General features: G+C 40.5%; 2 protein-coding genes across 2 annotated transcripts; both read left to right on the plus strand.

Annotated features, from left to right (window-relative positions):
* The first annotated feature begins 24 nt into the window (after positions 1–24).
* On the plus strand, positions 25–13,013 carry ZNF735 (zinc finger protein 735). The gene is made up of 4 exons (XM_031012895.2): positions 25–63; positions 5,912–6,038; positions 6,833–6,928; positions 12,121–13,013. Exons 1-4 carry the CDS (start codon positions 25–27, stop codon positions 13,011–13,013), a joined length of 1,155 nt encoding a protein of 384 aa, XP_030868755.2.
* An 8,217-nt stretch (positions 13,014–21,230) lies between these two features.
* Positions 21,231–59,357, plus strand: ZNF679 (zinc finger protein 679). The gene is made up of 5 exons (XM_019030791.2): positions 21,231–21,410; positions 41,456–41,584; positions 52,661–52,787; positions 53,268–53,363; positions 58,322–59,357. Exons 2-5 carry the CDS (start codon positions 41,546–41,548, stop codon positions 59,293–59,295), a joined length of 1,236 nt encoding a protein of 411 aa, XP_018886336.2. The 5' UTR covers positions 21,231–21,410; positions 41,456–41,545; the 3' UTR covers positions 59,296–59,357.
* Positions 59,358–63,474: the final 4,117 nt, after the last annotated feature.

Below are 63,474 nucleotides of genomic sequence, written 5' to 3' on the forward strand. Positions count from 1 at the left end.
TGTCCTGCAGGTATCCGCAGATTTATGGCTAAAAGACCGGGACCCCCTGGAAGCCGAAAAATGGTGAGTGCTGGGTCTGTCATCGTGAGAGAGGGGTGGGAGGTGGTTGGAACTGACTGAAAGTGGCTGTAGCAGGACCCAAACTTCCTCGCAGTCAGCTCCGGAGTCTGAGGACCCAAATCCTCTTTGGCGCAGTTCGGCTGTTAGCCCCCTCCAGCCCTAAGATGGTGCCTGGGCCAGCGGCTGGGACCCTGGGAGTTCTGTCTTTTTCCTCTGCAGTGGCTTTGCCCTGGGCTGGAGCCCTCTCTGGGCAGCTCTGCACTCCCAGCGCCTCATCTCATCCAGATTGTACAGGGATTGGGAAAGTTATCAGGGGAGAATCCTGACACAGGGTGCAGGATTCATAAGTGGTAAGAGCTGTGGTCCCTGGGGTCCCTAGTTCCTCATTTTTCCTTTTAGAGATGTGTGGGAGTCACTGTAAAAATATTAGAGAATTTAATCAAAACGTGATTCAAGAATCATAGAGCGGGCCGGGCGTGGTGGCTCACGCCTGTAATCCCAGCACTTCGGGAGGCCGAGGCGGGCGGATCACGAGGTCAGGAGTTCGAGACCAGCATGACCAACATGGTAAAACCCCATCTCTACTAAAAATACAAAAATTAGCTTGGTGTGGTGGCACGTGCCTGTAGTCCCAGCTACTCAGTAGTCTGAGACAGGAGAATCACCTGAACCCGGGAGGCGGAGGTTGCAGTGAGCCGAGATCGCGCCGTTGTACTCCAGCCTGCGCGACAAAGCAAGACTCCATCTCAAAAAAAAAAAAGAAGAACCATAGAGCGCCCAGCTATGGCTTGTGGGTTGTGATCCATGGGAGAGACTTGAAGAAAAGTCTGTTATAAGTTGCATGATGAAGCAAACCAAATGCAATAATTGGTTTGGTACAGTTATTTAGTGTTTTTATTTGTAAGATCCAGGTGAAAATTTATTGGTTATGTCATCAGAGATTCATTGGCAGATTGTGGTTGCCTAGGCCTGAATATTTTCTTCAAGATAGTAATTTACAATGAATTTTTTTTTTTTTTTTGAGAGGGAGTCTCACTCTGTCCTCCAGGCCGGAGTGCAGTGGTGCAGTCTCACCTCTTTACAACCTCTGCCTCCTGGTTCAAATGATTGTCCTGCCTCAGCCTCCCGAGTAGCTGGAATTACAGGTGTAGGCCACCACGCCCAACTAATTTTTGTATTTTTAGTAGAGACGGGATTTCACCACGTTGGCCAGGTTGGTCTTGAACTTTTGACCTCAGGTGATCTGCCTGCCTCAGCCTCCCAACAGGCTTGGGTTATAGGCATGAGCCACCACACTCAGTCAAGTTTTTTTTCTTTTACCTTCTATTTTAGGTTCAGTGCAAGTTTGTTATATAGGTAAAATCATATCATGAAGTTTTTGTGTACAGATTATATTATCACTCACGTACTAAGCATAGTACTCAACAGATTTGTTATCTGATTTTCTTCATCTTCTGACCCTCCACCCTGAACTGAGCCTCAGTGTCTGTTGTTCTCTTATTTGCGTCCATGTATTCTCATTATTTCGCTCCCACTTACAAGTGACAACATACAGTTTTTGATTTTCTGCTCCTGCACTAGTTTTCTAAAAATAAATCTCCAGCTCCATCGACGTTGCTGCAAAGGACATGACGTTGTTCTTTCTTATAGCTGCATCATATTTCATGGTGTTTACGTAACACATTTTCTTTATCCAGTCTACCACTGAAGACATACAGGTTTATTTCTGGTTTTTGCTATTGTGAATCATTTTCTGTAATAAACATATGCGTGCATGTGTCTTCATGGTAGAATAACTTACATTTATTGGGTATATTCCCAATTGTGGGACTGGGAATGGTAATTCTGTTTTCAGGCTTTTGAAAAAATGCCAAACTGTTTTTCTCAATGGTTAAACAAATTTATACTCTCACCAGCAGCGTATAAGCATTCAATTTCTCCACAACCTCACAAGCATCTGTTCCGTTTTTTTTTTTTTGACTTTTTAGTCTAATTGTTTTTATTTGAATTATTTCTTTTTTCTTCATTACTCTAGTGTTTTATCTATCTTATTATTTTTACACAGAATCAACTTCTGGTTTCGTTGAACTTTTTTTTTTTTTTTGAGACGGAGCTTCGCTTTCGCCCAGGCTGGAGTGCAGTGGCATGATCTCGGCTCACTGCAACCTTCGCCTTCCATTTTCAAGTGATTCTCCTCAGATTACAGGCATGTACCACCATGCCTAGCTAATTTTTGTATTTTTAGTAGAGACGGGGTTTCACCATCTTGGCCAGGCTGGTCTCAAACTCCTGACCTCGTGATTTGCCCGCCTTGGCCTCTGAAAGTGCTGGGATTCCAGGAGTGAGCCGCAGTGCATGGCCTGTTGAACTTTTTTTAGTTATTTAGGTCTCAACTTTCTTCATTTCAGTTCTGATTTTGGTTATTTCTTGACTTTTGCGAGCGTTGAAGTTGGTTTGCTCTTTTGAAATTCTTTTAATTGTAGCATTAGATTTTTAAATTGAGATCTTTCTAACTTTTTGATGTGATGTTTAGTGATATACATTTTGTTCTTAACACTGCCTTAGCTGTAACCCTGAGATTCTGGTATGTTGTACTTAATCTCTAATTAGTTTCAAAAATTTTATTTCTGCCTTAATTTCATTATTTACAAAATAGCCATTTGGAAGCTGATTATTCAATTTTTATGTAATTTCATCATTTTGTATGTTTTTTGTATTGAATTATTATTCTATATATTTTATTTTTAAAATTAATGATAGAGAAACATAAGAATAAATAAAAATGCTGTGCTCTTAATCTAAATGATGAAAATTATTCAACACTTAGTACCAGCTCCCAGGGTGCTATGAAAATTAAATCACAAAATGTGTTATTCCCAGCACAGTGTTCTGTGACATGCTCCAGAGCACATAGTACCTGCTTAATAAAGATTTTATTAGTACATGTGTACAGGTTTTCCAGGTGCAGATTTACTCAGACATTGCTGCCTTCTGTTTTCTCTGTAAACTTTAAAAAGCCAACAAAAAATATAATATTTCAGCATGGTGATTGGTTGTCTTTATTTGTATCAGATGTATTTGTTTTGTGACAAATTTGGTGGGTGTAAGGGACTCTTTGCTGTGCCTGCTTTCTCTCGCTAATGCTAATAATGTGTCTGGGAAAGCACAATCAGCATTTACAGAGGACTTGTTGAAAAAGCCCATTCCTGGACCCTTTTGGATCCTGCAGAATCACTTTGCATAAAGCAGGGCCAAGATTACCAAGTGATTTATAAACTTGAGGAGTTCAAGATACATTCAGGAGAGTTTAGTTCAACCTTTGCATCAAAGGAAGGCTGCGCTGCCTGCCCTGTTTCAGTTTGGTAGGAAGAGGTCAGTGCGGTTCATGCTCCCATTACTGTAAAGAAAATTGCTGGAGTCTGATAGGAGAGGGCAGGGAAAAAGAAACTTATATTTTAATGGTTATGGAGAAGCTCATTGTTCTCTCATTGCTCTTAAATCTTTTCAATTATACACAACAAAAATGGGTGAATGTTTTCTGCAAGTCTCGGTCTTTCTGCCGTGGGTGTGTGTGGTGGTAGCAGGTGAATAGGTTGTGCTTTAAAGGCATATTCTCAAGATGCAGGTTTGATATGTCCAGAGCATCTTACCTGAAAATACATTTCAGAGAAAGAGGAGGAAAAGAAAAAAATCACTTTTTCTCAGGTGAGCATGTTTCAGATCAAGAGCAGTGTCCACTCTGCCTTTTGGAATGCCATCTGTTTGGAAATTGCAAATTTTTACTTCTGTGCTTGTACTGTTGATCCCTAATGAGTTTGTTTCAACTACTTTTTGTGATTTGTATGATAGTCAAGGGGTTCTGAAAAAAATATTTTTTTTCTATATGCTGTAGCGTTCTATACATTCTCTTCATCTTGGATTCTTGTATGCAATGCAGAATTCTCACTACAAATTTATAACCTGCAATATTTAAAATGTTCCCATTGTAGCTGTTGAACATGAGAAGGTGTAAATACTCAAGATTTCTATTGGGGAAACACAGTTGTCTTTGGATATTAGTGAAAAGTGAAACATATCTTGTTGAGGTTTCATCTGTGTGCTCTATTATTTCCACGCAGAACAGGGTTTAGAAAATGTTCATTTAAACAGAATGGCATTTATTACCCAGAAAGTTCTGAAAAAACTATTAGGAGGTACTTGCTCTCCAGGGTGCTAAACAAAGACTACTTAAAATTACTATTAAAAATTACACAACAGGGAAGTTATCTGCACCTTCAACTTTGCATAAAACTGATGTTTCTTTATAATTAAATTTAGGTCAGGCATGGTGGCTCAGGCTTGTAATCTCAGCACTATGGGAGGCCGGGGCAGGCAGATCACATGAGGTCAGGAGTTCGAGGCCAGCCTGGCTAACATGGTGAACCCCTGTCTCTACTAAAAAAATACAAAAAATAGCCAAGTGTGGTGCCATGCGCCTGTAATCCCAGCTACTTGGGAGGTTGAGGCAGGAGAATTGCTTGACCTCAGGAGGCAGAGGTTGCAGTGACCTGAGATTGCACCATTACACTCTAGCCTGGGCGACAGAGCAAGACTCCATCTCAAAAAAAAAAAAAATATATATATATATATTTATTTATTTATTTATTTATTTATTTATTTATTTAAATTTAGTTACAATTTACTTTTCTGAGAGGAGAGAAATACCACAGCAGTGATGTTGTGTTGTGTGTGCATCAGCACATAATAAAAATGTGTCCTAATAAAGTTGATAACAATTTTATTCACTTGGTTCATGATGTCTCTGACATTTTTCCACTATAGAGTTAATTATTATTCTCTTAATTATTAAGTACACTTAGGAGATTTACTAGCCGAAGTGCATAAACCATCACATTTAATCTGGAAGTTGTCCTTTCTTTTTAGATGACTTTTGCATATATTTGTCTTTTAAAGTTGAAGGCTCTTATCTTTATTTACAGGTGAGAGAAACTGGGGAAAACCCAGACTGCCACTTACTGGATGTTTGACAAAATATTCTTACTAGGCTAGAAACATTGGTGAACTTGCTAAAAATTCAGAAATTCAGACTTTATCCCCAATCTCCTGAAACAAAATCTCACAACAAAATATTTAGTTTATTGCACATATTTAGACTTAAGAGCTACCTTCCAACTCATCATGACTGTTTTATCTGAGAAATATACACAGCTTATTCTGTATGATGTAAATATAGCACTCAAAAATAGACATGTCCGACCGGGTGAGGTGGCTCACGCCTGCAATCCCAGCACTTTGGGAGGCAAAGGTGAGTGGATCACATGAGGTCAGGAGTTCAAGACCTGCCTGGCCAACATGGAGAAACCCCTTCTCTACTAAAAATATAAAAATTAGCCAGGCGTGGTGGCCCATGCCTGTATTCCCAGCTATTCGGGAGACTGAGGCAGGAGAATCGATTGAACCCGAGACGGAGGTTGCACTGAGCCAAGATCACGCCACTGCACTCCAGTCTGGGCAACAGAGTGAGACTTGGTAAAAAAAAAAAAAAAAAAAAAAAAAGAAAAGAAAAGAAAAAAGAAGGACAAGTCCATGTTGATGCCCTTAATTTTATAATTTATCATCCAGAAAATTATCAAAGCTACTGTGGTATTGTGGATCTTATGCTCTCCTCTTTTCTCAGAATTAGAGAATACTTCCATGTTAAAAATTATCTTATTGAGTAATTTTAGTCACTCTTGTAAGTAAGAAACACTTCTTTTTACTCTCTTTTTTAACTTGAGTCAAATAAAAATCTCTGCTTACGGCCATATGGTAAGTGTGTGTTCATGAGGTTTTGTTTTTTTTTTTTTTTCAGGGACTGTTGACATTCAGAGACATAGCTATAGAATTCTCTCTGGCGGAGTGGCAATGCCTGGATCGTGCTCAGCAGAATTTATATAGAGATGTGATGTTAGAGAACTACAGAAACCTGGTCTCCCTGGGTGAGGATAACTTCAATACATAATTCCTAATATATTGCCTTTCTCTCTTTTCTAAGATGATTTTGATAATTTCTGCTTTGCATGAATGAATTTTGGCTCTCCGATTTAAAGAAAATCTTGGGGATTCATTGGTGTAGATTAAATTCTTCAAGATGTTTTATCTTGACCAGAACTTTTCCTTTTCCTGAGCTTATGTATCTTTTGCTCTAGGTTAGTGGCAATTCCAAAAATGTCATGGCATAAAATAGCGTTGCCCACGCCTTAGAATTCAGTTGTCACCAACAATGTTTGATTCAGTAGTACTGAGTAGTGAAAATAAGGACTTACAAATTTAAAATATTTTCTAAATATTGAGAAAGTTCTGTTACTAATAATATTAATTTTCTAGAATTTTCTATTATATCCTCTTTACTGAGCATAATACTAGTTTGGTAATTAAAGAATTCAGCAAGATTTACATGACCGGGCACAGTGGCTCACACCTGTAATCCCAGCACGTTGGGAGGCCGAGGCAGGCAGATCACAAGGTCAGGAGTTTGAGACCAGCCTGGCTAATATGATGAAACTCCGTCTCTACTAAAAATACAAAAATTAGCTGGGCGTGGTGGTACGTGCTTGTAGTCCCAGCTACTCGGGAGGCTGAGGCAGAAGAATTGCTTGCACCTGGGAAGTGGAGGTTGCAGTGAGCTGAGATCATGCCACTGCACTCCAGCCTGAGCGACAGAGTGAGACTCCATCTCAAAAAATAAATAAATAAATAAGATTTAAGTTACTTTTTTTTCTTAATAAAACAGGTATGATTGTCTCTAAGCCAGACTTGATCGCCTGTCTGGAGCAAAATAAAGAGCCCCAGAATATAAAGAGAAATGAGATGGCAGCCAAACACCCAGGTGGGTGAGAGCAAATGAAGCAGATGACATGGATGAGATGTCCACAAGTCAAGGAGGTAGCCAGTCTTTAAAATGTGGTCTATGGAGCTGTGCTTTGATGGAAAGAGTTTCTGAGAAGCTTGAGTATTTTTTATTTTTTATTTATTTTATTTTTTTTGCTCTCACATTGGAACACCTTCTGCCCCATGCTGTTAAATTCTCTAAGGATTCTACTTTTATTTCAATAATCTTTCTTCAGGTTCACAGTGTGAGCCAAAGTTTTCTTTATGGCTTATCGGGGACTGCACAAACTGACTACTTTGCCATTGCTTTTGGGGACACACTAATATCTGCATATTTTTGAGAAACTCTATGTTAAACCATTTAAAAACTTTTTTGCATCATGTCTAAAATGTGAGAATAGTAATTTCTGTTTCATTGGTGGTTGTCCATTTTTCTATACATGCCATTCTGTTTTTATTACTGTAGCCTTGAAATATAGTTTAAAGTTTTTTACAATTTTTTTAATTTTTTAATTTTTATATATGTATTTATTTATTTAGAGGGTGGGTTATGATACTTGCTGTAGGGGGATATGCAAGCAGGGTACCTCATGTCTTCATTTTACTCTGTTGCATATTTTAGATATGGATTCATAAATGGTATTGCTGTATTATATAATAATTTCATTTTTAATTATTTGAAGAACATTCATGATGTTTTTTATGATGGCTGTGTCTTTTTTCTCATCAATAACTTTCATAGGTTTCAATTTCTTTACATCATCAACATAGTTGGTGTTTTAAAAAAATTATAGTGGTCATCCTAATTGATGTAATTTTGTTTTGTATTGTGATTTTATTTTGTATTTTTCTATAAATTATTAATTTTGTGCAACCTTTCAAATACTTCTTCCCATTTGTATATCTTTTTATTAAAATTTAGTTTAATCATTTGTCCATTTCTTTTTTCTTTTTTTTTTTTGAAACAGAGTTTTGCTCTTGTTGCCTAAGCTGGAGTGCAATGGGGCAATTTTGGCTCACAGCAACCTCTGCCTCCCAGATTCAAATGATTCTCCTGCCTCAGTCTCCTGAGTAGCTGGGATCAGGGATATGCCACCATGCCCAGCTAATTTTGTATTTTTAGTAGAGATGGGTTTCACCATGTTGGTCAGACTGGTCTCGAATTACTGACCTCAGGTGATCTGCCCACCTCAGCCTCCCAAAGTTCTGGGATTACATGAGTGAGCCACTGCACCCGGTTCATTTGTGCATTTCTAAATCAAGTAATTCAATTACTGTTGTCTACTTCTAGGAGTCGTTTATATATTTTCAATATTAAGCCTTATCACATGTGATTTTCAAATATTGTCACCCATTTCTTGGGTGACACTGTCGCTCTATTAAATGTTTTATGATTGCAGAAATTTTGAAGTTTAGCCCAGTTAAATTTTCCTGTTCTTCTCTTTGTTGCTCATGCATTTGATGGCATGTCTAAGAAAATGGTGCCAAGACCAATGTCATGTCTTTCCACTATTTTTTTTTCTAAGAGTTTCATTAGTTTTTTTTCAGTCCAAGTATTTTGTTTAAAATATTTTTTGTATATGGTGCAATTAAAGCATCCAACTTCATTTTTTCAATGTAGATATCCAGTTTTCAACATTATCTATTGAAGGGATTATATTTTCTCCATTGTCTGCTCCTGGCAACTTTGTGGCAGATTATTTGGTCATACACAGAAGAGTTCATTGCTGGGCTCCCTATTTTGTTCTATCATGTCTTTATTTGTCTTTGTGCGAATACCACATAGTTATTGTTATTGTTGCTTTTTATTATATTTTGAAATCATGAAGTATAATGCCTCTGTTTTTCATGTGTGTTTCTCTAGATATAGTTCATAATAAAATTTAAAAATTTTAGGTCAGGCGTGGTGGCTCACACCTGTAATCCCAGCACTTTGGGAGGCCGAGGTGGGTGGATCACGAGGTCAGGAGATCAAGACTATCCTGGCTAACACGGTGAAAACCCATCTCTACTAAAAAATACAAAAAATTAGCCAGGTGTAGTGGCGGGCACCTATAGTCCCAGCTACTTGGGAGGCTGAGGCAGGAGAATGGCATGAACCCAGGAGGTGGAGCTTGCAGTGAGCCAAGATCGCACCACTGCACTCCAGCCTGAGCAACAGAGTGAGACTCCATCTCAAAAAAAAAAAAATTTAAACAATATTTCAATAATAAATATACTTTCGGAATTTTGATATAGATTATATTAAATTTGTTCACCACTGTGGGATATATTGACATCTTAACAAATTAAGTTGTCACTTAAATATGTTGAGCCTTGAGCAAAAATACTAAATTAGGTTAAATTAAATTATTTGACCCTGTGCAAGAATACATTGAAGAGTGTGTTTATTTCCATATATTTTTTGATTTGCCAGTTTTACTTTTTTCTTTTTAGTTTTATTGAGCTTTGATTAGAAAACATACACTGTATGATTTTGCTCTTCTTAAATTTTTTTTTTTTTTTGACACAGGGTTTCTCACTCTGTTGCCCAGACCGTAGTGCAGTAGCACAATCTTGGCTCATCACAACCTCAACCTCTTGGACTCAAGTAATCCTTCCACCTTGGCCTCCTGAGTGGCTTGCACTACAGACCTACCCCACCATGCCCAGCTAATTTTCAATTATTTGTAGAGACAGGGTCTCACTGTGTTCCCAAGGCTGGTATCAAAGTTCTTGCCCCGAATGATCCTACCACCTTCGCCTCCCAAAGTACTGGGGTTACACCTGTGAGCCACTGCACCTGGCTGATCTTTTTAAATTTACTAAGACTTATGTGTTCTAACAGAATGTACCAGATGCAAATAAGAATATTGTGTATCCACTTGCTTTTGACTGGAGAGTTCTGTACATGTCTGTTTAGCCTATTTGGTTTGTGATATGGTGTAGATGCCCTCAAAATCTCATGTTGAAATGTAATCTCCACTGTTGGATGTGGGGCCTAATGAGAGCTGTTTGCATCACGGAGACAAATCCCTCGTGAATGACTTGGCACAATCACAGAGTTCTCAGGCTATTAATTCACATGAGAGCTGGTTGCTTAAAGGAACCTGGCTCCTCCACCTCACACTCATATCATCTTTCACCATGTGACATGTTTGGTTCTTTTTTGCTTTCCACTGTAATTGCAAGCTTCCTCATATCCTCACCAGAAGCAGATGCTGGCATATACTTCTTGTACAGTCTACTGAACTGTGAACCGAAGAAGTCTTTTTCATTATAAATTACCCAGTCTCAGGTTATTTTCTATAGCATTGCAAAATGAATTCATACACAATATAATGTTCTTCAGGTTTTCTGTTTTTTAAATTGATTTTTTATTTAAATTTTTTATTTATTATTGAAAATGAGGTCTTAATGTTTATAATTTTATGTTGCTATTTTATTTCTTGCTTCATTTTTGTCAATATTTGCCTTATATATTTTGAAGTCCTGATGTTATATATGCATATGCATATAGATAGACATAATAGTTACAGATTCCTAGTAAATGGACTCATTTTACCATTATATAATATCAATCTTTGTCTCATGCTAGTAATGGACTCATTTTCTTTTGTGTGTCTATAAAGATTTTTTCTTTGTGCTACATTGGAGATTTTATAAAACCTCTTAATGTTACAATAGTATATTTTACACTGGTAAAAAAAAAAATGACTTCAGTTGCATAGAAAAATTTGTCCTCATTATATCTACCCTGTGCTTCTTATTGATCTTGCTAATTGTATCTTTTTATGTTTTATGATTATTTTTATGATTATATCTTTCAAATTTTAAAGAATAACTAAAAATGTTTTCTGTACAATCACAATAATGCCACAGAATTTTATTTTTTTTGTATATGCATGTTTTTCAGAAAGGTATGTATTTTCATATGATCTTTTTTCATTATATTATTTGAAGTGGAAAGACCTCTTTTCAGCATTTTATTTAGGGCACATGCAGTGCTTATATGCTTTTCCAACATTTGTTTATTCTGGAAGATCTTTATTTTTTCTTTATTTTGTAGTACATTTTTGCTGGTTATATTTTCACTGTGAAGATTTTTTTTCAGCAATTTGACCATTTTACACAGTTCTTTTCTGACCTGAAAGGTTTCTGTTGACAAATTCACTGGTTGTCTCGGAGGACTAGGCTTATAAATAATACCTCATTTTTATCTTGCAGCTCCAAAGATTATCTTCTGGTTTGTGATTTTTGAAACTTTGCTTAGATATGTGTTATGGATCTTTTTGTGTATATCCTAGTTTGTTTGTTTAACTTCTTCATTTTTTACATTACTTTTTTCTTACCTTTAAATTATTTCAGTTTACTTTTCTATGTCCACAATTGTTTATTTTTTATTATTCCAACCCTTTTGTTGACATTCTCATTTATCCGATGTCTGGTTTTCCATTTTTTTCTCATTGAGCAAAATATGGATTATCTTAAATTTTAAAAATTAATATATACATCTTTATTTTTATAGTTGCTTTTTGAAAATTTTGAGTTTTTTGATTGGACCATGTTGCCCAAATATTTTGTATACATTATAATCTTTGGTTGAGATTTAGACATTAACATAAAACTACCTTTCACAATCTTTATAATGCAGCTCTTTCTTGGCATAGCCTGAAAGCAATTGTCTTGGGTAGAGATTCTGGGAGTCTTGCAAACATGTTCTCAGGATGTGTCTTGTCTGCAATTTTGTATTTATTTTTCAGTTAAGACGTCTTCATATTTCTCCTTACTGGTCAGTAACCACTTTCTACATCTATTTTCTGTCCATGATAGTGCAGTCTTTCTGCTGTTGTAACATTCACTTTTGATCTCAGAAGACTTAAAGCTGTCATTAAAGGCACCATGTTCTTCTACTGGGGATGAGGAAGGGCTGTGTTGGGTAAATGTAGCAGACTTTTCTCTTCTCTATATATGGTTCTGGACATCGTGCTCACATGGTGCACACACTTACTTTATTTATAAATTTCCAACAAAGGTATTTTGATCACTATGATTTTGTTACATTTATATATCTATGAAGGAATTATGGCCTGTGGTATTTTGATATGCCATTTTGCTAATGTACCTTGAATAATTTTATATATTTGATTTGTACAGTATATTTATCTGAGTCTAGTAAGTGGAGTAACTTGTGATTTTTATGTCTTTCAGTTACATGTTCTCATTTCACCCAAGACCTTCAGCCAGAGCAGGGCATAAAAGATTCACTCCAAAAAGTAATACCAAGAACATATGGAAAATGTGGACAGGAGAATTTACAATTTAAAAAATGTTGTAAAAGAGTAGATGAGTGTGAGGTGCACAGAGGAGGTTATAATGACCTTAACCAATGTTTGTCAAATACCCAAAACAAAATATTTCAGACTCATAAATGTGTCAAAGTCTTCAGTAAATTTTCAAATTCCAATAGACACAATGCAAGATATACTGGAAAGAAACATTTGAAATGTAAAAAATATGGCAAATCATTTTGCATGTTTTCACACTTAAATCAACATCAGATAATTCATACTAAGGAGAAGTCCTACAAATGTGAAGAATGTGGCAAATCCTTTAACCACTCCTCAAGTGGTACTACACATAAAAGAATTCTTACTGGAGAGAAACCCTACAGATGTGAGGAATGTGGCAGAGCCTTTAGGTGGCCCTCAAACCTTACTAGACATAAGAGAATTCATACTGGAGAGAAACCCTACGCATGTGAAGAATGTGGCCAAGCCTTTAGGCGCTCCTCAACACTTATTAACCACAAGAGAATTCATACTGGAGAGAGACCCTACACATGTGAAGAATGTGGCAAAGCCTTTAGCGTATCCTCAGCCCTCATTTACCACAAGAGAATTCATACTGGAGAGAAACCCTACACATGTGAAGAATGTGGCAGAGCCTTTAACTGCTCCTCAACTGTAAAGGCACATAAGAGAATTCATACTGGAGAGAAACCATACAAATGTGAAGAATGTGACAAAGCTTTTAAGTGGCATTCAAGTCTTGCTAAACATAAGATAATTCACACTGGAGAGAAACCCTACAAATGTAAATAATGTGGCAAAGTCCAGCCCTCAGGCCTTATAATACATACAATAATTTATACTGGAAAGAAAGCATTACAAGTGTAGAGAATGTGGCCAAGCCTTTATCTAGTTCCACACCTTAATTGTACATAAGAGAATTCATATTGGACAAAAATCTTATAAATGTAAAAAAATGTAACAAAGCCTTTAACCAACCCTCAAAGCATAATGAACCTAAGAGAATTTATTTAAAAACAGTTTTTTTTTCCTTCAGATGAAGTCTCACTTTTGTCATCCAGGCTGAAGTGCAGTGGCATGATCTCAGCTCACTGCAACCTCTACCTCCTGGGTCCAAGTGATTCTTCTGCCTCAGCCTGCCAAGTAGCAGGGACTACAGGCACATGCCACTACGCCTGGCTAATTTTTGTATTTTTAGTAGAGATGAAGTTTCACCATGTTGGCCAGGCTGGTCTTGAACTCCAGACCTCAGGTAATCCATCCACCTCAGCATCCCAAAGTGCTGGGGCTACAGGCGGAGGTCACCACACCTGGCCTGCCAGTGGTCTAAACTGAAAATAAGTTGAAGAATTTTGTTCTCATAAATCAAATTTGTATTCTTTTTTACCCTATTTAGATTTTTTAAAAAATTTTGTGGGTAGTTAGCATGCATACACATGCCGAGACCAGCTCGGTCAGGGAGACCCTAACCCAGTGGCACTAGAGGAATTAAAGACACATACACAGAAATATAGAAGTGTGAAGTGGGAAATCAGGGGTCTCATAGCCTTCAGAGCTGAGAGCCTCGAACAGAGATTTACCCACATATTTATTAAGAACAAGCCAGTCATTAGCATTGTTTCTATAGATATTAAATTAACTAAAAGTATCCCTTATGGGAAATGAAGGGATGGGCCAAATTAAAGGAATAGGTTGGGCTAGTTATCTGCAGCAGGAGCATGTCCTTAAGGCACAGATTACTCATGCTATTTTTGTGGTTTAAGAACGCCTTTAAGCGGTTTTCCGCCCTGGGCAGGCCAGGTGTTCCTTGCTCTCATTCTTGTAAACCCACAACCTTCCAGCGTGGGCTTTATGGCCATCATGAACATGTCACAGTGCTGCAGAGATTTTGTTTATGGCCAGTTTTGGGGCCAGTTTATGGCCAGATTTTGGGGGGCTTGTTCCCAACATACACACTTACAGCATATATGAGATATTTTAACACAGGCATATATTATTTAATTATCACAGCAAAGTAAATGAGGTATTCCTCATCACAAGCGTGTATTTATCCTTTGTATTACAAACAATCCCATTATACAGTTTTAGTTATTTCAATATGTGCAATTGAATTATTAACCACAGGGTCATTTTATGATCATAAAAATTACATGATTATAATCAATATCCATACATTTCTGAGTCTTAAATATTTTTAAAAACTTGTTTTATATGTATTTTTGTACATGTGCCTCTCTGCTGACAAACAAAAACAGGCTTTTAGTTTTGATTTACATAGAGTTACATATACAAACACATTTCTCTAAAGATATATCAGCCAGACACAGTGGCTCATGCCTGTAATCTCAGCACTTTGGGAGGCCTAGTGGGGCAAATAATTTGAGGTCAGGAGTTCAAGACCAGCCTGATCAACATGGTGAAACCCCATCTTTACTAAAAATACAAAAAATTAGCTGGGTGTGGTGATGCGTGCCTGTATTTCCAGCTACTAGGGAGGCTGAGGCAGGAGAATCACTTGATCCTGGGAGGCAGAGGTTGCGGTGAGCCAAGATGCCACCACTGCACTCCAGCCTGGATGACAGAGCAGGACACCGTTCAAAAAAAAAAAGATATACCGTATGTATAAGAAAGTTATGTAGCAAGTGAGTATGTTTGTGTGTGAGTCTGTATGCATTTTCAGAACAGAAGACCAATATTGAAACAAAAAAGATTATTTTAATAAGGTGGATAATTAACAAAAAACCTGGAAACCTCAGAGATCCTCAAAAAAATAAACCTATATTCTGTGTCTTGTATTGAATTCATTACTGTAAAATCATATCCCACCCAAATCTTATCGCAAATTGTAATCCCCACATGTTAAGGGAGGGACTTGGTGGGAGTTGATTGGAACATGAGGGTAATTTTCCCCCATGCTGTTCTCATGATTGTAAGTGAGTTCTCAAAAGATCTAATGGTTGTATAACTGGTGGTTTTTTCTGCTCTCTCTCCTGCTGCCTAGTGAAGAAGGTACTTGCTTCTCCTTTACCTTCCACTGTAATTGCAGGTTTCCGGAGACCTCCCCAGCCATGCAGAATTGTGAGTAAATTAAACCTCCTTTCTGTATGAATTACCCATTCTCTGGTAGTATCTTTATGGTAGTGTGAAAACAGACTAATACAGAAAATTAATACTGGGAGTTTGGGGCACTATAAAGATAATTGAAAATGTGGAAGTGACTTTGGAAATGGGTAATAGGCAGAGGTTGAAACAGTTTAGAGAGATCAGAAAAAGATAGAAAAATGTGGGAAAGTTTGGAACTTCTTAGAGACTTGTTGAATGCTTTTGACCGAAATGCTAAGAGTGATATAGATGACAAAGTCCAGGCTGAGGTGGTCTCAGATGGAGATGAGAAACTTATGTTTAAAGTGGAAGCAGAACATAAAAGTTTGGAAAGTTGGCAGCCTGATCATGATTTAGAATATAAAACCCCATTTTTTGGAAAGAAATTCGAGGCACTGCAGAAATTTGCAAAAGTAAAGAGAAGCTGAATATTGATAGCCAAGACAATGGGGAAAATGTCTTCAGGTCATGTTAAAGGTCTGAGGCAGGTCCTTCCATCATAGGCCAGGCGCCCTAGGAGGAAACACTGGTTTCACGTTCGACGTCCAGGGCCCCATTACTCTATGAAGCCTTGGGACTTGGTGCCCTGCATCCCAGCTGCTCCAGATCCAGCTGTGGCTAAAAAGGGCCAAGGTACAGCTTGGGTTATTTCTTTAGAAAGTGCAATCCTCAAGCCTTGGTGGCTTCCATGCGGTATTGGGCATGTCAGTGAACATAAGACAAGAGTTGAACTCTGGGAACCTCTGCCTAGATTTCAGAGGATGGATAAAAATGCCTGGATGTTCAGGCAGAAGTCTTCTACAGGGGCAGAGCCCTCATGGAGAACCAGTAATAGGGCAATGCAGAAGGGAAATGTGGGGTTGGAGCCCTCATGCAGAGTCCACCCTGAAGCTGTCTACTGGACTTGTGAGAAGGCCTCTATACTCCAGACCCCAGAATGATAGATCCGCCATGAGCTTGCACTGTGCACCTGGAAAAGCCACAGGCATTCAATTCCAGTCCATGAAGGAGCTGCCCAAGGTCATGAGGCCCACCCCTTGCATCAGCATGCCCCACATGTGAGACATGGAGTCAAACGAGATCATCTCAGAGCTTTAAGATTTAATGACTGCCCTGTTGGAATTCAAAATTGCATGAGGCCTGTAGCTCTTTGGTTTTGGCCATTTTCTCCCATTTGAAATGGGATAACTTATCTAAGGCCTGTACCCACACTGTATCTTAGAAGTTTCTACTTTGCTTTTGATTTACAGGCTCATAGGTAGCAGGGACTTGCCTTGTCTCAGATTGGACTTTGGAGTTAGACTTTTGGGTTGATGCTAAAATAAGTTAAGATTTTGGGGGACTCTTGGGAAAGCATGTTTGGTTTTGAAATATATAAAGTGTGTGAGATTTGGAAGGGGCCATGGGCAGATGATACTCATGGTGTTCTCACGACAGTGAGTGAGTTCTCATGAGACTGGATGGTTTTATAAGTGGTAATTTTTCCTGTTCTTCACTTAGTGAAAAAGATACCTGCTTTTCCTTCACCTTCTGCCATTACTGTAAGGTTCCTGAGGCCTCCCCAGCCATGCTGAACTGTGAGTCAAATTAGCCTCTTTTCTTTATAATTTACCTAGTCTTGGATGTGTCCTTACAGCAATGTGAGAATGGACTATTAGACACAGTAACTTAATAACAAAGGTATCATTATTATCTTTAATTTACAAAGAAAGAAACAGAGCCAGGGAGAGAAATAACTTGCCAGGGAGAGAAATAATAGCAGAACCAGTATTAAAAAACAAGCAACTTTGACTCCAGAGATAATACTCTTGAATACAACAATAAAAACCCTGTCAAACAGAAAAGAAGTTACCTTTAACATCCATTCTTAAAAATTTAACAAAAATGAAAATGGATACATTTGTATTGTTATATATGTATATATGTGAATGTATACTATAAATAAGAAATACTTCATACAAGCCAGAAAAAGATAAGTAATTCATGAATAAAATTGAAAAGTAGTTCAATTAATTATTATTTGCAGATGATATCTTTGTTTACTTAGAAAGACAACAAAAGCAACTGAAAGGCAATTTTAGAAATCTATTCAAGTGGGTAGGCAAAATTCTCAAGTGACCCTCAGATTCCCACTTCAGTGCACACCTGCTATGTAATACTTTTCTCTTGAGTGTGACAAAATGTGTGACTGTGGTGGGACATTATTCATGTAATTATATTACTAATGTATTGGCTTCCTGTTTATCATAAAAGAGATTATCTTGATTAGACTAAACTTAATCAGAGGTCTTTTTAAGAGAACGAGCACATCATGGAAAAACACCATGATGTGCAGAAAACAGGGTTTGAGAGCAGAGAACTGGTTTGACCACAAATTTACCAGGGCGGAGTTTTTCCCCACCCTAGTAAGCCTGAGGGTACTACAGGAGACCAGGGCATATCTCAGCTCTTATCTCAACCACAGAAGACAGACATTCCCAGAGTGGATGTTTATAGACCGCCCCCCAGGAATGCATTCGTTTCCCAGGGTTTTAATATATTAATATTAAAACCTTGCTAGGAAAAGAATTTAGTGATATCTCTCCTACTTGCATGTCCATTTATAGGCTCTCTGCAAGAAGAAAAATATGGCTCTTTTTGCCCGACCCTGCAGGCAGTCAGACCTTATGGTTGTCTTCCCTTGTTCCCGAGAAATCACTGTTATTCTGTTCTTTTTCAAGGTGCACTGATTTCATATTGTTCAAACACACGTTTTACAATCAATTTGTACAGTTAACACAATTATCACAGTAGTCCTGAGGTGACGTACATCCTCATCTTACAAAGATAACAGGATTAAGAGATTAAAGACAGGCATAAGAAATTATAAAAGTATTATTTAGGATAATACTTTATCCTAAATAAATGTCCATATTAAAATGAAATCTTCACAATTTTTGTTCCTCTACTGCGGCTCCAGCTGGTCCCTCCATTCAGGGTCCCTGACTTCCCGCAACAGGTCAGGAGTTCAATACTAGCCTGGCCAACATGGTGAAACCCTGTCTCTACTAAAAATACAAAAAAATTAGCTGGGCATGGTGGTGCATGCCTGTAGTCCCAGCTACTCAGGAGGCTGAGGCAAGAGAATGACTTTGACCTTCCAGGTGAAGGTTGCAGTGAGCCAAGATCACACCATTACACTCTAGCCTGGGCGACAGAGTAAGACTCCATCTGGGGAAAAAAAGAAAAAGAAAAGAAATATGTCAGAATGCCCTTTGTTGACAGATCCCAGACAAGACAGTCACATCACCTAATTGCTGGGGCCAATGATATGTCACAATTATCCATGTGGGCAGGGCCCAGAAAAAAAAGGATAGTCAAGTCACCTAAGTGCTGAGCTCATTGATATGTCACAAGTGTCGCTGTAGGCAGGCCCCATGTAGAAGAGGAGAATCACATCACTTAGGTGCTGGGTGCAATGTAATATCACTATCTTTCTGAGAGCAGGGCCCAGGCACACGAGTCACACCCCTTTGGTTCTTGGCCCAGGTATCTGTCACAATTTTATTTGTGAACTGGGCCATCTGGAGAGTCAAATTACTCACATGTTGGACAAAGGTATATGTCCTAATAACACTGTGGAAAGGTCCAGTGATAAGTTCCACCATCCTGCACATGTCTTGACTCCAGGTAAAAAATTCATCATTGTGCTTGTAATTTGGTCCCAGGTATATGGCACAATACAACCTGTGGGGAGGAAGAGGCCAGAAAAGACACATCACTTGGGTGCTGGTCCAGAGACATGTCACAATCCCCCTTGTAGGCAGAACCCTGGCAGAAGAGTCACATTACTTGGCTGCTGGGCCCAGTGATATATCAAAATCCCCCCTGTAGGCAGAACCCTGGCAGAAGAGTCACATTACTTGGCTGCTGGGCCCAGTGATATATCAAAATCCCCCCTGTAGGCAGAGCTTAGGCAGGAAAGGGGAATCACTTCACCTAAGTAATTAGCCTAGACAGGTGTCACAGTGGCCCCCATGGGCACAGCGAAAGCAGGAGAGTGACATCACCTTGCTGCCAGGCTCAGCAATGGGTCACAATCTCTCCAGTGGGCAGGAACTAGGCAAGAGGAGAATCACATCACCTAGGTGCTGGGCTAAGTGATATGTTCCAATGCTTCCTGTAGGAAGAACTCAGTCAGGAGAGTCACATTACGTGGGTGCAGTACCCAGCTAAATGTCACAGTGCACTCTAAGTGCAGAGCCAAGGCAGTAGAATGAAGTCACATCACCTATGTAATGAACCCAGAAATAAGTCACAATGCTTTTTGTAGGCAGGGAGCAGGCAGGGGAGTCACAGGACCTGGGTTGATGCTGGTCACTATGAAATGTAAAAATGCCCTTGGCAGGCAGGGCCCAGGAAGGAGTTTCACATTACTTAGGTGGGTGGCCCAGGTATATGTCACAATTTTATCTGTGGGCTGGGCCTAGGAAAGAGTCAGATCATTCAGGTTCTGGGCAAAGGTATATTTCCCAATCACACACTTGGGAATGTACAGAAATGAGTTTCACAGTTTCACACGAGTCCTGGCTTCATGTATGAGAGGCAACCCCTCCTGTGAGTGGGGTTCAAGTAAAGGAGATACAGTCTCAACAATGCACAAAATCCATGCACAACAGCCCCAATCTCACCTGCAGATTGTGTTCCAACAGGGAACTCACAGCCTCACAGGTCTGCCGAATCATGGTTCGAGAGTCACCAAACCACCTGGAAACCAGATCCACATATGAGAGTAATAAATCCAACTTGCAACTGTTTTTATGTGTGAGATTAACTGCCTCATTCGTAGGCTCTGTTTATGTGTAAGAATGAAGAGCCTGTCGGCTGGGTCTGCATACAAGAGTCACAATCTCAGCTGTCAGCTAGGCCTTGTTATCAACTCTATCACTCTAGGGCTTCCTATGATAGTCCTGAGTGTTGTAATGTTCTGTGAACTTTATACAAGTAGGAGACCCAGGACATTACCTATGGCCTAAGCCTGGCTACAAAAGTCAAAATATCTCCCACTGGCTGTGTCCAGGTAAGAGAGTCATCAGTGTGATTGTGAGCTGGGCCCAGGTATATGCCACAATTTCACCTGCCAGCAAGAACAAAACAGGAGAATCACATCACCTGGGTGCTAGATCCAGTGATACGTCACAATGTGCACTGTAGGCAGGGCACAGGCAGGAGAGTCACATCATCTGAGTTCTTGGCTCAGCAGTATGTCACAATCCCTTCTGTAAGTAGGGCCCAGAGAGCAAGAAAAATCACATTACCTAGCTGCTGAGCCTGGCAATGTCACAATGCTCCCTGTTAACAAGGCCCAGGAAAGAGCACAGAGTCATATCACACAGCTGATTGGCCCAGAAATTTGTCAAAATCTTCACTGGTGGCAGGGCACAGGAAGAAAAGGAGAGTCACATTACCTAGGTGATGGACCCAGCCAAATGTCATGAACTTGCCTGTAAGCAGGGTCCAGGCAGGACAGGAGAGTCACATTACCTAGGTTATGGGCCCAGAGAGATTTCACAATTTCTACTGAGACCAGGGTCCTGGAATGAGAGAAAAGTTATACCACTTCTGTGAGGTGTCCAGAGGTATGTCACAGTGACCCCTTTGGCCTTGCCCACACAGGAAATGGGAGTCATGTCACAATTTTTCCTGAAGGCAGGGCCAAGGCCCAGCAATATGTCACAATCCCTTCTAAATGCACAAGCAGCAAAGAAGAATCACATGACTTAGGTACTGGGCACAGAAATATGTCACAATCCCCAGTGGAGGCCAAGACAAGGCAAGTCAGTAGAGTCATATCACATAGGTGATAAGTCCAAAGATATGTCACAATGTACCTGTGGTAAGGCCTGGGCTGGAGAGTTACATCACCTAGGTACTTTGATCCAGGTATATGTCATATTCCCAACTGTTGGCTGGGCCCAAGCAAATTAGTAAAATAAATTAGGTGCTGTGTGAAAGTATACGCCACAATCACACCTGCAGGAAGGACCAGGAATAAATTTCACAATTCTACGTATTTCCCAGCTTTAGGTCTGAGAGTCTACACTTCTGGTGAGTTGCATCCAAATACACGAGACACAGTCTTAACACTGGACAGGATCCGTGCATGAGAGCTCCATCTCCACCTGCAAACAGAGTCCCCATAAGATAGGCACAGCCTCACTAGGGTGCTGAATCTTGGTCTCAGAGTCACTATTTTACCTGTTGACCAGTATGTGAATCAAACTTTCAACTTTTCATTGCCTCTGGGCATGAGATTCAGAACCTCAACAGTGAGCTGTGTCTATATGGGAGAGTGACCATCCTTATTGTTGGCTGGGTATGCATATGAGATTCACAATTTCCTCTATGTTTTTGGCTCTGTTATGACACTCTTTATACCATTTGAGATCTTCACACAACATGCTTGAGAGGGGAATTCTGCTCTGAGAACTTTATGTTTTTATGGATCCAAGATCTTACCCGTTACCCTAAGCCCAGGCAGAAGTTAACACATTTTCTCTTGCCTGGGTCCAGGTATGAGAGTCATCACCATGTTTGTGAGCTGGGCCCAGAAATGAGTCACAATCTTACCTGTGGTCAGGAGTGTCAACACAGCCCGATACAAAGTTGCATACAGTATAATAGGGCATTATACTGTACGCATGAGTGTTGTGATTTTTTGTGACCTTTGTACAGTTAGAAAACCCAGAACCATCCCCATTTTCCCAAGCGTAACAATGAGACAACGTCTCTTCTATTAGCTTGGTCCAAGTATAAGAGACAACACTGTGCCTGTGAGTTAGTCAAGAAATGACTTCCCCTTCGACCTGTGGCCAAATCCACATATGACAGTCACGATTCCAACTGTGGTCTGCATCCATATGTGAGATTTATAACCTCACCAGTGGGCTGTGTCTAGGTTTAAGAGTGATAATCCCATTGTTGGCTGGATGTGCCTGTGAGAGTCACAATCTCACCTGCTTGTTGGACTGCATTATGACACAGCTCATAAAACTCATGGACTTTATAAAATATTTATGTCATATTTCCTGTGACCTTTTATAAGGAAATGCAGACCCTTACCTGTGTCCCTAAATCTAGCCAGGGGAGTAAAAAATCTGTTGTATTTGCTGGGTCTGTGTATGAGAGTCATCATCATGTCTGCTAACTGGGCCTGGGTATATGTAACAATTTCACTTCAGAGTGTGGATCAGGTAAAACAGTCATATCATCTGAATTCGGGGCCAGGGATATGTCAACATTCTCCTTGTGTGCAGTGCCATGGCAGGAAAGCCACATCACCTGAGTGCTGGGCTTAGTGATATGTTACAACACATGCTGCGAACATAAGAGGATAGTCACATCACTTAAATGTTGGGCCCAGAAATGTCACAATTCCCACTGTCGGCATGGCCCAGGCAGGAGGGTAACATCATTTGGGTGCAGGATCCAGCGATATGTTACAATTCTTACTGGAAGCAGGACCCAGGCAGAAGGGAAGAGTAACATCACCTAGGTGATGGGTCTAAAAATATACTATGATTTCCCCTGTGGGCCACATTCAGGCAGAAAAAGATGGTAACATAACCCAGGTGATATACCCAGAGATATGTCCAAATTTCCCCTAAGAAAAGGGCCAAGAACAGGAGAGTAACATCACCAAGGTGCAGGCCAAATATATGTCACTGTCTCGTGTGTTTTATCCAGGCAAAATAATCAAATATCATGAGCTGGGCCAAGGTATATGTCACAATCACACCTGCAGGAATGTCCAGAGATTAGATTCACAATCTCACATTGGTCCCAACACCAGGTATGGGAGCAAACACTTGTGAATTGGGTACAAGTTTGCAAGTCAGAATCTCAGTGGTGACCTGGACTCCTGCATGAGAGCCCCAAGACCCCTGCAGATCTTTTCCTGGTAGAATAGTAACAGCCTCACACGTGTGCTGAATATATGAAAGTCATCATCTTTTTCTGTGGAACAGATTCACATATAAGAGTCACAGTTCCAACTTTTGACTGTCTCTCAGCATAAGATTCAGAAGCTCAGTGGTGACTGGGCTGTGTCCATGTGGCAAAGTGACAATCCTGACTGTTGGTTGTGCCTATGAGAGTCACAGTCCCATCTGTGTGCTGAGCCCTGTTATGACACTCTCTGTGCCACTCAGGAACTTTATAAAATATGCATGTGAGTGTTGTAATCTCTGACCTTTCTACAAATAAAAGACCCAGTAGATTGCCTATTACCATAAGACTATTTGGAAGAGTCAAAATCTTTTCTATTGTCTTGGTCCAGGTAAGAGAGTCATCATTATGCCTGTGAGTTGGGCTTAGGTGTATGTCACAATCTCACATATGGGCAGGGACCAGGCAGAAGTTCACATCACCTTAGTGCTAGGCAAGGAATATGCCAATATTTCCCTTGTGAGCAGGGCCCAGGAGGAGAGTTACATCAACTGGGATCTTGGCTCAGTGATATGAACAATTTCTTCTGTAGGCCGAGCCCAGGCAGGAAAAGAGAGTCAACATCATGTAGGTGCTAGGCAAAGCATTATGTCTCAATGTCCCCTTTAATCTTGGCTTAGGCCAGGGAGCAGAGTCATGTCACATAGTTTATGGGCTCATTAATATGTCACAATCTTCAGTGGGGCTTGGCCCAGCTGGGAGTGTAGAGTCACATCTCCTAGGTGATGAACCCAGAGATCTGTCACAATGCCTTCTATAAGTTGGGCCTAGAAAGAAAGGGAGAGTCACATCACTAGGTGATTGGCCCAGAGATATGTAAAAATTTCTCCCGAAGGCAGGGCCCAGGCAGGAGCATCACATCACCTATGTAGCCCAAGTATATGTCACAATTTCAACTATTGGCTGGGCCCAGGCAAAAAAGTAAAAGCAGTCAGGTGCTAGGCAAAGGTAGATGTCACAATAGCACTTGCAGAAAGATCCAGAAATAAAATTTCTAATCTTGCAAATGTCCCAGCTGGAGGTATGGGAGTCAACGTCTCCTGTGAGTTGAGTCTATGCATGCAATTCACAATCTCAACAGTGGACAGGATCCATACATAAGAGCCTCAACTCCACCTGCACACAGTGTCTTAGTAGGGCAGAGACACCCTAGCAGGAATGCTGAAGTTTTGTCCAAGAGCTGAGGCAGGAGAATTGCTTGAACCTGGGAGGTGGAGGTTGCAGTGAGCAGAGATGGTGAGACTGCACTTCATCCTGGGCGACAGAGTGAATCTCCCAGGTTTGAGACTGAGAACCTCAAGAGTGGGCTGTATGCATGTGTTGAGGGTGAAAATCTTAATTGTTGGCTAGGTGTACCTATGGGAGTCACAATTTCACATGTGCACTGGCCTGTTACAACATCTTTGTACCACCCAAGGTCTTTGTAAAATATGCATGAGCATCCTAATAGTCTGTGACCTCTCTACATGTAGAATACTCAGGAGCATACCTGTTGTAATAAGCCTAACTACAATTAAAATCTCTCTTATTGGCTGGGTCCATGTATGACAGTTATCATCATGCCTGTGAGTTGGGCCTAGGTATATGTCAATCCCATCAGTGGGCAGGAACCAGATAGGTGAGTCACGTTACGTTGGTTCTGTGCCAGGGATATGTCACAGTACCCACTGTAGGCAGAATGCAGGCAGGCATGTGGGTGCTTGGCCCCGTGATATGTTTTAGTCTTTTCTGTAGACAAGGCCCAGGCAGAAAGGGAAAGTCATATTATTTGGGTGCTGGGCCCAGTGATTTTCACAATCCCCTTTGTAATCAGGGCCCAGGCAGGAGAGAAGAGTCATATCGCCTAGATAATGGGCCTGGTGATATGTCACAATCTTCACCTGGGGCAGGGCTAAAAGGGGAGAGTCACATTACCCATGTGATGGGCTCAGAAATATGTTTCACTGCTGCCTGTAGACAGGTCCTAGGGAACAGAAGTAAGTCACATTCCTAAATGTTTAATCCAGAGGTATGTCACAATACCCCTTAAGGGCAGGGCCCAAGAAATAGAGTCATAGGCCGGGTGTGCTGGTTCACCCCTGTAATCCTGGCACTTTGGGATGCTGAGGCAGGCAGATCGCCTGAGGTCAGGAGTTCAAGACCAGCTGGCCAATATGGTAAAAACCCCGTGTCCACTAAAAATACAAAAATTAGCTGGGAGTGGTGGTATGCACCTGTAATCCCAGGTACTTGGGAGGCTGAGGCAGGAGAATCACTTGAATCCGGGAGGAGGTTGTGGTGAGCCAAGATCGCCCCACTGCCCCACTCCAGCTTGAGTGACAAAGTCAGACTCTGTCTCAAAACAAATAAACAAAAAAAAAAAAAGAAAGAAATAGAGTCATAGACCAGCTTGGGCAACACAGGGAGACCTCGTCGTTAAGAAAAATTTAAAAATTAAGCTGGGCATGGAGGCGTGCTCTTGTAGTCCTAGCTATTGGGAGGCTGAGGTGGGAGGATTGCTTGAGTCTGGGAGGTTGAGGCTGCAGTGAGTCGAGATGGCGCCACTGCACTCCAGCCTGGATGACAGAGTGAGACTCTGTCTCAAGAAAAACAAAACAAAAAACAAAAAACCTTTTTCCTCTCAGTTAGGATCTGGTTTCCATCCTGCTAGTCACCCTTTCAGGTCTTTGCTTCCGTGTAACCTGCTTGGGGCAGTGCTCCTCCCCCAACCTCAGTGTTCCTGTGATACTAGGTACTTCCATTCATTCCATCCATAACAGGGGAAGGTGGAATAAGGAAACCACCTTCACCTTCATTCCCAATTGCAAGACAAATGCTTGGGAGTAGGGTGGTCTTGATTTAAGGATTTAATCTGGTAGATCCTTACAGGCAGTGACAGCAAAGCCTTAGCCAAATCATCAGAAGTGCAAAAGGTCTACTCTGGAGATGGGGAAAATGGAATCCGTGTACATAAGAAAAAGGAGGCACAGGGCTGGCTTGTGAGAAACAAGAACGAGGTAAGCCACTGAGAGACGGGACACTGGAAAAGAGAGAAGAAAGAGAGTCAAGAAGGATGAAGGAGCTCTGAGAAGTGAGATGCTCGGTGCTACTGGGAAGAGGATAGAGGGGTGGCTCAAACCCTCATTAGAATCAACTGCTGCTCCCACCAACACCACAGCGACTGGGTGTTTGTTTCAAGAATAGAACAGGGCTGAGTTCCAGATCCGGGCTGTCGTGGGACCTAACAGGGACCCTTCATGGGGACAGCAAGAAGGTTCACTGACTGACCCAATTCAGAGGAAGGAGGAACCTGACCTTCAAAATCACTATGACCATCAGAATGCCTTAGGAGATCAAAGAAATACTGGAGTGGGTGTGAGACCTTTAACAAATGTGTGCACTCAAACAGTGCAAAGGCAAACCTCCTGGTGGGTAATCAGAATTCAGACCCCACCTCTAGAGAGCTTTCTCTGGCCAGCAGCAGAGGAGGAAGTCAGAGATTCAAAGCAGGCTGGAGATGCGATGCACTTTTGCTGACTTTGAAGATGGAGGGAGCAAATTGAGTAAAATGTGGGGGGACATCTACTTACAGAGAGCGGGTCCTAGCTAGCAGTGAACAAGGGAACAAGGATCCCGGTCCTACAACCATGAGGAATTGGAAATTGGCAACAACCAGAATGGGTTTAGAAATGGGTTCTTCCCAGCACCTCTAGATGAGAGCCCAGCCTGGTTGATATACTGACTTCAGCGTTGTGAAAACCAAAGCATAGAGCCCAACGGAGTCTTCTGGACCCTGAACCATAAGTTCTACAGGACCATGAGCTAGCAAATGGGTGTGTTCTAAGCCACTACATTTGTGGGGACTTGTTATGGAGCAATAGAAGACTAATATACCTCTCATGTCCTGCCCGGTGGTGACCTCAGCAGCACTTTCTAGGTCTAGGGGACTCATGTAATATACTTTTTTTTCAAGACAGAGTCTCGCTCTGTCACCCAGGCTGGAGTGCTATGGCACAATCTCAGCTCACTGAAACCTCTACCTCCAGGGTTCAAGCGATTCTTGCGCCTCAGCCTCTCGAGTAGCTGGGACTACAGGCATGTGCCACCATGCCTGGCTAATTTTTGTATTTTTTCTAAAGACAGGGTTTCGCCATGTTGGCCAGGCTGGTCTTGAACTCCTGACCTCAGGTGATACACCTGCTTCAGCCTCCCGAAGTGCTGGGATTACAGGTGTAAGCCACTGAGCCCGGCCATATCAACTTTTTAAATTATAATTTAATAAAATGAGAAATCAATAGCCAAAGAAAAATTTAAAAACTCACAAATATGTGGATAGTAAACAACATGTTCCTGAACAGCCCATGGGTCAAAGAGAAAAACCAAAGGGAAATCAGAAAGTATATTGACAAAAAAAGAAAATAGAAACAACATACAATAACTTCTGAGATACAAAAAAAAAAAAGACAAACCCACAAAACAGTTCTAAAACAGAAATTTATAGAGCTATATTGCTATATTAAGAAAAAGGAAAAGATGTCAAATAAAAAACATAACTTTAATCCACAAAATACTTGAAAAAGAACAACTAAATAATACCAGCATTAGCATAACAAAAAAAATAGGCCGGGCTAGGTGGCTCTTGCCTGTAATCCCAGCACTTTGAAAGGCCGAGGTGGGTGGATCACCTAAGGTCAGGAGATCAAGACCAGGTTGCTCAAAATGGTGAAACCCTGTCTTTACTAAAACTACAAAAATTAGCCAGGCACGGTGGCACAAGCCTGTAATTCCAGCTACTCGGGAGACTGAGGCAGAAGCATCGCTGGAACCCAAGAGGCAGAGGTTGCCATGAGCCGAGATCATGCCACTGCACTCCAGCCTGGGCGACAAGAGCGAAACCCCGTCAAGAAAGAAAGAAAGAAAGAAGAAAGAAAGAAAGAGAGAGAGAGAGAAAGGAAGGAAAGAAGAAAAAGGAATAAAAATTAGAGCAGAGATAGATTTCATAGATACTTAAAAGACACAAAAAAGATAAGAAGCAGAGAAAGAATTTACATATAAAATGTATCTAAATTAAAAAAAATTTCTTTTTTTAAAAAAGAAGAGGCCAGGCGTGGTGCCTCACGCCTGTAATCCCAACACTGTGGGAGGCCAAGGTGGGTGGATCATGAGGTCAGGAGTTCAAGACCAGCCTGACCAACATGGTGAAACCCTGTCTCTACTAAAAATACAAAAATTAGCCTGGTGTGGTGGCTCACACCTGTAATCCCAGCTACTCGGGAGGCTGAGGCAGGATAATTGCTTGAACTCAGTAGGCAGAAGTTGCAGTGAGCTGAGATTGAGCCATCGCACTCCAGCCTGGGCAACAGGATGAGACTCTGTCAAAAAAAAGGAGTAAATTCTTTTTTTTATTTTTAAGTTGGATGATTGTCTTATTTTTATTTTGTATTTACGCTTACAATAAGCAGGCCCAAAAAATTTATCCTGAACTCATCGTCATTTGATTTCCAGTAGGGTTTGTATTTAGGCACCAGCGGTGTGGTTTTGAGTTTGTAAAAGAGCGTTTGTGGGGGAAAAAAAAAAAAAAAGGCAGAATAAGAGAACCTGATATAAAAAGTCTATGGGGGCAGGGCTCAGTGCCTCACTCCTGTAATCCCAGCACTTTGTGGAGGCTGAGGTGGGTGGATCATCTAAGGTCAGGAGTTTGAGACCAGCCTGGCCAAAATGGCAAAACCCCATCTCTTAAAAATACAAAAATTAGCCAGGTGTAGTGGCACGCACTTGTAATTCCAGCTGCTTGGGAGGCTGAAGCAGAAGCATCACTGAAACTCAGGAGGCAGAGGTTGCCGTGAGCCAAGATCCTGTCATTGCACTCCAGCCTGGGCGACAAGAGTGAAACTCGAAAGGAAAGGAAAGGAGAAGGAAAGAAAAAGAAAGAAAGAAAGAAGGAAAAAAGGAGAGAAAGAAACAAAAGAAAGAAAAAAAGAAGAAAGAAGAAAGAGAAAGAAAGAAAAAAAGAAAGAAAAAGAAAAAAGAAAGAAAGAAGAAAGAAGAAAGAAAGAAAGAAGGAAAGAAAGAAAGAAAGAGAAAGAAAGAAAGAAAGAAAGAAAGAAAGAAAGAAAGAAAGAAAGAAAGAAAGAAAGAAAGAAAGAAAGAAAGAAACCTATGGGTAGGGAACAGTACACAGTTGGTGAAAAGACTGGTTAGGGCTACAGAGACTGGTCCAGGCAAGATAGCTCTGACTTATAAATGTGTGCATGCAGGCAGATGGGAGGGATGGATGACCCAGAATCCTAGGCTAGTGGAGAAAACGGGTCACTGGTGCAGATTCAAGATCTGGGCATAAAAAGAAACCATGAGTCCTCTGGGCACTTACGTAGCCTATAGGTGGAAAACTCTAGCAACAGAAGTAATTTCAGCACAATTTCTGAAGGTGAAGCCTTGTCATGGGAGGAGTGTAGCTACCTCACTGCCCAGGGTGCATGGGTGTGAGTGTGCAGGAATCACTTTCTAGCAGCCAGGTGGGGAGAGGAGTCCACCCTCAGAACTGCTTTCCTTTGAGTTCTCAGTTCCCCCTGAACCCGGATGAGACATGGAATCACAGGACAATTCACAGCGCAACAGCTTGTGTGCTGAAGAATAGAGTCTCCATTCCCCAAAAGACTCACAGTCTCTCTCCAGCCAAGGCTGCAGTGATGTCTTTCTTTTTAGACCAAACACACAGCATTTGCTGACACCAGCCAACTATTCAGCATCAACTGGGTGTTCAACAACTCAATTCTGACAGAATCAAGAGTCATGATGGACCCAACCACATCAGGACTCAGTTCCTCAATACAGTCCCCAATGCACACACCAGTGACAGGAACCATGGGCCCATCTATGCCTATAAGCAGCTATCTATAAATTATGGGCTTTTTAAAACTTCTCCCTGAAGTTTAATAATTTGATAAAACTACTCATAAATTTGATAGAACTTTACCAGGTTATTATAAATAATATAATTCAGAAAATGCCAATTGGAAAAAAATGTATAGGGCACAGAAAAGTGGGAGAGAAAGACGGGGTGGATGGCGAGTCCTGGTAAATAGCTACAATTAAGGAAACTCTCTAATGCTTTGTGTTCTGTAAGAACAACTTACTGCAAAGAAAGATCCTTACCATTATGACTGATGGTCAGGATCATTACCATTGTTCTTCACACACAATTAAATAATTTTATCTTCAGGGTTCACAAGAAAATACCTGTTAAGCAAACTTTGCTTAAGTTTTTATCTTTCCCCCAGACCCTTGGACTCTGCTCCACCTCCAGTCTGAGCAAACATACAACTCCTCTTCATGTCCCTCACAAGAACAGGCTGACTTCAGGGTGCAACATTCTCTATTGCATTGATTTTTCCACCCTCCATTCTGCCCTCCTCTCCCACCTTCTTTCTAATCTTTCTTGCTCCTCCATATGAATGACAGCCCTTTTCAGCCTAACTTTGAGACATATGTAGCTATTATGTTTGGTGCTTCCCCCATTGCAACACTATTAATTTTATTTGAAACAGAGTCTCACTCACTCCAGGCTGGAGTGCAGTGGTGCGATCTCGGCTCACTGCACCCTGTGCCTCCGGGGTTCAAGCGATTCTCCTGCCTTCGCCTCCCGAGTAGCTGGGATTACAGGCACCCACCACCACGCCTAGCTAATTTTTGTATTGTTAGTAGAGACAGGGTTTCACCATGTTGACCAGACTGGTCCTGAACACCTGACCTCAAGTGATCCATCTGCCTTGGCCTCCCAAAGTGCTGGGATTACAGGCATGAGCCACTGTGCCCAGCCACAACACTACTTTAGAATAAAGTTATTTCATACCTACATATAAATTTATTTTATTTGACAATATCTGAAAACAGCCCCAAAACAATAACAATTACATCCTACAGAGGACGTCAAAACCCTCCTCCCATCTCGACTCTCACTGCACCTGCCCATAGATCCCCACAGTTGACATGGTGACATATACTTTGACCCAGCTTACAGGCATTACACGTAGGCCCAGTCAAAGAGAGAGATTTAGACTCTCATAGATAGGCCTAGGGCAAGGGGTAAGGTCCTGGGTCTTCTACTTGTATGAAGATCACAGAGGATTATGACACCCATGCATATCCAATAAACCCCATGGGTGGTACAGAGAGTCTCATAACAGGGCCCAGAACACAGGTGAGATTGAGAGTCTTGTAGGAACACACAGCCAAAAGTAGAAATTGTCACATGCCCATGTGTACACAGCTCATGATTGAGGTTCTGAATCTCAAACCCAGGGGCAGTCAAGAGTTGTAATTGTGACTCTCATATACGGATCCAGTCCACAGGTGAAGTGGGGACACTCCAACCAGGATTCAGCACACCATTGAGGTTGTGACACCCCTACTGGGACACAGCTTGGAGAAGGGATTGGGGCTCTCATGAGAGGATGCAATCCACTATTGAGATTGTGACTCATGTACTTGGACCTAAGTCTCAGGAGTTGTTGACTCTTACACCTGGAGTGGGGAAATGTGGGTAAGTGGGAGTCTCATTCCTGGGCCTTCCTGCAGGTGTAATTGTGACATGCACTTCTACCTAGAACCTTAGTAATTTGCTAGTCCTTCTGGTCTCAACACACAGATATCTTGTGACTTATACCTGGGCCAAGCACCTAGGTGATGTGACTATTTTGTCTGGCCACTTCCTTCAAAGGAATTGTAATATATCTCTTTACTGAGCACCTAGGTGATGTAAATCTTCTTTCCTGCCTGGACCCTGCCCACAGGTAAAGTTATGACATATCACCAAGCCTAGCACTTAATGACATGACTGTCCTGTCTTGTTTGTGCCCTGCCCTGAAGAAGCATTGTGACATTACTGGCCTAAGTAAAAAGGTAATTCAGGTCTTCTGCCTGGGACGTGTGCACAGGGGGGGATTGTGAAATATTTCTCGGCTGGTCAACATGATGATGTGATTCTCTTCTCTTGCCTGGAACTGTTTTACAGTTGTCATTGTAACATACTGCTGGGCCCAGTACTGGGTGAAGTTATTCTTCCCCCAGGGCCCAGCCCACAAGTGGCATTGTGGCATCTCTCTAGGCCCATCGCCTAGGTGATGTGACTCTGTTCTTCCAACTGGACACTTTCCACAAAAGGAATTGTGACATATAGCTGGAACCAGCTCCCTGGTCATGGAACTGTACTGTGTTGGCCCTGTGCAAAGGGTGCATTGTGATATATATTGCTTGGCCAAGCAGCTAGGTGATATGACTCTCCTGAATGGGCCCTGCTCTCAGAGAGGATTTTCACCCATCACTTGGCCAATCATAAAGGTGATGTGTCTCTCCTCTGTTGCCTGGACTCTTCTCAAAGTAAGAATTATGGTATATCACTTACCCAGCACCCAGGTGATATGACTCTTATGTCTGGTTCCTGCCCACAGGTGAAATTGTGACACATACATGGTCATGCTCAAAGGTGAGATGATGACTCTCATACTTGGATCCAGCTAAGAGAACAGATTTTAACTCTGATATCTAGGCTTAGGGCAACAGGCAAGGTCCTGGGTCTCCTACTTAAATAAAGGACATAGTGTATTATGATACTGAGGCATATTGTATGAAGCCCGCATGTGATACAGTGTCATAACAGGACCCAGAACAAAGGTGACATTGTGACTGTCATATGCACATCCAGCTGATAGAATTGTCACCCTCACACATAGTCAGTGGTCACTGGTGAGGTCCTAAATCTCACACGTAAATGCAATCCAGACTTGGAATTGTGACTGTCATATGTAGATGCAGCCACAGGTGAGACAGTGACTCATTTTTGAACCCAGCTCACAGGAACAGTAATGAAACTAATACCTGGACCCAGTCAATAGCAGAAATTCACAATCTGGGACATTTTCCAGCTAAAGGTATAAGAGTCAACACCTCTTGTGGGTTGAGTTCAACTATGCAAGTCAATCACAACAGTGGACTAAATCAATGCATGAGAGCCCAAATCTCACCAACAGATTGTGTTTTGATAGGGGAAGCACAGCCCCCAGGTGTTCTAAATCCTGGACTTGGTGTCATCACCTCATCTGTCGATTGGATTGATGCATGAGATTCACGATTCCAACTCTACTGGCTCTTGGTGTGTGATTCAGAACCTTAACAGTGGGTTCTGTTAATGTGGAAGGGTGACAATCCTTACTTTTGTCTGAGTTTGCATACAACAGCCACAATTTTCCCTGTGTGCTGGGCTCTATTTTGGCACTCTGTAGCACTTGAGGGCTTCATACAACATGCATGCAAGTCATAATAGTCTGTGACCATCCTGCAAGTTAAAGACCCAGAACCTTAGTTTTCGCCCTAAGACTAACTACAAGAGTCATATCTTCAGGTATGAGTCATCATTCCACCTGTAAGCTGTGCCCATGTGTATTTCCCAATCCCAACTGTGGAGACAGACCAGGCACAAGGGTTGCATCACCTGGGTGCTGGCCATAGATATGTCAAAATTGCCACTTTGGGCAGGGTCCAAATCTCCCCTTAGTGCAGGAGCAATTCAGGAGGGTCATATCACCTAGGTGGTGGGCCCAGCGATATGTTACAATGCCCCCCTATGGGCAGGGCCAAGGCAGTACAGTTACATCACCTAGAAGCTGGGGCCAGTGATATGTCACAATGCCTCTTGCGGGCAGGGTTCAGGCAGGAAAGAAGAGTCACATCACCTAGGTGATGGGTCTAGAGATATTTCACAATGCCTTCTGTAATAAGAACCCAGGAGAAAGAGTTATATCATTTGGGTTAAAGGTCCAGTGATAGGTCACAATCCCAACTAAGGACAGGACCCAGGCCGAAAAAGAGACTCACTTCACTTTGATGATTGGCCCAGAGATATATTGTAATTTTTCCTGAGGACAGGGATCATGAAGGAGAGAAACATAAATTTTGTGCATGGCCCAGGTATATGTTACAATCTTAACTGTACACTGGGCCAAGACAATATAGTAAAATTAATCAGATGCTGGGAAAAGGTAATTGTCACAATCACACCTGCAGAAAGGTTTAAGGATAAGATTTAAAACCCCACAAATGTCCTGGCTTCACTTATGACAGTCAACATATCTTGGGGTATGTGTTTAAGTACTTGAATCACAACCTCAACAGTGCACTGGCTCTGTGCATAACAGCCCGAACCCCACTTATAAACAGTGTCCCAGTAGGGGAGTCACAGCCTCACAGGGGGGCTGAATCTTGGTGTGAGAGTCACCAACCTACCCGTGGACTGCATTCACATCTGAAAGTCACAATTCCAATTTTTGACTGCCTCTGAGTGTGAGATTCAGGATATTTTACGAAGGCTGTGTTCATGTGAGAGGGTGACAATTCTTACTGTTAGCCATGTGTGCATATGAAAGTCAGAATCTCACCTGTTTGCTGGTCCCTGTTATGACACTGTACCACTTGCAGGCTTTATATGGCACATGTGAGACTCGCCATTTGCTTCGAGACCTTTGTGCTTGCCCAGGCTTTTGTTACAATCCCAAATGTAGGATCACGCCCATTGCCCTAAGCCCAGGCGTGAGAGTCAACATCTCTCCAACTTTAGGTCCAGGTAAGGGAGTCATTTTTGTTCCTATAATCTGGTTACAAAAATTGGTCAATATCCCTCCTGTGGCTCAATCCACATGTGACAGGCATGATCCAACTGTTGACTGTATCTGTCAGTGAGATTCAGGAAATATTTTGCTCTCTCCTATGTAAAGGTGACAATTTTAACAGTCAGCTGAATGTGCATACAATAGTCACAACCTCAGTGTTGTGCTGGGTCTTATTATGACACTCTCTGTCCCATCTGAGGGCTTTAGACAATATGCATGTGTGTTGTAATCATCTGTGATTTTTTTTTTTAAGTAGAAAACCCAGAATTTTATTTTTTGGCCTAAACCCAGCTATGAGAGTCAACACCTCTTCTATTAGCAGGGTCCGGGTATAAGAGTCATTGCTGGGCCTGTAAGCTGGGCCCAGCTATGATTCACCACCTGACCTTTGTCCAGATCCACATGGGATGGCCAATATTGTAACTGTGTATTGTGTTGTCATGTGAGAGTCAGGACCTCACCAGTAAGTTTTGTCAATGTGTGAGGGAGACAATTTTAATTGTCAGCTGGGTGTGCCTGTAAGAGTCACAATTTTACCTCTGTGCTGGACCCTGATATGACACTCTTTATATCACCCAAAGACTTTATAGAATACGCATGAGGGTGATATATTGTGTGATCTTTGCACATGTAGAAGGCCCAGATCGTTACCTGTTTGTCTAAGCCTAGCTAGAAGAGTTAAAATCTCTTCTATTGGCTGGGTTCGTATATGCGAGTCTTCATTATACCTGTCAGCTGGGCCTAATGTGTAACCATCCCACCTGTGGGCAGAGACTAGGAGGGAGAGTCCCATCAACTAGGTGCTGGGCCAGCGATATGTCAATATTTTTACTATAGGTAGGGTCCTGACAATAAAAGTCACATCTGGGTGCTAGGAAAAGCAATATGTCACAATCCACCCTGTAAACATGTTCCAGGTAGAAGACAGTCACATCATCTAGGTGATGGGCCCAGTGATATGTAACCATTTCTTCTGTAAATAGATTCAAGGTGAAAAAGAATCACATAACAAAGATGATGGGCCTAAAGATATCTCACAGTAACCCCTGTGGACTGGCCCAGGCAGAAAGGGAGAGTTATATCGCCTAGGTGATTGGCTCAGAAATATGTCACAATACCCTGGGAGGGCAAAGCCCAGGCAGGAAAGTCACATTATCTAGGCACTCAATCAAAGTATATTTCACAATCTAAACTGTAGGTGGGGCCTAGGCAAAAGAGAAAAATCAGTCAGATACTGAGTGAAGGTATACGTCACAATCACGTCTGTGAAAAGGTCCAGAGATAAAATTTACAATCTCTCACATGCCCAACTTCAGGATCAGAGTCAATACCTCCTGTGAGTTGCACCCAAAATGCATATTGTGGCACCTCCTCTGTTTTTTCCAAGGAGTTCCAGGCTGTTAGAGCTTGAATATCTGCAATTAATTAAGTTGACTTTTGGGCCAGACACGGTGGCTCAAGTCTGTAATCCCAGCACTTTGGCAGTCTGAGGCGGGCAGATCATGAGGTCAGGAGTTCAAAGACAGCCTGACTAATATGGTGAAACTTGGTCTCTACTAAAAATGCAAAAATTAGCCAGGTGTGGTGGTAGGCACGTGCAATGTCAGCTACTTGGGAGGCTGAGGCAGGAAAATTGCTTGATCCCGGTAGGTGGAGGTTGCAGTGAGCCAAGATTGTGCCACTGAACTCCAGCCTGAGTGACAGAGAGAGACTCCATCTCACAAAATAATAATGGTAATAATAATTAAGCTGACTTTTAACTGTGATGCTCTTTTAAAAAAAAATTATTTAATTCTCTAATTACTTGACTTTAGCCATGCCAAACTGCCAATATTTCTGACTTTTGAACTTTACTAACATAACCTCCCAGGTGAAATCAATGTTATATTTTTGTTTGTTTGTTTGTTTTGTGGCGGATTCTCTCTCTGTCACCCAGGCTGGAGTGCAGTGGCCAAATGCAGCTCACTGCAACCTCAGCCTCCTGAAACCCATAAGCTTTAACTACGGTTATGAACTTAACCACAAGTGTACAAAGTATTTTCAAAAAGATGGCAAGCAGTTTTTACAAAATCTAGAATCTTCAAAGGTAGCTCAGAGAAAGGACAATTCAGGATGGTTCATGGAGGGAAAGCGAATCCACAAATATTCACACAGATATCAAATCACAGATGACTCATTTCCTAAGCCAGAAATTGAACCCTGAACTCGGGCTGCCACTGTGAGACAGCGAAGCCCAGTTACTGAGCTACAGCACTGAGCAGTCTCCACTGCAGTCTCCCAGAAGAAGCCTCCAGCAGCCAATTTTGAGCTTGCAAAGGTTGTTTACCGCTCAAGATCACTTTTATGGATAACTATAACACAAATTTCAAAATTTCTATATGCTGGATGGTAGAAACCAAGAGAAAATACTGCCACATGGCTACAAGGTCAAGCTCTCAAGAACATAAAACAAGAGGGAAACTTCATCCATTTTGTTGTTGTTTGTTCAGGGACTTCTTCTTTCTTTGTTTTTTAGCTTTTTGAGATGGAGTCTTGCTCTGTCTCCCAGGCTGGAGTGCAGTGGTGCCATCTCGGCTTACTGCAACCTCTGCTTCCCAAGTTCAAGCAGTTCTCCCTGCCGCAGCCTCCTGAGTAGCTGGGACTACAGGCACCCACCACTACCCTGGCTAATTTTTGTATTTTTAGTAGAGACAAGGTTTTGCCATGTTGGCCAGGCTGGTCTTGAACCCCCCCGCTCAGGTGATCCACCTGCCTCGGCCTCCCAAGGTTCTAGGATTACAAGCATGGGTCACCATGCCCGGCCTGTTTCAGGGACTTCTGACCAGAAGTTTCAACATGTGATCTTTGGGGAAGATGGTGGCCCAGAGTAACAGAAAAGATAGGAAAGGAGAGAGAGAGAGAGAGAGAGAGAGAGAGAGAGAGAGAGAGAGAGAGAGAGAGAGAGAAAGCATTGCTTATGGTAGGGCAGGAAAGTTGAGGAGATCAGGAAAACTAGAGAAAGACCCACGCATTGAATCAAAAGTTTAGGTGATCTCTTGTTGGTTGTGAAAGAATCTTTTTTGGCAGTCCCATCTGCTCTCAAGTTTCCCACTTTAGGGAGGAAAAAGCTCCCCTTCTTCCATGATCCTGTACTCATCTAATTCTGTCAGCCACAGTCATCAGCAAAAAATGCAAGGCAGATTAATCCAAAGACAAGGCCAGGCATGGTGGCTCATGCCTGTAATTCCAGTACTTTGGGAGGCCGAGGTGGTGGATCAGCTGAGGTCAGGAGTTTGAGGCCAGCCTGGCCAACATGGTGAAACCTTGTCTCTACTAAGAGTACAAAAATTATCTGGGTGTGGTGGTGGGTGCCTGTAATCCCAGCTACTCAGGAGGCTGAGGCAGGAGAATCGCTTGAACCTGGGAGGCAGAGGTTGCAGTGAGCCAACATCTCACGATTACACTCCAGCCTGGGCAACAAGAGGGAGACTCCATCTCAAAACAAACAAACAAACACAAAGACAATAGTGGTTAAAGTTCCATAATGCCAAATCTAATCTTAGCTGAGAGCGACTTTACGGAGAGGGGCCTCTCACCCCCTAAATCTTAGGAAAGGCTAACTTTTCTAAGTTGCACCTCAAACACAAGTTTCATCAAGTGTTCTTGCCTTTTATTAAAAGGGACCTTTTATCTTATCTGTCTTAGGAGACACTCTAACTCCCCTAAATTGGGCTATTAACCCAATCCCATTCTATACCCGGGTGTGCCATCACTTACAAAAAGTTAGCCAATTGGCGATTCAGTCTATTTCCTTTGGGTTGGGCATTTCCTTAGCATCATCCTTTTGTGATTCACTGAAAAGAAGATTCCAGAAATGGTCCCAATCCAGAACCGAAGAGTGGGTTCTTGGATCTTGTACAAGAAAGAATGCAGAGCTGGGGGTGGTGGCTCATGGCTGTAACCCCAGCACTTTGGAGGCAAAGGCGGGCAGATCACTTGAGGTCAGGAGTATGAGATCAATCTGGCCAACATGGTGAAACCCCATCTCTACTAAAAATACAAAAATTAGCTGGGCATGGTGGCGTGCACCTGTAATCCCAGCTCCTCTGGAAGCTGAGGCAGGAGAATCTCTTGAACCCGGGAGGCAGAGGTTGCAGTGAGCCGAGATGGTGCCACTGCACTCCAGCCTGGGTGACTGAGCAGGACTCTGTCAAAAGAAAGAAAGAAAAGAAAGAAAAAGAAAGAGAAAGGAAGGAAGGAAGGAAGGAAGGGAGGGAGGGATTTTGGGCGAGTCTGCAGTGCAAAGCAAAAGCAAATTTATTAGGAAAGTAGAGGAATAAACGAACAGCTACTCCTTAGACACAGCAGCAGTGTTGGCTGCTCAACTAAAAATACTTACGGTTATTTCTTGATTATATGCTAAACAAGGGGTGGATTGTTCATGAGTTTTGCAAGAAAGGGATGGGCGATTCCCAGAACTGTGTTTATCTTCTTTTTAGACCATGTAAGGTCACTTTCTGATGTTGCCATGGCATTCGTTAACTGTCATGGTGCTGGTGGGAATGTCTTTCGCGTGCTAATGCATTATAATTAGCGTGTAATGATTCTTGAGGACAATCAGAGGTCACTTTCATTCCCACCTTGGTTTTGGTGGATTTTTGTGGCTTCTCTACTGCAAACTGTTTTATCAGCAAGGTCTTTGTGAACTGTATCTTGTGCCAATCTCCTATTTATCCTGTGACTTAGAATGCCTGACCTCATGGAAGTGCAGTCCTGTAGGTCTCAGCCCCATTTCACCCAGCACCTATTCCAGATGCAGTTGCTCTGGTTCAAACGCCTCTGACATGGCCACAGAGTGCTGGAATGTGGCTGGTCTGAACTGCAGTATGCTAGAAAGGTAAAATACAAGGTTACATTAAAATATTTAGCTTTAAAAATGTATATGCTTTATTAACCCTTACATACTAATCACATATTAAAATAATATTTTGGATATATTGGACTGATTAAATTGTTACAATCAATTTCACTTGTTATTCCACCTGTTTCTTTCTCTTTTATTTTGAGACAGAGTTGCTCTGTCACCAGGCTATAGTGCGGTGGCACGATCTCGGCTCACTGCAACCTCTGCCTCCTGGGTTCAGGCGATTCTCCTGCCTCAGCCTCCCAAATAGCTGATTACAAGTGTCTGTCACCATGCTTGGCTAATTTTTGTATTTTTAGTAGAGATGAGGTTTTGCCATGTTAGCTAGGCTGATCTCAAACTCCTGACTTCAGGTGGTCCACCACCTCGGCCTCTGAAAGTGCAGGGATTACAACCGTGAGCCACTGCGCCTGGCCCTACCATGTTTTTTTTTCTTTTTACTTTTTAACATTTGGCTACTAGCACACTCAAAATTTACATGTGGCTCATATTTTCCTGCAGAGGATTGCCTCCTTTTTGAAATCTCAGGCTGCCTGCATGTATTAGTCCCTTTTCACACTGCTACAGACAAATACCTCAGACTGCGTAATTTTTTTTAAGTGGTTTAATTGAATCATAATTCTACATGGCTGAGGAATCCTCAGGAAACCTACAATCATGACCATGACAGAAGGTGAAAGGAGAGCAAGGCATATCTTACTTGGTGGAAAAAGGGAACCGGGGATGGGGAACATGCCACATCTTAAAATATCTTGAGAGCTCCCTCACTATCGCAAGAACAGCATGAGGATAATCCCCGCTCATAATCCAATCACCTCCCACCTGGTCTCTGCCCGGACATGTGGCAAATACAATTTTTTTTTTTTTTTTTTTTGAGACCGAGTCTGGCTCTTTCACCCAGGCAGCAGTGCAGTGGCACGATCTCGGCTCACTGCAAACTCTACCTCCCGGGTTCAAGCGATTTTTCTGCCTCAGCCTCCTGAGTAGCTGGGACTACAGACGCCCTCCACCACCCTGGCTAAGTTTTGTATTTTTAGTACAGACAGGGTTTCACCGTATTGGCCAGGCTGGTCTCCAACTCCTGATCTCATTATCCATCCGCCTCGCCCTCCCAAAGTGCTGGGATTACAGGCCTGTGGCCCCACGCCTGGCCATGAATTATAATTTGAGATGAGATTTGGGTGGAGCCACAGAGCCAAACCATATCACTGCAAAGGACCCGCAGCAAGGAAGGTCCTAAAATCTGAAATTTTAAAATAATTGTCATTATGTTTTTTCAGTTTATGAATAACTATATTATATACCATTTATAAATGCATATGACGTTATACACAAGGTTAAATGCAAATGTCCTCTAAGGTTGGCCTGGCTCAGATCAGGGAAGAAGGCTTGGCTGTAAAGGCTGCAGCCTAGCCTGTTATTTTTGCTTTGTTTAGCCCAGTGTCTGATCACATTTTTCGTCACTCAGGGCGTGAAGGGTGGGGCCTCAAACCTTATCCAATCAGGGGCCGTATATTAGAAACTGTACAATCAGGCATGCAGCTGGAGAGAACAGGACGCCTCCGTAATTTTCCAGGTCCTTTGTGTTTCTCTGCGTCCAGAGCTCCAGTTCTTCTCTTCACTGCTCTGCGTCCTCTGTTCCTAGAGGCCAAGCCACTGTGGCCTTGTGTTCTGCAGGTATCTGCAGATTTATGGCTAAAAGACCGGGATCCCCTGGAAGCCGAAAAATGGTGAGTGCTGGGTCTGTCACCATGAGAGAGGGGTGGGAGGTGGTTGGAACCGGCTGAAAGTGGCTGTAGCAGGACCCAAACTTCCTCGCAGTCAGCCCCGGAGTCTGAGGACCCAAATCCTCCTTGGCCCAGGTGGGCTGTTAGTCCCCTCGAGCCCTAAGATGCTGCCTGGGCCAGCGGCTGGGACCCTGGGAGTTCTGTCTTTTTCCTCTGCAGTGGCTTTGCCCTGGGCTGGAGCCCTCTCTGGGCAGCTCTGCACTCCCAGCGCCTCATCTCACCCAGATTGTACAGGGATGGGAAAGTCATCAGGGGAGAATCCCGACTCAGGATGTGGGATTCATAAGTGGAAAGAGCTGTGGTCTCTGGGATCCCTAGTTCCTCATTTTTCCTTTTAGAAATGTATGGGAGTCACTGTAAAAATATTAGACAATTTGATCAAAATGTGATTCAAGAATCATAGAGCGCCCAGCTATGGTTTGTGGGTTGTGGTCCATGGGAGAGACTTGAAGAAGTCTGTTATAAGTTGCATGATGAAGCAAACCAAATTCAGTAACTGCTTTGGTAAAGTTATGTAGTTTCCTTATTTGTAAGATCCAGGTGAAGATTTCTTGGCTATGTCATCACAGATTAATTAGCAGTCTGTGGTTGACTAGGCCTGAATTTTTTTCTTCAATATAGTAATTTCCAAGAAATGCAATATTTTTTTTGAGAGGGAGTCTTGCTCTGTTGTCCTTACTGGAGTGCAATGGCACTATCTTGGCTCACTGCAACCTCTGCCTCCCAGGTTCAAGCAGTTCTCACGCCTCAGGCTCCCAAGTAGCTGGGATTATGGGTGCCCACCACCGTGCCTGGCTAATTTTTGTATTTTTAGTAGAGATGGGGTTTCACCATGTTGGCCAGGCTGGTCTCCAACTCCTGACCTGAAATGATCTGCCCTTCTTGGCCTACCAAAGTGCTGGGATTACAGGCATGAGCCACCGCCCCTGGCCATAAGAGATACATTTGAGTTAGATTTTTTTTTAAGTGAGAGCTGAGAAAAATCAATCCACCTTAGTCTAATTGCCTGCTGTTTAAATATTTTTATACTCTACAGGAAACTGGCTTTCCCTTGGTTTTTTTTTGTTTTTTTTTTTTGAGACAGAGTCTTGCTCTGTTGCTCAGGCTGCAGTGCAGTGGTGTGATCTCAGCTCACTGCAACCTCCACCTCCTGGGTTGAAATGATTTTCCTGCCTCAGCCTCTTGAGTAGCTGGGATTAAAGGCACCCACCACCACGCCCGGCTAATTTTTGTATTTTTAGTAAAGATAGAGTTTTGCCATGTTGGACAGGCTGGTCTCAAACTCCTGGCCTCAAGTGATCTGGCCGTGTTTGCCTCTTAAAGTGCTCTGATTACAGGAATAAGCTACTGCAGGCAGCCTGCATTTTTCAACTGTCTTTTTTTTTCTTTTTTTTGAGACGGAGCCCCATTCCGTCACCCAGGCTGGAGTGCAGTGGCTCGATCTCACCTCATTACAACCTCTGCCTCCCTGGTTCAAGTGATTCTCCTGCCTCAGCCTCCCGAGTAACTGGGATTACAGGCCTGCACCACCACACCCAGCTAATTTTTGTATTTTTAGTAGAGATGGGGTTTCGCCATGTTGGCCAGGCTGGTCTCAAATGCCTGACCTCAGAAGATCCGCCTGCTTGGCCTCCCAAGTGCTGGGATTACAGGCGTGAGCCACCACGCCAGGCCTCAGCCGTGTCTTAAACAAGGTCTTAAGTCAGTTTCCCTATTCTCACAGACTAACTGCCTTGCAGTAAAATATTAAATTTCCAGTTCCATCTGACATTCCCAAATGCCAACTTTTCTTTCTAACTCACGTTATTACATATTTGTCCTTTCTTGTATGTTTCAGACACAGTACTTACACTAATTATTTTTTTAAAAGTCATTGGATGACACTTAAAGAGTGCCATTCAATGCTTTGTTTAAAAAAAAGTTTCCCGTTTATAAATATTTCACATAAGAAGAAAGCAGAGGTCAGGCGCAGTGGCTCACAAGTATAATCCTAACACTTTGGAAGACCAAGGTGCAGATCACTTGAGGTCAGGAGTTAGAAACCAGCCTGGCCAACATGATGAAACCCCATCTCTACTAAAAATACAAAAAAATTAGCCAGGTATGGTGGTGGGCGCCTCTAATCCCAGCTACTCAGGAGGCTGAGACAAGAAAATCACTTGAATCCAGGAAATGGAGGTTCCAGTGAGCCAAGATCATGCCACTGCACTCCAGCCTTGACAACAGAGTGAGACCATATCTCAAAAAAAAAGACAAGAAGAGAAAAGGCAGAGAGTAATCCTCTGACACTGTATTGTAAAAAAATCTATGTGCCTCTTCTTTTGTTCAAGCTCAGACATCTTATCATAATTCGTGGGTTGAGTTTTTTTGGGGGAAACCCTACAGGGTAATGTTTCTTCAGCCACACTTTAGGTTTTTCCTGGTTCTGGGTCTTAGTACTGCTTTGGGATAAAGCAAGATACCCACCGTGGCCATGTCTGCCACAGTGTCTAGTGAATATCAACCCACCTTGGCCGTGTCTGCTAGAGTGTCTAGTGAATATCATCTCCTGAGTTATTTTCTTTTAGAGAACAGCACACGATATGAAGTGTAGCCTTTCAAGAGAAAAGAGCAAATGAATGCCTTGGGGCTGTGAGCAATCTCCTAGTATACTTTTCCTATAAAAAGCTAATCCCTTGCGACATTAGAATTGTCTTTACCCAACTCAGCTTCCATTTCATGGAGACACATTGCTAGTCAGCCAATCATATGCTGGTATTGAGGGAAAAACACAGAAGTGATTTCTGCCCTCTGGATTCTGTCAGATTTGTGAAGGGAAAAAAAAAACTATTTCTAAAGACAAGAAAAACTGACCCCGGTAAGATGGTGCAAGAATCTCAAAGTAATTGCACCTGGGGAACTCACCAAGGCACGGTGCAGTGTCTCCTGGAATGGTTGTCATTGAGCATTTCAGTGAGCAGGATGCACGTGGGAGACTCTCAAATGATTAGATAGCTTGACTTGACACATAAGTCAGACGTGTCTGTGTTCCAATCAGCACTGCCACTCCCTGGGTTGGTCACCTTGAAAAGATATTTTCACTTCTTTCAACTTATGTTAGTTAACTGTAAATTGCATTTTATCAGTAGAGCTCAATATGTAACAAAATATTTACAAAGGTCATGAAAGAGATGAGTTTCAGAAAAAAAATTTAGTCATGTATTCTGTTTGTTAAAAATTTGCATTTACCCTTTTGTTTTTCAGAGTGAGCATAGAAGTTTTCTCAGGTGTGTTATTTTTTGGCTGTGTGATTTCACACAGTATGCTAAGGCTTAGCTTTGCGAATATTACCAAGGGAAATAATATGAAAAATATCTCTTTCATTATGGCTGTCGGAAATGAATATTTTCACAAGAAAATGTGGTAGATAACTGGGGAATTACATAGATTCATCAAAACATCAGTGTCTCTTTTTGCAAAATTAATATGTGACAGTAAATACTTCTGTTCTACATCCTGTTATCTTATTTTTATTTTTATTTTTGAGACGGAGTCTCACTCTGTTGCCCAGGCTGGAGTGCAGTGGCATGATCTTGGCTCACTGCAACCTCCGAAAACTGGGTTCAAGTGATTCTCTTGCCTCAGCCTCCCAGGTAACTGGGATTACAGGCACCTGCCACCATGCCCGGCTAATTTTTGTATTTTCAGTAGGGACGGGGTTTTGCCGTGTTGGCCAGGCTGGTCTCGAACTCCTGACCTCAGGTGATCCAGCCACCTGGGCCTCTCAAAATGCTGGGATTACAGGCAAGAGCCACTGCTCCTGGCCCTGTTATCTTGATTTCTGAATTTTATGCTAAACTTTATGAGATGGGACTGCGCACCTTCTAGGAATTTGGTCATAGTACTAATTACAGAATGTCCTGTTATGGAAATAAGAAAATGATATGTGTATTGTCTGAAAGAGATAGATACTTTTGCTTTTCTCATTGAGCTATAAAATGTAAGCACCTTAACATTTTTTTCCCTTTGTATAAACACTGTGTTTCAGTAATTTTTCTGAATTTATCTAACACTTAGTTTCAAAAACTAAGTGTACATCTCTGACTTTGAAATTAAAGCCTGAGCCCTATAACTCCAAGCTAAGGGCAATATTGAGTTTGCAAAAGGAGGTTAATGAAGGCCTAGTCAGTTCTTTCTAGGGAGCCTCTCCAGCAGATGTCCCAGCCTGCTCACCCTAGCAATGGAAGAAGGCTTTATACTGAGATGAGCAACAGAGCCCAGGAAGGCTGGGTACCCACAGGCAGATGCAGTTAGAGTTAGAATAGATGGGAATTGGAAAGACCTTACTGAAAATAAAGGTGTTGCTGTTTTGGGGCAGTTTCTAGACTTTGTAAAATAAAACAAAATCAAATTTAGGTAATAAGTTCTGAATCCCAACAACAGAAAAAAGTACCAGGTATAAGATTTTTAAGGATATCAATGTTTAGGCAGGCAAGGACTTTCTTTCATAGAGAATAGCAAACAAATTTAGAAAGAAGGTGGAGTAAGTAAGAATGGTGTGATATAAGGGGGCAAAATTAGATTCTAGATCAGAGAATGTTTTACCCTGAAGACAGCATGTTTTTAAGGAAAGACAGAAAATGGGGTTGTATGTTGGCTCAGACTGAAAGTAGCTCAAAGGTCAGAAGCCCTGGGAAAAAAGAAAAATGTAAGCAAAGTTGATTAAGAAGTATTTTGTTTTGACCACTGAAGAAAAGTATTTAGCAGATTCTTTTATAAGAAAAGTAGAAATTTGCAGAGTTTACGTCTGGCTATGTGATAAGTGAGAAAATACAACACCATCTAAGTCATAATGGGGAGAATGTTTCTTTCTGTTAAGCTGTTGCTGAAGACCACAAAGGATGGAGAATTTTATTTTGTTTTATTTTATTTTATTATTACTTTTTTTTTTTTGAGACAAAGTCTTGCTCTGTCACCCAGGCTGGAATGCAGTGGCGCGATCTCAGCTCACTGCAACCTCCATCTTTCAGGTTCAAACAATACTCCTGCCTTAGCCTCCCAAGTAGCTAGGATTACAGGTCCACCATGTCTAATTTTTTGTACTTTTAGTAGAGATGGGTTTTCTCCATGTTGGCCAGGTTGGTCTCAAACTCCTGACCTCAGGTGATCCACCTGCCTCAGCCTCCCAAAGTGCTAGAATTACAGGCATGAGCCATCATGCCAGGCTGGAGAATTTTACTAATCACAACTATTTACCAAGATTATCCAAATGCCCCATCTTCCCCAACATTTTTTTTTGTCTTATACATCTTTTCCGTTTCACTGTTTCTTGGTTGCATGTTTTATAGTAAACTGGCTAACATAAGTACAGGATTTTGCAGAATTCTGTGAGTATCTCTATCAAATTATTGAACTTGAGGGAGATTATGGGAGTCCCCAGTTTACAGACAGTAGCTGAGAAGCATAGATGAGTCCCTGGGATTTGTGACAGGCATATGCAGTAAGGGCAATATGATGAGACTGAGCTCTGAATTATGGTCTGTGCTGACTCCGGGTGGTATCAGGATGGAAATGTTAGATAATAAGTTGGTGTTAAAAAATTGCTTGTTGCCAACCTGACCAACATGGTGAAACCCCATCTCTACCAAAAATACAGAAATTAGCCGAGCATAGTGACAGGTGCCTGTAATCCCAGCTACTCAGGAGGCTGAGGCAGGAGAATCACTTGAACTCAGGAGGTGGAGGTTGCAGTGAGCTGAGATCATGCCACTGCACTCCAGCCTGGGCAACAGAGTGAGACTCCATCTCAAAAAAAAAAAAAAAAAAAAAGAAAAAAAATTGCTTCCTAGTTAGCAAACTCCACAGATTTGGTGTCAGAAAAGAGATATTACAGAGGCCTGGCCTGGAGGGGGACTCTGGGTGTCTGGTAAGGTGAGGCTCTGTTCTCCTGCACACAGGCTGTCACACTGCACATTGTCCTGTGATTCTAGGTCTCCTCTCAGGGTAAAAGGGGACTAAAAACTTAGAGAAAAGGAATTCTGATAACAGACCTCCTTCTTTCACCGCTACCACCACATGATTCTCACACATTCACAGACCCACTAGACACTGATGCGTCCACACCCCTCCCAGGACTAGGTATCACCCTCAAGTATTCCACCACAGCGCTTTTGCTTTTAGTGCTTCTTGCCAAAATCCCATTAATGTGTCTACAAGTTTCCTGGCATATCCCCAACCCCAGACACTGAATCTGCAGTAGCAACCTGTTTCCTCCACCAATGTAGGGATCTGTACCACTTGATCATAGTCTAATCTGCCTGCATGGACACAGGACTAAATCAGAGTATAACCCCTCTGTCTGTATACAAACCAGTCCTATCACTTACCTTGCACTCTTTCCCACCCATGAATTTTTTTATTTTTTTTTTTGAGACGGAGTCTTGCTCTGTCACCCAGGCTGTAGTACAGTGGCATGATCTCGGCTCACTGCAACCTCCGCCTCCCGGGTTCAAGAGACTCTCCCGCCTCAGCCTCCTGAGTAGCTGGAATTCTAGGTGCATGCCACCACACCCAGCTAAATTTTGTATTTTTAGTAGAGACAGGGTTTCACCATGTTGGCCAGGCTTGTCTTGAACTCCTGGCCTCAGGTGATCTGCCTGCCTCAACCTCCCAAAGGGTTGGGATTACAGGTGTGAGCCACCGCGCCTGGCAGAATTTTTTTCTTTTACCTTTTATTTTAGATTCAAGAGTACATATGCAAGTTTGTTATATAGGTAAAATAATATGAAGTTTTTGTGTGCAGATTATTTTATCACTCAGGTACTAAGCATAGTACCCAATAGATTTTTTTTCTGATTTTCTTCATCCTCTGACCCTCCACGCTGAACTGGGCTTCAGTGTCTGTTCTCTTATTTGTGTCCACGTGTTCTCATTATTTTGCTCCCATTTATAAGTGACAACATACAGTATTTGATTTTCTGTTCCTGCACTAGTTTTCTAAAAATGACGGTCTCCTGCTCCATTCATGTTGCTGCAAAGGACATGATGTTTTCCTTTCTTATAGCTGCATCATATTTCATGGTGTGTACATCCACATTTTCTTTATCCAATCTACCATTGAAGACATACAGGTTTATGTCTTGTTTTTCATATCGTAAATAGTGCTGTAATAAACATGTGTGTGCATGTGTCTTTATGGTAGAATAACTTAACATTCATTGGTTATATTCCCAATTGTGGGATTGCTGGGTCAAATGGTAATTCTATTTTCAGGTTATTGAAAAATTGCCAAACTGTTTTTCTCAATGGTTAATCAAATTTATACGCTCACCAGCAGCATATAAGCATTCCATTTCTCCACAACCTCACAAGCATCTGTTGTTTTTGGACTTTTTAGTCTGAGTGTGTTTATTTGAATTATTTCTTTTTTCTTCATTAATCTAGTATTTTATCTATCATTAATTTTTTCATAGAATCAACTTCTGGTTTCGTTGAACTTTTTTTTTTTTTTTTTTTTTTTGAGACAGAGTTTCACTCTTTCACCCAGGCTGGAGTGCAGTGGCATGATCTCAGCTCACTGCAAACTCCGCCTTCTGGTTTCAAGCAATTCTCCTGTCTCAGCCTCCTGAGTAGGTGGGATTGCAGGCACCCGCCACCATGCCCAGCTAATATTTGTATTTCTAGTAGAGACGGGATTTCACCATGTTAGCCAGGCTGGTCTTGAACTCCTGACATCATGATCCGCCCGTCTTGGCCTCCCAAAGTGCTGGGATTATAGTCGTGAGCCACTGTGCCTGGCCTGTTAAACTTTTTATGGTTATTTATGTCTCACCTTCTTAATTTCAGCTATGATTTTGGTTATTTGAAGTTAGTTTGAAGTTATTTGAAGTTATTTGAAGTTATTTGAAGAAGTTGGTTATTTGAAGTTAGTTTGCTCTTACTTTTGGAATTCTTTTAATTATAACATTAGGTTTGTAAATTGAGATCTTTCTAACTCTTTGGTGTGGATGTGTAGTGTTATACACTTTGTTCTTAACACTCCCTTAGCTGTGACCCAGAGCTTCTGGTATGTTGTATTTCAGCTCTAATTAGTTTCAAAACTTTTTTATTTCTGCCTTAATTTCATTATTTACAAAATAGCCATTTGGAAGTTGATTATTCAATTTTTATGTAATTGTATCATTTCGGATGTTTTTTGTATTGATTTATTGTTCTATATATTTTCTTTTAAAAATTAATGATAGAGAAACATAAGAATAAATAAAAATGCTGTGCTCTTAATCCAAATGCTAAAAATTATTCAACACTTAGTAGCAACTCCCAGAGTACTATGAAAATTAAATCACATTATGTGTTATTCCCAGCATGGTATTCTGTGACATGCTCCTGAGCACATAGTACCTGCTTAATAAACATTTTATTAGTACATGTGTACACATTTCCCAAGTGCAGACCTACTCAGACATTGCTGCCTTCTGTTTTCTCTGTAAACTTAAAAAAGCTAACAAAAAATATAATATTTCAGGGTGGAGATTGGTTGTCTTTATTTGTACCAGAAGTATTTATGTTGTGACAAATGTAGTGGGTGTAAGGGACTCTTTGCTGTGCCTGCTTTCTCTCGCTAATGCTAATAATGTGTCTGGGAAAGCACAATCAGCATTTACAGAGGACTTGTTGAAAAAGCCCATTCCCGGACCCTTTTGGATCCTGCAGAATCACTTTGCATAAAGCAGGGCCAAGATTACCAAGTGATTTATAAACTTGAGGGGTTCAAGTTACATTCAGGAGAGTTTAGTTCAACCTTTGCATCAAAGGAAGACTGCACTGCCTGCCCTGTTTCAGTTTGGTAGGAAGAGGTCAGTGCGGTTCATGCTCCCATTACTGTAAAGAAAATTGCTGGAGTCTGATAGGGGAGGGCAGGGAAAAAGAAACTTAGATTTTATTAGTTATGGAGAAGCTCGTTGTTCTCTCATTGCTCTTAAATCTTTTCAATTATACACAACAAAAATGGGTGAATGTTTTCTGCAAGTCTCGGTCTTTCTGCCGTGGGTGTGTGTGGTGGTAGCAGGTGAATAGGTTGTGCTTTAAAGGCATATTCTCAAGATGCAGGTTTAATATGTCCAGAGCATCTTATCTGAAAATACATTTCAGAGAAAGAAGAGGAAAAGAAAAAAATCACTTTTTCTTGGTGAGCATGTCTCAGATCAAGAGTAGTGTGCGGGCCGGGCGTGGTGGCTTATGCATATAATCCCAACACTTAGGGAGGCTGAGGCAGGTGGATCAAAAGGTCAGGAGTTCGAGACCAGCCTGACCAACGTGGTGAAAGTCCGTCTCTATTAAAAATACAAAAATCAGCCGGGCGTGGTGGCACACACCTGTAATCTGAGCTACTGAGGAGGCTGAGGCAGGATAATTGCTTGAACCTAGGAGGTGGAGGTTACAGTGAGCCAAGATTGCACCACTGCACTCCAGCCTGGTCGACAGAGCAAGACGGTCTCAAAAAAAAAAAAAAATGCAGTTTCCACTCTGCCTTTGGAATGCCATGTGTTCGGAACATGCATATGTTTACTTCTCTGCTTGTGCTGTTTATACCTAATGAGTTTGTTTCAATTATTTTTTGCTATTTTTATGATAGTCCAGGGGTTCTGAAAAAAAATTTTTTCTATATAGCATAGTCTTCTTTTTTTGTTGTTTTTGTTTTGTTTTGTTTTGTTTGTTTTGAGACCGAGTTTTCACTCTTGTCCCCCAGGCTGGAGTGAAATGGCACAATCTCAGCCCACTGCAACCTCCGCCTTTTGGGTTCAAGCGATTCTCCTGCCTCAGCCTCTCTAGTAGCTGGGATTACAGGTGCCTGCCACCACACCCAGCTAATTTTTGTATTTTTAGTAGAGACAGGGTTTTACCATGTTGGCCAGGCTGGTCTCGAACTCCTGACATCAAGTGATCCACCCGCCTTGGCCCCACAAAGTGCTGGGATTACAGGCGTGAGCTACTGTGCCTGGCCATACCATAGCCTTCTAGATATTTTCTTCATCTTGGATTTTTATATGCCATGCAGAATTCTCACCACAGATTTATGACCTGCAGTATTTAAAATGTTCCCATTGTAGCTGTTGAACATGAGAAGGTGTGGATACTCAAGATTTTTACTGGGGAAACACAGTTGTCTTTGGATATTAATGAAAAGTGAAACATGTCTTGTTGAAGTTTCATCTGTGTGCTCTATTAGTTCCATGCAGAACAGGATTTAGAAAATGCTAACGTAAACAGGATGGCACTTATTACCCAGAAAGTTCTGAAAAAACCTGTTAAGAGATACTTGCTCTCTAGGGTGCTAAAGAAAGGCTACTTAATGTTACTATTAAAAATTACAGAACAGGGAAGTTATCTGTATCTTCAACTTTGCATAAAACTGGTGTTTCTTTATAATTAAATTTAGGCCAGGTGCGGTGGCTCACGCTAGTAATCCCAGCACTTTGGGAGGCCGAGGTGGGTGGATCACCTGAGGTTAGGAGTTCAAGACAAGCCTGGCCAACGTGGAGAAACCCCATCTCTACTAAAAATACAAAAATTAGCCACGCATGGTGGCTCACGCCTGTAGTCCCAGCTACTTGGGAAGCTGAGGCAGGAGAATCGCTTGAACCCAGGAGGCGTAGGTTTCAGTGAGCCAAGATCGTGCCACTGCACTCCACCCTGGGCAACAGAGTGAGACTTGGTCTCCGAAAGGAAAAAAAAAAAAAGAAAAAAGAAAAGAAAAAAAAATAGACATTTCCATATTGATGCCCTTAATTTAATAATTTATCATCCAGAAAAGTATCATATCTACAGTGGTATTGTGGATCATAGGCTATCCTCTTTTCTCAGAGTTAGAGAATACTTCAGTGTTAAAAATTATCATTGAATAATTTTAGTCACTCTTATAAGTGAGAAACACTTCTTTTTACTCTCTAACTTGAGTCAAATAAAAATCTCTGCCTACGGCCACATGGTAAGTGTTTGTGTGTTCATGAGTGTTTTTTTGTTGTTGTTATTGTTTTTCAGGGACTGTTGACATTCAGAGATGTAGTCATAGAATTCTCTCTGGAGGAGTGGCAATGCCTGGATCACACTCAGCAGAATTTATACAGAGATGTGATGTTAGAGAACTATAGAAACCTGGTCTCCCTGGGTGAGGATAACTTCAATAAACAATTCCTAATATATTTCTTTTCTCTCTTTTCTAAAATGTTTTTTGGTAATTTCTGCTTTGCATGAGTGAATTTTAGCTCTCTGATTTTAAGAAAATCTTGGGGATTCATTGGTGTAGAACAAATTCTTCAAGATGTTTCATCTTGACCTGAACTTTTCCCTTTCCTGAGCTTATGTATCTTTCACTCTAGGTTAGTGGCAATTCCAAAAATGTCATGGCATAAAATGCCCACACCTTAGAATTCAGTTGCTGCCACCAATTTTTGATTCAGCAGTACTGAGTAGTGAAATTAAGGACCTACAAATTTAAAATATTTTCTAAATAGTTAAAAAGTTCTGTTATGAATCAATATTAATTTTCTAGAATTTTCTATTATATCCTCTTTACTAAGCATAATACTAGTTTGGTAATTAAAGAATTGAGCAAGATTTATGTTACTTTTTTTTCTTAATAAAACAGGTATTGCTGTCTCTATGCCAGACTTGATCACCTGTCTGGAGCAAAATAAAGAGCCTTGGAATAAAAAGAGAAATGAGATGGTAACCAAACACCCAGGTAAGTGAGAGTGGATGAAGCGGATGACACAGATGAGAGGTGCAAAAGTCAAGGAGGAAGCCAGTCCTCAAAATGTGATTTGGGGAGATGTGCTTCCATGGAAAGAGTTTCTGAGAAGCCCGAGTCATTTTTTTTCTTTTGCTCTCAGATAGGGATACCTTCTGCCCCATGCTTTTAAATTCTCTAAGGATTCTACTTTCGCTTCAGTAATCTTTCTTCAAGTTCACAGTGTGAGCCAAAGTTTTCTTTATGGCTTATCAGAGACTGACTGCTTTGCCATTGTTTTGGGGGCATGCTAATATTTGCATATTTTTGAGAAACTCTATGTTAAACCATTAAAATATTTTTTTTGCATCATGTCTAAAATGTGCGAGAATAGTAGTTTCTGTTTCATTGGTGGTTTGTCCGTTTTTCTGCACATGCCATTCTGTTGTCATTACTATAGACTTGAAATATAGTTTAAGGTTTTTTTACAACTTTTTTATTTTTTAATTTTTATCCATGTATTTATTTATTTAGAGGTTGGGTTATGAGACTTGCTGTGGGGGGATATACAAGCAGGATACCTCTTATGTCTTCATTTTACTGTGTTGCATATTTCAGATATAGATTTATAAATAGAATTGCTGTATTGTATAATTTCATTTTTAATTATTCAAAGAACATTCATATTTTTTATGATAGCTGCATCTTTTTTCTCATCAACAGCTTACATAGATTTCAATTTCTTTACATCAACATAGTTGGTGTTTTTGAAAAAATTTATATTGGCCATTCTAATTGATGTAAAGTAATTTTGTTTTGTATTGTGATTTTGTTTTGCATTTTTCTGTAAATTATTAATTTTGTGCAACCTTTCAAATAGTTCTTCCCATTTGTATATCTTTTTTTATTAAAATTTAGTTTAATCATTTGTCCATTTCTTTTTCTTTTTTTTTTTTTTTTTTTGAGACTGAGTTTCACTCTTGTTGCCTAGGCTGCAGTGCAATGGCAATTTTGGCTCAGGGCAACCTCTGCCTCCCGCAAATGATTCTCCTGCCTCAGCCTCCTGAGTAACTGGGATTATAGGAATGTGCCACCATGCCTGGCTAATTTTGTATTTTTAGTAGAGATGGGGTTTCGCCATGTTGGTCAGGTTGGTCTCAAACTCCTGACCTCAGGTGATCTGCCCACCTCGGCCTGCCAAAGTTCTGGGATTACAAGAATGAGCCACCGCGCCTGGCTCGCTTGACCATTTCTAAATCAAGTAATTCAGTTATTGTTGTCTACTTCTAGGAGTTGTTTATAAATTCTCAATATTAAGTTTTATCACATGTGATTTTCAAATATTGTCACCCATTTCTTGGGTGGCACTGTCACTCTATTAAATGTGTTACTTGATTACAGAAATTTTGAAGTTTAGCCCAGTTAAATTTTCCTGTTCTTCTCTTTGTTGCTCATGCATTTGATGGCATGTCTAAGAAAATGGTGCCAAGACCAATGTCATGTCTTTCCACTATATTTTTTTTCTAAGAATTTCATTAGTTTTTTTCCAAAGTATTTTGTTTAAAATATTTTTTGTATATGGTGCAATTAAAGCATCCAAGTTTATTTTTTCAATGTAGATATCCAGTTTTCAACATTGTCTGTTGAAGGGATTATATTTTCTCCATTGTCTGCTCATGGCAACCTTGAGGCAGATTATTTGCTCATACACAGAAGAGTTCATTGCTGGGCCCCCTATTTTGCTCTATCATGTCTTTATTTGTCTTTGTTCGGATACCACATAGTCATTGTTATTGTTGTTTTTTATTATGTTTTAAAATTAAGAAGTATATTGCCTCTGTTTTTCATGTGTGTTTCTCTAGATATAGTTCAAAATAAAATTTAAAATTTTTAAACAATATTTCAGGAATAAATATACTTTTGGAATTTTGATACAGATTCTATTAAATTTGTTCACCACTGTGGGTTATATTGACATCTTAACAAATTAAGTTGTCATTTAACTATTTTGACCCCTGAGCAAAAATATTAAATTAAATTAAATTATTTGACCTGTGCAAGAATACATTGAAAAGTGTGTTTATTTCCATGTATTTTTGATTTGCCAGTTTTACCTTTTTTCTTTTTAGTTTTATTCAGTTTTGGTTAGAAAAAATAGGCTGTATGATTTTGCTCTTCTTAAATTTTTTTTTCACACGGGGTTTCTCACTCTGTTGCCCAGACTCTAGTGCAGTAGCACAATCTTGGCTCACTGCAGCCTAAACCTCCTGGACTCAAGTAATCCTTCCACCTTGGCCTCCTGAGTGGCTGACATTACAGACATACCCCACCATGCCCAGCTAATTTTTAATTATTTGTAGAGACTGGGTCTCACTGTGTTCCCAAGGCTGGTATCAAACTTCTTGCCCGAAGTGATCCTTCCACCTTGGCCTCCCAAAGTGCTGAGAGTACACCTGTGAGCCACTGCACCTGGCTGATCTTTTGAAATTTGCTAAGACCTATGTATTCTAACAGAACATACCAGGTACAAATAAGAATATTGTGTATCCTCTTGCTTTTGACTGGAGAGCTCTGTGCCCTCCAAATCTCATGTTGAAATTTAATCTCCAGTGTTGGATGTGGGGCCTAATGAGAGGTGTTTGCATCATGGAGACAAATCCCTCATGAATGACTTGGCACAATCCCCTTGGTAATCATAGAGTTCTCCCTCTATTAATTCACATGAGAGCTGGTTGCTTAAAGGAACCTGGCTCCTCCACCTCACACTCGCATCATCTTTCACCATGTGACATGTTTGGTTCTTTTTTGCCTTCCACTATAATTGTAAGCTTCCTCATATCCTCACCAGAAACAGGTGCTGGCATATACATCTTGTACAGTCTACTCAACTGTGAACCAAAGAAGTCTTTTTCTTTATAAATTACCCAGTCTCAGGTTATTTTCTATAGCAATGCAAAATGAATTTATACACTATATAATGTTTTTCAGGTTTTCTGTTTTTTAATTAATTTTTTATTTCATTTTTTTATTATTGAAAGTGAGGTCTTAATGTTTATAATTTTATGCTGCCATTTTATTTCTTGCTTCACTTCTATCAATATTTGCTTTATATATTTTGAAACCCTGATGTTATATATACTTATACATGTAGATAGACATAATAGTTATAGATTCCTAGTAAATGGACTTATTTTACCATTATATAATATCAATCTTTGTCTCATGCTAGTAACTGACTCATTTTCTTTTGTGTGTCTATAGAGATTTTTTCTTTGTGCTACACTGGAGATTTCATAACACCTCTAAATGTTACCACAATATTTTTTAAACTGGTAAAAAAAAAAATGACTTCAGTTGCATACAAAAATTTGTCCTCATTATATCTACCCTATACATCTTATTGATGTTGATAATTATATCTTTTTATGTTTTATGATTATTTTTATGCTTATATCTTTGAAATTTTAAAGAATAACTAAAAATGTTTTCTACATGATCACAATAATACCACAGATTTTTATTTTTTGTATATGCATATGTTTTTCAGAAAGTTATATATTTTCATATGATTATGTATTTTTTCATCATGTTATTTTAAGTGGCAGGACCTCTTTTCAGCATTTTATTTAGGGCACATGCAGTGCTTATATGCTTTTCCAGCATTTGTTTATTCTGGAAGATCTTTATTTTTTCTTTATTTTGTAGTATATTTTTGCTGCATTTATTATTCTCACCATGAAGATTTTTTTTCAGCACTTTGACCATTGTACACAGTTCTTTTCTGACCTGCAAGCTTTCTATTGTCAAATGTGTCAGAGGACTATGCTTATAAATAATACCTCACTTTTATCTTACAGCTCCCAAGATTGTCTTCTGGCTAGTGACTTTTGAAACTTTGTTTAAATATGTGTTATGGATCTTTTTGTGTATATCCTAGTTTGTTTAGCTTCTTCATTTCTTACATTATTTTTTTCTTCTAAATTTTTTCAGTTATTCTTTTTTAATTCCATGATTGTTTTGTTTTTATTATTCCAAGCCTATTGTTGATATTCTTATTTTTCTAATTTTATTTAGGTGTCTGGTTTTCCATTTTTCTCACTGAGCATAATATGGATTATCTTATGTTTTTAAAATTAATATATGCCTCTTTATTTTTGTAGTTGCTTTTTCAAAATTTTTGATTTTTTTGATTAGACCATGTTGTCTTCATGTTTTGTATACATTGTAATCTTTGGTTGAGATTTAAACATTAACATAAAACTACCTTTCACGATCTTTATAATGCAGCTCTTTCCTGGCATAGCCTGAAACCAATTTTCTTTCTTGGCTAGAGATTCACAGAGTCTCTCAAACATGTTCTCAGGATGTGTCTTGTCTGCAATTTTGTATTTATTTTTCCATTAAAAGACTTCTCCATGTTTCTTCTTACTAGTAGGTAGCTACTTTCCACACCTATTTTCTATCCATGTACTACAGTCTTTCTGCTGTTGTAACATTCACCTTTGATCTCAAAAGACTTAAAGGTGTCATTTCAAAGCATACTACCATTTGATTCAGCACTTTCTATCGTGGAAGACAGAAAGGCCCCCATAAGCCAAAAGTAAAGATATAGGTGCCAGTATTTTTCTGGTCTTTTGTAATAAAAGCCAGTTTACTCCTAAAGACACCATGTTCTTCTATTGGGGATGAAGAAGGGCTGTGTTGGGTAAATGTATCAGACTTTTCTTTTCTGTCTATATGGCTCTTGGTATTGTGCCCACCTGGTGCACACACTTTATTTATAAACTTCCAGCAAAGGTATTTTGATCACTATGTTTTTGTTACATTTATACACCTATGAAGGAATTATGGCCTGTGGTAATTTGATATGCCATTTTGCTAAAGTACCTTGTATAATTTTATATATTCGATTTGTAAAGTATATTTATCTGGGTGTAGTAAGTGAAGTAACTTGTGATTTTTATGTCTTTCAGTTATGTGTTCTCATTTCACCCAAGACCTTCCGCCAGAGCTAGGCATAAAAGATTCACTCCAAAAATTAATACCAAGAAGATATGGAAAATGTGGACATGACAATTTACAAGTAAAAAAACATAAAAGCATGGGTGAGTGTGAGGTGCAAAAAGGAGGTTGTAATGAAGTTAACCAATGTTTGTCAACTACCCAAAACAAAATATTTCAGACTCATAAATGTGTCAAAGTCTTCGGTAAATTTTCAAATTCCAATAGACGTAAGACAAGACATACTGGAAAGAAACATTTCAAATGTAAAAAATATGGCAAATCATTTTTCATGGTTTCACAACTAAATCAACATCAGATAATTCATACTAGGGAGAATTCCTTCCAATGTGAAGAATGCGGCAAACCCTTCAACTGCTCTTCAACCCTTTCTAAACATAAAAGAATTCATACTGGAGAGAAACCCTACAGATGTGAGGAATGTGGCAAAGCTTTTACCTGGTCCTCAACCCTTACTAAACATAGGAGAATTCATACTGGAGAAAAACCCTACACATGTGAAGAATGTGGCCAAGCCTTTAGCCGCTCCTCAACACTTGCTAACCACAAGAGAATTCACACTGGAGAGAAACCCTACAAATGTGAAGAATGTGGAAAAGCCTTTAGCGTATCCTCATCCCTCACTTACCACAAGAGAATTCATACTGGAGAGAGACCCTACACATGTGAAGAATGTGGCAAAGCCTTTAACTGCTCCTCAACCCTTAAGAAACATAAGATAATTCATACTGGAGAGAAACCCTACAAATGTAAAGAATGTGGGAAAGCCTTTGCCTTCTCCTCAACTCTTAATACTCATAAGAGGATTCATACTGGAGAGGAACCCTACAAATGTGAAGAATGTGACAAAGCTTTTAAGTGGTCCTCAAGTCTTGCTAATCATAAGAGTATGCATACTGGAGAGAAACCCTACAAATGTGAATAATGTGATAAAGTCCAGCCTTCAGACCTTATAATACATAAAATAATTTATACTTGAAAAAATCACTACAAGTGTAAAGAATGTGGCCAAGCCTTTAACCAGTTCCAAACCTTTATTGTACATAAGAGAATTCATATTGAACAAAAGTCTTATAAATGTAAAAAAAAGTAACACAGCCTTTAACCAGCCCTCAAACCTTAAGGAACCTAAGAGAATTTATTTGAGAAAAAAAATTTTTTTGAGATGAAGTCTCACTTTGTCACCCAGGCTGGAGTGCAGTGGCATGATCTCAGCTCACTGCAACCTCTGCCTCTTGGGTTCAAGCAATTCTCCTGCCTCAGCCTCCTGAGTAGCTGGGATTACAGGTGCATGCAACCACACTGGCTGATTTTGTATTTTTAGTAGAGATGGGGTTTCACCATGTTGGCCAGGCTGGTCTTGAACTCCTGACTTCAAGTGATCTAACTGCCTCTCAGCCTCCCAAAGCCTAAAAGAGTTTATATTAGAGAGACTCTACGAAGGTAAAAAATGTGACAAAGCCTTTAAGCACATCTCAGGCCTTACACAATATCGGATAATTCATTTTAGAGAGAAACCCTACAAAAACAAAAATGTGGTTAAAAGCTTTAGCTTTTAACTAGTCTTGAACCCTTATTCTACATTAAGAAAATTAATACTGAAAAGAAACCCTACAATAAGGAATATGGAAATGTCTTTAAAAAGTCCTCAAACTTTTTGTTTGAATAAATGTAAGATAATTGATATTGGAGACAACCCCTGCAATTGTAAAAAAAAACAAAAATGTGGCAAAGCCTTTAACTGGTTCTCCATCCTTATTAATTAAAAAATTTTATGCTGGAGAGATACTCTACATACATAAAAAATGTAACACAGCATTTAACCACACCTCAAACTTTCTAACAAAGAGAAATCATCCTGGTGAGAAACTCCAGAAATGTGTTAAATGTGGCAAGGCCTTTAAATGGTAGCCACACATTAGGGTAGGTAAGATAATTTATACTGAAGAAAACTCCTACAAAAATGAAAAATGTGGCAAAACTTTTAACAAATTGTCACACCTTATGGCACAAGAAAGCATTTATAACCAGAAAAAAAATTGTACAAAGAATGTGAAAAGCCATTAATATCTGTTCACATCTTACTCAATATCAGAAAGTTTATACTTAATAAAAGCATTATAAGCCAGGTGTGTTGGCTCATGACTGTAATCCCAGCACTTTGGGAGGCCAAGGCAGGTGGATCATGAGGTCCAGAGTTCAAGACCATCCTGGCCAACATGGTGAAACCCCATCTCTACTAAAAATAGAAAAATTAGCCAGGCATGGTGGCATGCACCTGTAATCCCAGCTACTTAGGAAGCTGGGGCAGGAGAATTACTTGAACCCAGGGGGCGGAGGTTGCGGTGAGCCGAGACTGGGCCACTGTACTCCAGCCTGGGCAACAGAGCAAGACTCCATCTCAAAAAAAAAGTATTATACATGTGATTACTGTAAAAAGACCTTCAGAAAATATAGGCCTTTAAAGTAAAGACTGTTTATTCTGAAGACAAACATTTCAAACATAAAGAGGATTGTAGTACCTTTACTGGTAATATAGATTTTATTGTACACATTTTATATTAAAGGAAAAACCTGAAGCAGATGCTTAAACTTTGGTGAATGTCAGAGAATTTATATTTGAGAGAAAGCCTGAAAATGTAATGAATGTGAAAGAACATTTGTTCAAAAACTACAGCTTAGAAAACACCAGTTTCTACTAAAAAATATTTTTGCAGATGTAGCAGATGGGGAAAATATATTTAATCAAAAATTAAGTATATATAAACATTTGAGAATTCACAGTAGAAAGAATGAAGGCACTGAAACTTCAGCCATTACACTAAATCAGGGTGCTAGTTATAAAAATGATCCAAAGCTAACATTATATACATTTTAACGAAGTAGTTTTTTTTGGAGACATAATTACATCCGAGGTATGCTTCTTTTTCTGTAAAAAAATATACATTTTCTGAAAAGCAAATAATAATGTAACCCAAGTCTCGAGTTACCTCATATTGATTCTTTCTTCCCATTGTTTGTGAAAGTATTTGATGAATTGTTGCATCAGAGATATGAGAGATTATTTCTTATAGGTGTCCATTATTCATGAACTTTCCTATAAAAGAGTAAGGACATTAGGTTGTAACATGCATAATGAAAAATTTAAATGGAGAGGCTCTTTGTGGTTGACTTATAAAATTGTTTTAGTGATGTATAAGGTGGGTGTTCACAGTAATATTCTGAATTCTAGTGAGAGGAAAACCTTTCAATGTTAGTAATAAATTATTTTATCAATTGTACCTTTGTGTAATAAAATGCAATAAATTTAAAATTTTTTAAAGATTATGTATGAACTTAATTTTTTCATTAAACAAAATTGTTTTTAATGTGTTAAGACTTGTGCTTTGAAAGAAGTGTTAATTTGCTATCAATTTTAACGTGTCCCATCTTACTTAAGGTTCTAGGTTGAAGATGGCAACAATATAGTATTTGTTAATGTAGGGGAATGACATGTCTAGTAATCTCTTTTTTGCCAGTGTGTGTTTGTTTGTTTTGAGACAGAGTCTTGCTCTGTCACCCAGGCTGGAGTGCAGTGGCGCAATCTCGGCTCACTGCAACCTCCACATCCTGGGTCCAAGCGATTCTCCTGCCTCAGTCTCCCAAGTAGCTGGAACTACAGGCACATGCCACCACATCTGGCTAATTTTTGTATTTTTAGTAGAGATGGGGTTTCACCATGTTGGCCAGGCTAGTCTCGAACTCCTGACCTCGGGTGATCCACTTGCCTCGGCATCCCAAAATGCTGGGATACACGTGTGAGCCACCATGCCTTGCCTGCCAGCGGTTTTAAACTGCAAATAAGTTGAAGAATTTTGTTCCCTTAGGTCAAATTTGTATTCTTTTTTATCTTATTTAAAATTTTTTTAACTTTTGTGGGTAGATAGTGTGCATACACACTTATGGCATGTATGAGATATTTTAACACAGACATACAATATTTAATTATAACAGCAGAGTAAATGAGGTATTCATCACCTCGAGCATGTATTTATCCTTTGTATTACAAACAATCAACTTTTAGTTATCTCAGTATGTGCAATTGAATTATTAACCATAGGGTCATTTTGTGATCATAAAAATTACATGAGTATAATTAATATCCATACATTTCTGAGTTGATTTTTTTAATTTGTTTTATATATTTTTTTACATGTGACCTCTCTGCTGACAAACAAAAACAGACTTTTAGTTTTTATTTACATAGAGTTATATATACAAATATACTAAAGATACACCAGCTGGGTGCAGTGGCTCATGCTTGTAATCCCAGCACTTTGGGAGGCTGAGGTGAGTGGGTCATTTGAGGTCAGGAGTTCAAGACAAGCCTGGCCAACATGGTGAAACCCCATCTCTACTAAAAATACAAAAATTAACTGGCCATGGTGGTGCGTGCCTGTAGTCCCAGCTACTCAAGAGGCTGAGGCAGGAGAATCGCTTGAACCTGGGAGGTGGAGGTTGCAGTGAGCTGAGATGGCACCACTGCACTCCAGCCTGGGTGACAGAGTGAGACACCATCTAAAAATAAATAAATAAAAGATATACCTTAAGTGTAAGAAAGTTATGTAGCAAGTGAGCGTGTTTGTGAGTTTGTATGCATTTTCAGAAGAAAAGAACAATATTGAAACAAAAAAGATCATTTTAATAAGGTGGATAATTAACTAGAAACCAAGAAACCTCAGAGATTCTGAAAAAAATACATATATATTCTGTGCCCTGTATTGAATTTGTAACTTTAAAATCTTATACACCCAAATCTTATCTCAAATTGTAATCCCCACATGTCAAGGAAGGGACTTGGTGGGAGGTGATTGGAATATGGGGGTAATTTTCCCCCATGCTGTTCTCATGATAGTAAGTGAGTTCTCAAAAGATCTGATGGTTTTATAAATGGTGGTTTTTTCTGCTTTCCCTCTCTCTTGCTGCCTAGTGAGGAAGGTATTTGCTTCTCCTTTGCCTTCCACCATAATTGTAGGTTTCTTTAGACCCTCCCCAGCCATGCAGAATTGTGAGTAAATTAAACCTCCTTTCTGTATAAATTACCCATTCTTTGGTAGTGTCTTTA

This window comes from Gorilla gorilla, chromosome 6 (genome assembly GCF_029281585.2).
Source record: "Gorilla gorilla gorilla isolate KB3781 chromosome 6, NHGRI_mGorGor1-v2.1_pri, whole genome shotgun sequence".
Lineage (NCBI taxonomy): Eukaryota > Metazoa > Chordata > Mammalia > Primates > Hominidae > Gorilla > Gorilla gorilla.

Bases quoted from the DNA above. Each gene is read 5' to 3' on its own strand.
- ZNF679 (XM_019030791.2), top strand. From the start codon at position 41,546: ATGGCTAAAAGACCGGGATCCCCTGGAAGCCGAAAAATG. The intron at 41,585-52,660 runs GTGAGTGCTGGG...ATTGTTTTTCAG, and splicing joins CCCCTGGAAGCCGAAAAATG to GGACTGTTGACATTCAGAGA. The intron at 52,788-53,267 runs GTGAGGATAACT...TTAATAAAACAG, and splicing joins TAGAAACCTGGTCTCCCTGG to GTATTGCTGTCTCTATGCCA.
- ZNF735 (XM_031012895.2), top strand. From the start codon at position 25: ATGGCTAAAAGACCGGGACCCCCTGGAAGCCGAAAAATG. The intron at 64-5,911 runs GTGAGTGCTGGG...TTTTTTTTTCAG, and splicing joins CCCCTGGAAGCCGAAAAATG to GGACTGTTGACATTCAGAGA. The intron at 6,929-12,120 runs GTGGGTGAGAGC...TATGTCTTTCAG, and splicing joins GATGGCAGCCAAACACCCAG to TTACATGTTCTCATTTCACC.